The sequence below is a fragment of the Lactuca serriola genome, chromosome 1 (assembly GCF_051521515.1).
Source record: "Lactuca serriola cultivar US96UC23 chromosome 1, Lser_US96UC23_V15, whole genome shotgun sequence".
Classification (NCBI taxonomy): Eukaryota; Viridiplantae; Streptophyta; class Magnoliopsida; order Asterales; family Asteraceae; genus Lactuca; species Lactuca serriola.
Genome location: NC_136408.1, coordinates 73,388,811 through 73,446,565, shown reverse-complemented (window position 1 = coordinate 73,446,565; position 57,755 = coordinate 73,388,811). Strand labels below are relative to the sequence as shown.

At 36.4% G+C, this 57,755-nt stretch overlaps 1 protein-coding gene and 1 pseudogene across 1 annotated transcript; both read right to left on the bottom strand.

The window, feature by feature from the left end:
* Nucleotides 1-4,953: 4,953 nt before the first annotated feature.
* On the bottom strand, nucleotides 4,954-5,795 carry LOC145092270 (pterocarpan synthase 1-like). Its single transcript, XM_079030204.1, has one exon. The coding sequence runs from the start codon at nucleotides 5,638-5,640 to the stop codon at nucleotides 5,068-5,070; it is 573 nt and encodes a 190-aa protein (XP_078886330.1). The 5' UTR covers nucleotides 5,641-5,795; the 3' UTR covers nucleotides 4,954-5,067.
* Nucleotides 5,796-26,252: 20,457 nt separating this feature from the next.
* On the bottom strand, nucleotides 26,253-38,846 carry LOC145057163 (putative alpha-mannosidase At5g13980; annotated as a pseudogene).
* Nucleotides 38,847-57,755: the final 18,909 nt, after the last annotated feature.

Here is a 57,755-nt window from a genome sequence, read left to right as displayed (position 1 = left end):
TTATTTTAAATAATATATAATTTTCAGTTATCTGTTTTATTAAATTTCGAAAGATTCACCGAGTTAAAATATAATAAAGTTCAGTTCTTTCATATTGGATCCTTATGTTTAGAGCACCTATATACATCATCTCTAAATTAGAAATAGTATTAGTTGTGGGCAAAAGATGTAACACTCAAGTCCGATGTTACATTTTATTTCTCATGTGTATAATGATTTTCAACTTCAAATATAAAAATTATAATCTCTTCAAATGAATGAACCATCTTAACAAAATCAGTGTACTCTATTTTACGTCTAACTTGAAATGTAAACTTACAAAATCCGTAGATTTTGTATATATATTTTTATATTTTAGTAGTGAATTGAATTGCTATTGTAAAAAACTGGGGGACTTAAAATCAAGGAAATAGATGATGGAGGCCCAAAAAAATATGTCTTCAAATATACCATGTGTATCGAGAAATATTGATCAAATAAAATGTAACATAACTTTATATTAAAGTTATGAGAGATTTGTTGTTAGATTTAAGGATCTTAATAATATCAATTTATTTGGATATTTCTAGGATTGTGATTACATTTTGTTTCTCATGTGTATAATGATTTTCAACTTCAAATATATAAAATTATAATCTCTTCAAATGAATGAAACATCTTAACAAAATCATTGTATTGTATTTTACGTCTAATTTGAAATCTAAACTTACAAAATCCGTAGATCTTGTATTTTTTTTTTCTATTTTCGTACTAAATTGAATCGCTATTGTAAAAATACGGAGGACTTAAAACCAAGGAAATAGGTGTTGGAGGCCCAAAAAAAATGTCTTCAAATATACCATGGTGTATCTTTAAATATTGATTGAATAAAATGTAACATAAGTATATATTAAAGTTGTGAGAGATTTGTTGTTAGATTATAAGGTGTTAAGAATATCAATTTAATTTGATATTTCTAGGATTGTGATTGCAATCAATTTTCAAAATCTGTAATTGTGACCCTATATCATGAAAATCTAAGGATAATCCAAAGAATTATAATTTAGAAGTCAGGTAGGTCACTTCTAAATCTAAAACACAAACAAATACCTTATTGTTTTGTGTTCTTGTAGAGATAGGTAGAATCAAAAGAATGATTACATACATTTTGGCACCTAAAAGGGTTAGTTATAAGACATAACTACCTTATGACATCACTAGTAGTTTTGGAGGGAATTTGCATGGCTGGACATTTTTATCATGACATCACCACCGCCAGGGGTTCTGTCCATTGGACCCCGCTAAGGGAGCCGCAAACCTGCTAGGGACTCAAACCCTTGGAACCCTGCACCCGGACTCCCGTATTTCCGAGTTCACATTTATCAATCCGAATATGCACCTCGCACCTCCTATCTCGGTTAGTAAATTGAGCTTAGCCTAATATTAATTATAACAACTAAAAAATATGTTGAGAACACTAAAATCACCAACATTTGTTAAAGAGAGATGTATGATATAATAACAATTTCAAGAAATGGATAAATTTCACGTAAGATATAATAACAAGTTTAAGAAATGTAAGATATAATAACAAGTTTAAGAAATGCATAAATTTCAAGGGCAGTTCATAAGATTTAATGTAAATGAACTTCACGGTTTTTATGGATTTCATGAATAATTCATAAAATCTCTTTTCTCAGTAAAACTATTTTGGTAATTTGCGAGACTATTTTCACCATACATAAATTGAAAATGCTATTATTTTGTAGTATATGGCTCCTATTTTTGGCCATTTTGGTTATTAACTCATAAAATATTTGATATTATTTTTAATTGAAATCAAACATTATGTGCTTAATTAGTATGATATTCATACGTAACAAAAAAATATAAATATCAAAACATCACATCTTTAAATATTATTAAAAGAGAACCTTTAATTCACCAATGAAACAATCAGGGCTCTTGATTATATTTGAATCATATGTTTTCCACCATTAGATCAAATTGATCACATCATCTTTCCCAAATAGAATTCAAACACGATTACATTTAATTATATAATCTTTAAATTCATTAATTATGTTATCAATTGAAACATATTATTCTATTTATACAGAAGATATCAATTTTTATAATTAATATTGTTTCTAATTTAACTCCTTTATTTATAGCTTTTGGCTTCAAAATTTAAATCCGTTTTTTTTAAATAACTTTTTAAATAAGCAAATCATTAATTTGGTTATTAACCTATAAAATCTAATCCAATCCAATTAAATCTGCAAAATATTTGAGAGTTAAAATTAAAGTCGCTATCATTCATAATTTATCTCACAGAATATCTCACATAAAATGAATCGATTTGAGATAATGATTTGAATTTTAAAACTCATAAAATAAGCAAGTCAATTAATTTGTAAATTTAAATCAATATAACTGATTTCTTTTTTTTTCTAGATTAATAACCGGAAATCTCCACGATGATATCTTAGGATCCTATTTTTTTAGAAGATAATGATTTGATTATTCAAAAACACCATATATATATACGATTACATTGAAGTTGTTATTCTTACGATTTTGGATTGAGTCATACAATTTACAAAGTTCTTCTTTAGCAATTTTCTTCTTCAATTCTTTTTTCTAGGTTCTTTCTTTACTTTGTTCTCCTTCTTATTCTCCAATTTCTTGCATTTACTCTCTCTTCTTATTACATGTTATTACTATATTAATGTTGAGAGGTCATGAAAAAAAATAATCAATCTATTTTAAGCATATTAGTTTCATTTATATCAAAATATTATTAAAAGAGAACTCTTAATTCACCAATGAAGCAATCAGGACCTTTGATTGTATTTCAATCATATGTTTTCTATCCTTAGATCAAATTGTTGACATCATCTTTCCCAAATAAAAATCAAACACAAGTACATTTAATTATAGAATCTTTAAATTTAGCAATTATGTTATCAATTGAAGCATATTATTCTATTTATATACGGGATATTAGATTTTATAATTAATATTGTTTATTGTTTCTAATTTAACTCCCTTATTTATAGTTTTTAGCTTCAAAATTTAAACTCCTTTAGTTATTATTATTATTTTTTTTTTTTGAAAAAACTCATTAAATAAGCATATCAATAATTTGGTTATTAACCCACAAAATCTAATCTAATCCCATTAAATCAACAAAATATTTGTGAATAAAAATTAAAGTCAATATTATTCATAATTTATTTCCCAGTATATCTCATGTAAAATGAATCAATTTGAGATAATGGTTTGAATTTTAAAACTCATTAAATAAGCAAGTTAATTAATTTGAAATTTTTGAATCAATATAACCGATATCTTTTTTTCCAGATGAATAGCCGAAAATCTCGAAGTTGATATCTTAGGATCCTAATTTTTTGAAAGATAATGATTTCCTTATTCAAAAATACTATATATATATATATATATATATATATATATATATATAGAGAGAGAGAGAGAGAGAGAGAATTACATTGAATTTTTTATTCTTATGATTTTGGATTGAGTCGTACGATTTATAATGTTCTTCTTCTCCATTTCTTTTTTTTTCCAGGTTTTTCTTTACTCTGTCTCCTTTTTCTTCTCTAATTTCATGCATTTACTTTGTTCTTATTATCTGTTATTACTATATTCATGTTGAGATGTCATAAAAAAAATAATCAATCTACTAGAGGAAAGATACATGCTAACATTTTGAATTTGTATTGCCCTCCAGAAACCAACCATAGTCTCATAGACCATTCCCACATATCTTAATAGGTCTTAGCATTCCCCCAAATTCAGCTACAAGAAATCATGGATGTACTTCTTAAATCAATCCTCTAAACTGAAATTCATTTGTTAGTTAGATGCAGTGACCAAAATGTAAGATTTGTGAAAGTTCATTATTATTTATTAGTGTTAACTTTTGGCAAATTATGAAAATAATATTATATTTTTGTTCATAACAAGGCTTTTTTTGGTAATAATTTCTTTGATCGAAAGATAAGTATATCTGATTAGGTGTAGCCTGAAAAATCATATTTTATTCTTATAAGGAGAAGATATTTTAGAAATTGACCAAATTACAATGTTTGAGTTTGATGTTTATGGCTATGGCAATGCACTTTAATTGTAATGTTTATCAAATTTCTTTCCAGAATTTAACGTTGCTGGTACATATAACAACTTATTGTTGCTTTTGGTTTTACATGACCATTATGAAAAGTGTCATATGAGCCTCTGTGGGGGTTTGTATACCGAACAAAGTCAATTCATAAAGCTACTACACAACATGTTTTAATCAATGAGTCGTATCATGTTGTGATAAAACATATATCACGTGGATCATTTATGTTAAAAATTACTGTATTAAAACATCAAATTGCTCTAATATAAATATTAAATATTTTTATTTAATAAGTTTGGTTCAAAAACTCAAAATGAATCTAACTAACATTTTTTATTAAAATTTCATCTAAAACAATATCATCTATTAATGTGATGTATATCTAATTTATATTCCCCACGTTTAATGCGGGTGATAATCTACTTAATCAATAGAAATCATAAGCTTGATCATTTGATATCGTATTTAGATACGGCATGCCAATTTGTATAAAAAAGGAAAGTTCATCTCTCTTACGGATTCAAAAATATTTAATAAAAGGTCATATATTAAAAGACAAAGAAACCTAAAGATTCCCCATTTACTTTTCTTGGATGTAGAAAAAGCGTATGTCCCATCACCAGAATCCAATAAACTGGAAAGATAACCATTATCCGATGACACCACAGATGATGAAAAATCCTTTATATATTAATTACTAGTAAACTTGTATATACTTATCTTGATAAAAGAGTTATATTAATAGCATATGCTAACTTTTGTAACTATTTGGTTATATGATTTGTAATATTTAAGCGATTTCCTTCTAAAATTATACGAGAATAACATAAATAATATAAGTTGTGATTGATAACAAGACATGGAATAATAAATACTCCTTTAAATTATATGCCTATGAAAATGATGGACGTTGATATTCAAGAAAAGGAGAATCACATAACCTAATAATGAAGAACAAACACATTATACTCGACAACAGCATTTCCAGTTGTAAAATCAATACTATGAGTCTTGGCCTGAGCATAACCTCTAGCGAATCGGAAAAGCCCACTTCCACCAACCACCGGCATCTCTCTCACCGGTGTCAAAGCCGCATTCCGACCCAATATACTCAAAGTGCTTCCATTATACTTTCCTTCTGTAAAACAATAATTCAAGACCATTAGAAATCCAAGTTCCTTCAAGTCTGCTGATGCATACATCCCCTGAGCTCTTCCCACGATCTTAGACCGGGGTTCTGGTGTCAACGTTAATGGGTCATCCATCATCATCATGAGGCCGAACAAGCTTCGTGTGGTGTTTGCGATAGGAGCAGCCGCCACTTTGATGGCGGTGGGGTGGCGGCTGGTGACTATGTCATGGAAGTAGAAGTGAAGATGAGTTAACTTCTCTTTCTTGAAACCTAATGAGTTTTTTGACAACTTTCTTGAAAATTGTTGGGATTGAATTGGTGTGAGGATATGAAGGAGGAAAATTGCGATTAAAAAGTGTGTACTAAGAGGTTTCTTGGCCATGTTGATTGATGGTGGAGGATTGTATGGATATATGGAATTCAGTTATCTGTATATATGTTTTAGAAAAGAAAGAAACAAAAACAAGGAACAAACTTTTAGAAAAGCCAAAGTGTGAAAGAATCCTGTCCATTATTGTGTATGGGCGAACGCAATAAATTTAGCTTAAAGACTAGTAAGGTGTGCTTTTTGTTGAATGGTATCACGTAAGCTCTGTAATCAATATATTTCAAGTTCAACTTTTTATTATTATTATTAATTTTTTTATATAAAACGTTATCATGATTCACGAGTTAATTTATCCTTCTATAAAAACATGACATGTGGACATGGGTTGATTTTTTTGCCTAGATTTACATCTTTTATATATATATATATATATATATATATATATATATATATATATATATATATATATATATATATATGCTGAAAATGTAATTAATATTCATTATATCTTCAACATGTAATATGTATTAATTACTTTCTTAAAATAAATAAAATGATTGGTCCAGAATCAATCATACATACACACAATAGATAGTGAAAACAAAATAACCTAACCATATATATATATATATATATATATATATATATATATATATATATATATATATATATATATATATATATATATATATATATATATATATATCCCATCCTTTATCCTTTGTGAATGTATCAATTTTGAGCGTTGAACCAACTTAATCTAATCTAATCGTTGGGTTGTGAGTTTTAACTTAAAGGAATTAAAATATATGACAATATAACATATATAAAATTACTATCACTACAATTTTTCTTGTGTTGTAGTTTCCAATTTATAGGTTTTCTTGTTATAGTCAAAGAAGTTTAGCTTTGATGTATTATTTCTTAGGGATAATGACTTAGGAGGGTAATAACATTTCATGTTTGTCCATTTTAGGTCCCTAACGTATTTTTTGTGCGTATTACACCATTAAGGTTATTATAACCGTTTACAAATAGTCATTTTAACAGGAAGAAGCCGGTAAAAGGATTATTTATAAACGGTTATAGCAACCTTAATGGTGTAATATACACAAAACATACGTTGGGAACCTAATATGGACAAACGGGAAACGTTATTACTCTCCTAGGTCATTATCCCATGAAACTATAAACCCTTATAGTAAATTTTTACTTTTTAAATAAGAAACTTGTAGGTCTTGGGGTTGGTAGTTTGGATGTTTTAACATCGGTCTTCTTTATAAATGGAAGTGGCGGTTTCTTAATGACAATGGAGCTCTTCGGGTTAAAATTGTCAAATTTTGTCATGGGGGAAGGTGGTGGTTTTTTGGACGATTCGAGAATAGGAATTGGAGGGGTGTTTGGCAAAAGATTGTAAAATCCATTAATCACCTCCATGAAAATGGTTGTATTCCTTCTAATTACATGTATAGTGTGGTGGGGCATGAGACTCAAACGAGGTTCTAGAAGGATGTTTGGTGCTTGAATATTCCTCTTAGGGAGCGGTTCGGGAGGCTCTTTGCTTTGGCCTTTAATCAAGATGCTCAAGTAAGTGAATAATGGGATCCAGGGGGATTAATTTTCATTGGCGTCGGGGGATTAGAGGAGGGGTTGAATCGAACCAATTTGATTATCTTGTAGATAGATGTTTGGTGCTTGAATATTCCTCTTAGGGAGTGGTTCGGGAGGCCACCACTCTATACACGTAATTAGAAGGAATACAACCATTCTCATGGAGGTGATTAATGGATCCTATAATCTTTTGCCAAACACCCCCTCCAATTCCTATTCTCGAATCTTCCGAAAAACCACCACCTTCCCCATGACAAAATTTGACAATTTTAATCCGCAGAGCTCCCTTGTCATTAAGAAACCGCCACTTCCATTTATCAAGAAGACCGATGTTAAAAACATCCAAACTACCAACCACAAGACCTACAAATTTCTTATTTAAAAAGTAAAAATTTACTATATGGGTTTATAGTTTCATGGGATAATGACTTAGGAGGGTAATAACGTTTCCCGTTTGTCCATATTAGGTCCCCCAACGTATTTTTTGTGTATACTACACCATTAAGGTTGTTATAATCGTTTATAAATAATTCTTTTACTGGCTTCTTCCTGTTAAAAAGACTATTTGTAAACGGTTATAATAACCTTAATGGTGTAATACGCACAAAAAATACGTTAGAGACCTAAAATGGACAAACAGAAAACGTTATTACCCTCTTAAGTCATTATCCCTATTTCTTAAGCACTTAATTAAAATTTTCATTGCAAATTAAGGATGTTCATAAACAATCATAGTGCAACATTACACTTTAAAGTCTAGTGAAACGGTGTAGTGACTACTGACAAAAGTCAACAAAAGAGTTTTGTGCACAAAAAGACAAGTGGTCCTTGACTCACCGGCCTGACGTCTTTTGATGCATATCTAACCTTCATTAGATTGGATTTTATGGGGTGTTTCGGGCAGAGTATTATAATTATTAGTACAAAGAGATAGTAGTTGGATAAAAACATTTCCCAAAGTGTTTTAAGTTTTATAGTTATTTACCAAACGATGGTACTTTAAATAAAAATATTTTTTAACTGAATAAGAAAAATTACCATTAAAAAAGGTAACTTCAAATAAAAATAACTTTAGTAACACAACTCAATTAGATATAATTTTTACCAAGTCATCCAATAACACAAATCATGAATATATATATCAAAGTAGAAAATCATTTGAAAATATGACAACACATCATTTTGGAGAAACTACATAAATAACTTTCATAATATATTGCTTATGATTAAAGAAATAGACACATGACACTTGATCATTAGTTTCAGCATGTGTTGCTCTAATTATTTATTTTTCATTGAACCTATATATATATATATATATATATATATATATATATATATATATATATATATATATATGGTTAGGTTATTTTGTTTTTACTAACTATTGTGTGCTAGAATGCACAGATCTGGACCATCGGATAGAATATAATCAAAGGTCATAATTTGAGGGTTTTTGATAGTAGAATAGGATAGCATGTACCATATAATCACACAAATTTCAGTATAGTTAATTCCTTTAACCTATATTAAAAAAGAAAAATTTCGGATTTTTAGGGATAGTTAATTCCTTTATTTTTTAAAAATATGAATATTTTAAATTAATTCAAATTTAAAAATCCGATTTTATTCTGTCAGAATGATAGAATGTCAACCATAAACTAGTAAATATATTTGTTGATTTTATTCTGTCAGAATGACAGAATGCCAACCATAAACTAGTAAATGCATTCTGAAAGAATACACAAAATCAATTCTTGAGCTAATAATATAACAAATAATTACATTGTATGATTGTGATTCATTGAATAATAACAACATTCTGAAGGAAATGATTTTTAAGCAACACTTTATACATTGTAGCATAACACATTCTGGTATAATACACTCTCGTTCTATATGTTTTCTTCCTTCTCCACATCAATGTTAGCCTCTTCAAAACCTAAATCCATAAAGAAATCATAATCAAATTTCAAAAATTAAACAATTCAATGCATTCTAATAGAATAAAAACTATAAATTCTGACAGAATGTATTAAAGACTATAAAGTTTAACAGAATATAGTAGAAAAATAAAAACTATAAATTCTGACAGAATGTAGTAGAGACTATAAAGTCAACCATAAAGTATCGCAAATTCATTACCAGTTAAACAAATATACTTGTTGTGAGATTGACATTTTGTGTATGTTTGACCTCTAAGCCACTTCAAAATATGCTAGCATTCTATGAGATTGACATTTTGTGCGATTGGCATTCTGTCAGAATTGTATTGCATGAGAATGATTTTATACAAGGAGTTGCAAAAAGGAGATAAACATGAGCATGATTTTATACAACATACATTAGAATAAGTAGAATAATTTGAAGTGAACATTTTATCAAACCAACATATTAGATTTCATTCTAACAAAATTGGAATTCGTGATTCCATTCTGGCAGAATTACCCTCATCATATTAGATACTAAGACGATTTTGCTACTGCTACTAATTGAAGATTATTCCTTTGGTGCTTGATATTCATGAGGAAGATAAGAAATAAATTTTTCAGCAATGTCTTTTTCAAATATCAAATTCTACAATATAGAATACAAACATGATAAAGTAATTGTTTATAGGTTATCTGAAACTATTCTAAAATTCTATGTGCCTAAAGTCGGATGACTTCACCATCTGATTTTTTGATGTACTGGTAAAATTCAGTTTGAGCAAGTGAATCATTGACTGAAGACTTCACCATCTTTATATGATGGATCTCAAAAAATCAAAAATATAGTATCAAATGGGTAAATAAAATTAGGAAAAATCAAACACTTACATATAGTGTTAGAACAACTTTCATGAAAAAGCCCCTGAATGCAGCTCCAATGGGAGATCTAATCTCCGGTAGGAAGGGAGATCTAATCTCCGGCAGGCTTCCTTTGGTTCACTATCTCCGTCTCCGTCAGCCACCAATTGTGGAAAGGAATGGAACGGAGGCAACAGTGTTGCCGTCAAGTGGCAGCGACGGCTGCTCCTTCTATCCGACAACAATCATACAGGGAGGGAAAGACTTCGATCCTCAGTTGATCGGAGAAGAAAGAAACACACAAACATTAAGAAAATGGCCGATGACTCTTAATCGATCGCAATGAAGGGCTGCAATCGGCGATGGGAAGTCGCTGAATTTCTTCTCTGTAGTGGTGATGTTCCAGGCAGGAAACCAAGGTGAAGGATTAAGTCAAATATATTTACTTTATTTCCATAATTGTAGGATTTCAATTAAATGATTTCCTTAATTAAAAGTACAAAATGTCCAACATACCATTTATTGATTTATTAAATTATTTATAATTTCTTGAATTCTCATTAGTGCATTTAGACACACAATATTTGTTGAAAACATTTGAACCTAACTCTCTTTCTCTTTCTCTCTCTTTATATATATATATATATATATATATATATATATATATATATATATATATATATATATATATAGAGAGAGAGAGAGAGAGAGAGAAAGAAAGAGAGAGAATCATTTGAAAATAATATATAATTAACGACAAAATACCCACAACACAAATAGATATAATTACTAAATCTTTCAATAAGACAAATCATGGATATAAATAAAAATCAGAAAATCAATTGAAATAATATAATCAATTATAATACAACTAAAACCATGAGTACAATTATTTTGATTCTTAATAAATAAATAAATAAGTATGACACACCTGTATAAAACTTCTATAACTTATATGGACTTTTATGTTTTCAACAGACAAAGACAAAATAGTGCAAAAAAGCAAAAGTCTACACAACTAAAAACATGATCACTTTGAACGAGATTCTTCTTTTTCTTCTTGTCCACCGACAAAGTCTACACAACTAAAAACATGATCACTTTATTTTATGCATATAAAATTCGAAAAAGCACAAAAATATTTTATGTTTATTGTTTTGTTTTTCTGCATTCATTAAAAGAAATATATATATTTATAGTTATTTTTTGTGTTTATTTTCTACATAAAAAATTAAAAAAACATCTGCAAAAGAATATTATTAAAAGAAGTTACATGATATGATGACATTATTGCATTTGATTATGGATCTCAATAGAGGCAAACAAGACAAAAGTTGTATTTCCCGCGACCACCCCTGAAATTTCCTCATTCCCTTGCACTCGAAATTTTAGCCTCCCCACCATGCCCCCGCCCCTGAGTTCCTAGATTACCCTCGTCCTGCCCCCGTTTCCACACGCCCGATTGGTTTTGGGTTATCTTTTTGTTGAGCTAAACGAAACTGTATTTTAGGCTTAAAGAATATATTATTTTTAGGTTAAAAATAATTATTTATAACATAATTTTACATGTTAAAAAGAAAAAGGTTATAACATCTTAAATACGTTGTGATATCAACTTAAATATATATATATATATATATATATATATATATATATATATATATATATATATATATATATATTTGTTGAATTTTAAAAGCTCAAATCTAGGGGTGGCAATCATCGATCCAACCCGTAACCCGAAACTGACCCAACACGGAAATAAACGGGTTTGGGTTGAGATTTTTGACCCGCCAACCCGTTTATTTCATGGGTTGGGTTGGGTTACCTGTTTAGGTTTGCGGGTCAACCCGCAAACCCGATTATATATATATATATATATATATATATATATATATATATATATATATATATATATATTGCTTAAAAAATATATTTAATTGTTTATCAGTTTTGAATATTTGATTATCGTTTAATCATTTTCCGAATTTCAAAACTGCAAAACATATTCGAGTCGACTTACCGTGCCCTAGCCCCTAGGAAGCCGCTAATCAAAAAGAAATTCAGTCTTCAGTATCCAAACTCACGACTCTGTGTCTCTTGTGTCTCCGTCGATTAAGGCATCGAGTCATCGACTGTCGCAGTGTCGTACGCACACCACTCTTCTTCTCGTCATCTGGTTGTCGCACACCACTCGTCGTCGTCACTCCTGTTTATGACTTTATGTTGAATATTTAAGACTATATGATTTTATTTTATTTGTATTTTTGAATTTCATTTTAAAATGTGTTGCTTATTAAACGGGTTCTACGGGTTGGGTTCGACCCACGAACCCATATACTTATACAGGTTATCTGGGTTGGGTTGGGTTGATTTTTTCAACCCGCCAATCCACCAACCCATATATTATATGGGCTGGGTTGGGTCAATGTATTCTAACCCGCCAACCTGTCAACCCGAACCCAACCTAATTGTTTATTATATATATATATATATATATATATATATATATATATATATATATATATATATATATATATATATATAAACGGGGTCCCAGAGGGGCTTAGGATGGGATTGCCTACCACCTTCCCCACCCTTGAGATTAAAACAGGGTTAAGCTTGCCCCCGCCCCCACCCATGACTTTTTAGCAAATATCTCCGTCACGGGATAGGGGACCCATGGGCTCAAGGACCCACAAGACTTTTTAAAATCCGTACATTCGATAGCTCTATATAAATGGAAAATGAAAATTTGAAGCGATCAGATCGACAATGGTAAGTTTAGCAATAGTTCTCATAACTAGGACTCACAAAACAACATGATCTGAGACGTCGGCTGTTAAAAAAATGGCGTATCGAAACACTGCACGGGTGGTAATAACAGTTCAGAATTACTTGCTTTGGAATATTTAAACAAACCTTGATCGACAAGTCTGGATCCACAAAACAAGGACCTATTTGTTGACATGCGTTAGCTTCGCGGTAACAGAGAACCTTATATCAGATCCACACAGTCAAAAAGAAAAGAAGAGTACAATTGTATATCTGATACCCAAGTTAATGTTTAAGCACTTAATCGAAGAAATATCAAGAAACTCAAAAAGACGATTGAAGAACTCAAAGTTGAAGGAGAGAATACAAAAAACTCATGTTCAATCAAATCAGAAGCAATCTCAAAGTCAAATCTGGCACGAATGAAGAAGTGTGTGATATGATATTTGTTGCTCTTAGATATAAGTGGGTCCATTGCTTCAGCGAAAGTTGATTTGACGTGACGGGTTGTTAAGGATCCGTTGAGTCTGGCTCTTAATTATCTAATCTTGAGGACATGAAATTCTGATATATGTTATTTTCTCTTGCAAGGCTAACTAAGAAATAAAATGTAAATAAAATTTGAAATAGTTTATTGGTTCACACGATCAAGCTTCTTTCTGACTTTGGGAATCTATGAAATATGAAAGGTATTATAATGATCGTCTAGGTAGTGATTCCATTGGAGCTTCCCTTGGAATTAAGTCTGGTCATGTGAAAAAAAAGAGGGAAGTGTTTTTAGTTTCCTTTTGTTTATTTTATTTTTTATTCTAATTTCTTTTTAGGTCATCTACATCTTTCTATTTGTTTACGATGTTTAATCTTTTTATTGTAGGGCAAGTAATGTTCAAGCTTGGGAAGATCTAACAGATGCCATTTTATGCATCATTTAAGTCAATTTTTAATAGAATTTCCATCATAATTTATGTTATTTCATGTGCATTAGCTTAAATAATGTTCCTCTCATTTCATTCATTAGAATTCCTGTACTGCTAGCGTTTTTATGTCATTTTCTGATAATTCGACTGGAGCAGAACTTTGGGAGAAACTTTGGATGTGTTTAATGGAACATTGGAGTTAATTGGAGCTTGGAAATTATGAAGGATTTTGAACAATGCTTGGAAGTTGTTTTGGTCGAAAAAAATTCAATCGAATTGATCTAATGAAGATAGATTGCTATATTCTAAAGCTTAAAGGATGTTGCTGGCAGCTTGAACCCTTGTCAGTATTTTGACCATATCTCATGACTTGTAACCTCGATTAACCAGATTCAAAATGTTCCGGAAACTAGACAAAATTTTGGATGACTTTTGTGTTTGTGAAAAAGTAGAAAAACACATAAATTCGATTGACTTTTGCCAAAATTTCAATCGAATTTTCAATTTGCAATTTTAGAAAGTCCCGAAAATAAAAACTAAAAATCGATCAAAAACTAAAAAATTTGATCATGCTTCTCAAAAATTCGATTGAATTTTTGGGTTTCTTGCTACCGAAGAGTCTGGCTCATATATATATATATATATATATATATATATATATATATATATATGACGCCTCTTTGATCAGATTGAAGGTTGGCCAATTCCTGAAGCTCTACATGATGAAAAAGACGTTTTATGAGGCAATTTCTCTCCGATTCATCGATTTTTGAAGATATGAAAGCTGGGGATCATCTCCTACATTTAGTTAGCAAGATTAATCAGTTAGTTTATCTTTTTGATTTGTTTTAATTCGTTTTTAGCATGTTTGGCTAAACCCTAGTTTCCAGTTCTGCAATTTACTAAGACTTTTCATGTGATCAGTTATCAGATTTGGTTTTCATTATGTGCTTCTATCTAGTTGTGTCAGCTTTAAGCTTGAAGAATGTTTGATTTTTATTTATTGTTAGTTTGATCATCAAGCTAGGGTTTACTCAGACTAGTTAATCATTTAATAGAATATGTAATTGTTTTTGTCAACTGGTAATAAGTAACAAGTGTCAGATTGGTTCTGCGTTCGGATTTAAATCTGATATAAACTAGAATTTCATACATTTACACTTATGAGCTTGCGAGAATTATTGAGTATTGTTGGGATTTTGAACAGATCTTAATGCAACTTTTCTGATCTTAGCTAAGAGCTTGTTTAATTAGACAATAAAAAGTTAAGATTAACTGAAGAGCTTGGTTTGGTTAATTTAATTAGGTAAAAGATATTATATTAGAGCGTGTTAGTTTTTCTTAGTTCCATATTATAGATAGAACGCGTTTTGAATAACCGTTTTTGAGCTGATTACATGATTAGGAAAGTCTCAACAGAACTGAATTCGTTTTTATTAATGACTTCATTTAGTTAACTTCATTATAATTTTTAGTTTTAGTTTTAAAATCAAAAAACCCTTTTAATATTTGTTGTTTTGACTAGTATGTGACTTATGCAAAGAGGAATTGACCATTAGGTTGTGCCCCTGAGGATTCGACCCTGCTTCCCTGTGCTACCCTTTAGTGCAACCAAGCAGTGAAAATATTATTTGCTTAAATCGTGCGTGACAACGGTTTAATAGTTCATATCAGAAGAGGAACATTCAAAAGACTGCAATATATGTTAGATATGTTCGTTAGTGTGACATCGGTTTTGTAGCATATGCACTGGCGATTACTTCCTTTGTATATATGTTATTATACATGCTCATTGTAGCCATGGATATGCTTGGGATTTACGAATTGAAGATGCTTATGAAGAATACGTTTAAGATGGAGGATTTGGGAGCTCCAAAAAGGATATTGGAGATGAAGATTCGAAGGGATAGAAGAGTAGGATAGTTATACATTTCTTAACAAAACTACACTGAGAAAGTCTTGTAGTTATTTTATTGTGATCAGTCCAAAGCAATTGAAACTCGTTTGGCAACTACTGATGATGCAAATAATTTCATGAGGATGGTTTCATATTCAAGTGTTGCTGGAAATCTCATGTATATAATAGTCTGTACCAATTCTGATTTAGCTCATGCAGTTAGTGTAGTAAGCAGGTCTATGAGCAATTTAGAGAAAACTCATTAGGAAGCATAAAATTGGATCTTGTGATACTTGAAGGGCATGTTTGATATTTTCTAGGTGTATGGTGCTAATGCACGACATAATAACTTGGTTAGATGTGCTCCGACCATAGTGGTGATCTGTTGAAAAGAAGTTCTCTTAGATGTTATATCTTCACTAAAGGTTTAAAGGAGTGTATACGGTTTCATGGTTTAGTTGAAAGTCTTGGTTAAAGGTGGAGAAGCATGTCTTATAATCTGGCTAAGGACGAGAGTAGGCGGGTACCCACCCTAATTATCTACAACCGAAACCAGCGGATCCTAAAATATTGGAACCGAAACCGAAAACGGCGAGTAGCGGTTCCAATACTGGGTACTTGGTTTGGTAAATTTGTTGGATTTTTAAAACTTTTAAAACTATATCTATGAGTTTGAATTCAAAGAATTGGCGTCCATAGCTAAACGACTATTTTTATGAGTTTGAATTTAAATTGAACATAATAGTACATTATGTATACTATCTACAAATTCATTTTAAACATGGATAGTTCAAATTCAAAGTGAAAATTACACAAGGAACCGGAACCACTTAAGGTGATTCTAGTTCCGAAAGTGGGTACCCAATTCTGCTCCTCATCCCTAACTGAGACAATCAGAGTGTTTTATATCTTTCAAAGAATCGTGTTTACCAATTAAATACGAAACATATTGATGTCATGTTGAATTTCATTCGTGACATTCTAGAACAAGACAAATTCTCTATATTAAAGATAGATAACAAGGGGAATCCAACATACATGCACACAAGATCGTTGCCCATGGAAAAGTTTAAGCATTGTTTTGACTTAGTTGATGTTGGCAAGAGTTAAGTCCCTACGGGGAAAATTAGGAAGAGAGAGAAAGAGAGGAAGTTCTTGGTTTTAGTGGCTTAGAGTATATTCAAACCTAGGTAGAAATTATTAAATGTTACTTAATCATTGAATACATGAAAGACGCATTTGAGGAAGATGTACACTCTTATAGCAAGATGTGCCCCTTAGAGCATGATTCCCCCTTGGTAGCTAAGTGCACCCCTATAGATGCAAGGTGCGGTACTCCTATATGCATGGAAGGTGGCATGTTGGAAAGAGTGTTCAAGGTCATTAACTATAGGTAATATTTCCCATAATAACATGGTACTTTTTGGGTTATCCTAATGACCTATTTAAGCTTATTAAGTCCTTCAAGTTCATCACCTTATCAACCTCCTTTGCCTCTTGAAACCCTAATCCATTTTCCCTAAAGTTTAATCTTGTGTGTGTGTTTTGGGTGTGTGTGGTGCTTAGAGAAGAAGAAGAAGAGTTGTGAAGAAGCATTGGATCAGAAAAAGCTTGTAGATCTAGAGTTTTCTCATAATTTCTATCTTATTGGAGGTAACAAGCTTCTACCTTGATGACTCCATGTGTTAGTTATTAGTTTAGGGCTTATTTCATCATAAAATGGACATTAAGGTATTTCATGAGAGTATGAGCTACTTTAGAAGGTTATTATTTCGTTTCATGAACATAAAGGATTATTATTTCGTTTCCATTACAAATGCTCGTGTGTTCAGATACATAGAAAACCTAACTTGCCCATGCAAATTCGTCAAGGTGGAAGTCTATGGAAGTGACTACATAGTGTTACTTGATTGGTTTACATCGTTCAGACCTAAAAATAGATGGGCATCGCCTACTATGGTTTTAGATATGATCCTCAGTCTATATATATATATATATATATATATATATATATATATATATATATATATATATATATATATATATATATAAGGATCCATGTGGTAATCTATAGAGCTTGTGAATATGAATACTCTTTCTTGTCATGTGAACGTATGTCATTAACCGAACCACGTTTAATAGTATGTCTTTGTATTTGTGAGAGAGATTTTGTGTCCTTTCTTTGTTATTCCACACATATGCTATCAAAGCTTTTCAGATTGTTTACAAGTGATATATGATTCTTAAGACACATGTAATGCCTGAGTCGCCAGGTATGAACCTTAACCACTATTTTAATTTATCAAGGACTAGCCGAGAGTACGTTAGGCGTACACAAGGTACGGATGATGTACTCCCTTTGCATGCACGTTTTGGGATGACCCCTATGTATGTTGGGTGTATCCATGCATATGCAGGGCGTACTCAAGCTAAAGGCAGACCCTAATTTTTAGGGTTTGCACCCTATTTAAGCTTATTAAGTCCTTCAAGTTCATCACCTTATCAACCTCATTTTCCTCTTGAGTCCTATCTCGAAACCCTAATCCATTTTTCCTAATGTTTGAGCTTGTGTGTGTTTTGGGTGTGTGTAGTGCTTAGAGAAGAAGAAGAAGAAGAATAGTTGTGAAGAAGCATTGGATTAGAAAAATCTTGTAAATCTAGAGGTTTTTCATCATTTCTAGCTTATTAGATGTAAAAAGCTTCTATCTTGATGACTCCATGTGTTAGTTTTTAGTTTAGGGTTTATTTCATCATAAAATGGTCACTAAGGTATTTTTTTAGAGTATGAGCTACTTCAGAAGGTTATAATGTTAGATACTTGTGTTTCTAATGTCCCTTGAGCATAAAATTGGAGTCTTCATAGATTAAGTTCAATCATGCAAAGATTGAAGGTGGTTTCATGAAGTTAATGTGGTGTAATCCAAGATTTGCCTGATTAAGACATGCAAAATTATAACGTATGCAACTTTATGGCTTAATGCACTTTAATAAGCCTGGATCTAAAATTGGACGTTACGTCTAAACTTAAGACCTTAGAATGAGGTTTTTTCCAACTGCAACGTACATTGGGTGTACCTTAGGGTACGAAGCGCATACGCATTTGAGGTCCCAACTAGGCGAAGGTCGTGAGTACACCGAGTGTACTGATTAGTACACTGAGTGTACTTTACAGAGTGAACTTTGGGATTTATGTCTGGCAATGTGTGGGACATAGAGACTTTAGGACCTTGTTGGGCCATAAGATTTTTTGTGATGAGCCTTTGGGCTTGGGTCCATTTTGGACATAGATTATCTTTTGGGCTTTATGGCTAGTAGCATTTGGACCTTGATAGTTTTAGAGATCTTCAAGGACGGAGCCTTATTAAAGTGGGGAGAATTGTAATGCCTGAGTTGCCAGGTATGAACCTTAATCATTATTTCAATTAATAAAGGATTAGCCGAGACTACGCTGGGCGTACACGAGGTACACACGGTGTACTCCCTTTGCATGCACGTTTCGGTATGACCTCTATGTATGCTAGGCGTACCCATGCATACACAGGACATACTCAAGCCAGAGGCAAACCCTAACTTTTAGGTTTTGCACCCTATTTAAGCTCATTAAGTCCTTTAAGTTCATCACCTTATCAACCTCCTTTTCCTCTTGAGTCATATCACAAAACCCTAATCCCTTTTCCCTAAAATTTGAGCTTGTATGTGTGTGTGTGTTTTGGGTGTGTGTGGTGCTTAGAGAAGAACAAGAGTTCTGAAGAAGCATTGGACCAGAAAGAGCTTGTAAATCAAAATGTTTATCATCATTTCTATCTTATTGGAGGTAAAAAGCTTCTTCCTTGATCACTCAATGTGTTAGTTTTTAGTTTATGGCTTATTTCATCATAGAATGGTCCTTAAGGTATTTCTTGAGAGTACGAGCTACTTCAGAAGGTTATAATGTTAGATCCTAGTGATTGTAACGTCCCTTGAGCATAAAAATGGAGTCTTGATGGATTAAGTTCAATCATGCATGGATTGAATGTGGTTTCATGAAGATAATGTGGTTTAATCCAATATTTTCGGCATTAAGACATGTAAAATCATAAAGTTGGCAACTTTATGGCTTGATGTACTTTAATAAGCCTAGATCTAAAATTGGACGTTGGGTCTAAACTTATTAAGACCTTAGAATGAGGTCTTGGCCAACTGAAATGTACATCGGGCGTCCCTTGGGGTACACTATGTGTATGCGTCTGAGGTCCCGACTAAGCGAAGGTTGTGAGTACACAGGGTGTACTAGTTGGTACGTTGAGTGTAATCTATAGAGTGGACTTTGGGCTTTATTTTGGGCAATGTGTGGGACTTAGGGACTTTGGGCCCTTATTGGGCTGTAAGATTTTCTATGATGGGCCTTTGGGCTTGGGCCAATTTTGGACATAGATTATCTTTTGGGCTTTGTGGCTAGTAGCATTTGGGCCTTGATACCCAATAAGGAAAGAAACAAGTAAGTTTTTCCCCTTATGGTCAGGATTTTGGGTTTGGGCTCGCGGGTTGAATTATTGACCTGATTTCTAATTAGGGTTTCTTTACTTGTGATTTATTGAGGATTTTTCTGGTTCAGCAGCCCGATCATTTGTTTTACTGTCAACAGTCTGAGGTGAGTTTTCTCACAATACTGTAGGACAATAGGATATGTAACGTGATTGTAGTCGTTGTGACTCCTGATGTATGTATAATATGTTTGTGTTCCTGTTTGCTATATGTGTATAGGGTGAAATAGACCCTGTACAACGTTGTGTCGACATTTGAGTTGAAATAGACTCGAGGGTGGGGGGTTGAAATAGACCAGGTATGGCTTGGGCCGACGTATGAGTTGAAATAGACTCAGGGGTGAAATAGACCTGACACAACCTCGAGTTGGAAGATATGTATTATATGCAATATTTTGCGGAACTCTCTAAGCTTCATGTTTACGGTTTTCAGTTTATGTTTCAGGTACTTCCAGATCAAAGGGGAAGGACTCGGGATGATCATATCTATAACACTCATAAAAATCACAAGAATTTTAAACATTTAAAACAACCCAAATTCATAAATTGTATACAATCATTATTTTTAAAACATTTTTTTCAAACATCAGAATCACCCAAAATGATAGGTCATGCAACAAGAGGATGTGTACGGTTATGCCTTCGCCTTCCTGCGGTGATCTGAAGTACTTGAAACCTAACCCAAAATTGTAAGCCAACGCTTAGTGAGTTCCCCTAAAGTACCAACAAAATAACCAAATAAGATATACAATAACAACATGTATTAGGTCCACAGGTAAAAGACTGGATTACCCATGAACCCACAACATAAGTTTGGCTTGCCCTCAGGGCCCACAACTTATGTCTGTCTTACTCCATGTGTAGATCAGTCAATGGAATGAAATACCATCAAGCCCTTAGTACGAGTCTAGTATACTGCCTGGTCCTCAACTCTTATCCGGAATGCTCTTGAGTCCTCAGTATGAGTCTGGCATGCCCTAACTGGCCCTTAGCTCATATCTAGAATACTCTAGGGTTTGTTGGCTACAACACGGAGCAGTACAACCTCAACCCAACCCCATATGTCGACATATAATAGATAATAAACATATACAGATACTCATGCAGACAAAATCACAGGTAGTCCTATAGATCTACCAGACTAGCATAACAATAACTTGCATAAACACGCATATTTATTCATTACTCAGAATCTTAGTAAATATCAGTATATCAAACCAAGGGGGTCGGCTTTGGTGCATTCGACCCGCTAGTATAATGAGGAAAACTCACCTCGTAAGCTGAACAAAAGGTGATGAGGTCTTGACTCCGAATCTCAGTTGTACTCACCTCCTATTCCAACAAAATGACTAATCTCAATCAAAATCCAAAAATAACCAAAATACCCTTGAGGTCAAACATGGTCAAACTTGGTCAAAGTCAAATTCAAACTGGAAGTAAGTCAAGTGAGTGAACCCATCTGAGTCAACCCAACCTAGTCAACTCATCCGAATTGACTCAGAGTGAGTATGTGTGGTATACTCTGAAGGTACGCTAGGTATACTCGCATCCTCACATGTTGACCACCATCGAGTGGTTAACTTCATAGGTAGGGCGTACTCTAAGTATGTGGGGCATATTCCTAGAGTCAAAAAATCCAATAAGAGCTTAATGGCTAAATCTCTTATGTCCATTTTGCAGATCCATGACTAAAATGCTCTTAGGAGTCAAAAAGCCTCTGACTTTATGACTTAGCATGCCAAATAAGTGCTTAACTCAAGGTCTTAATCCATTAAGAGCTTAGAAATGATGCATGGAGCAAAAATAACCATTTGGAACCCATTTTCGTGACTCAAGACCCTTCCAAAGGTCTGAAAAGATAGATTAATGAGTTAAGAACATACTTTATTCATTAAACACAACATTTGGGATAAAAAGAACCTAAAACTAACCTTAAAACAAGATTTACAAGATACTACACCAAGTTTAGAACTTGATCCCTCAAAATGGTGCCAAAAGGAGGTGTGATCCTGGATCTAGAGAGCTTCACTCCTTCAAGGTGATCTACTCTTCCTTTGTTCTTCTTCAAAAGCACACATACACACACAAGATTAGAAATGATTCACAAGATGGATTAGGGTTGCAAAAACGTATCAAGAGGGTGGAAGTTGATGAGGTGAGGGAAAATGAGGCTATATTAGGGTTTCAATACGAGCCAAGCCCTAAAAATTAGGGTTTGCATGCCTGGCACGTACGCCCTACATACTAAGGCGTGCCTTAGTATGCTAAGTGTACACACATATGCATTGCGTACTCCCCATCCTTCTAAAATTACAAAAATGCCATTAGGGCTTCCAATGCACACTTTCTTTTTCTTAGGGACCAAAATACAATATAATTTAATTATAGGGTTAAAATTAGAAGTGCCTTATCATCGGAATGTTACAACTCCCCCTACTTGAACTAGACTTTGTCCTCGAAGTCTGTTGCAACGTATAACTTAAGATAATGCTCCCACATCTTAGTCTCTGGCGCCCAGGTCTACTTGGAGCCTCTCCGATGCTGCCACTGTAACTTTACCAAAGGTATCTCCTTGTTGTGCAGAACCTTCATATTCCTTTCTAGAATATCCACTAGTCTCTCAACGTAGTTCAGACACTCATCGACCTAAATATTAAACAAGGAAACAACTACCTCATTGTCCAATATGCACTTTCGCAAATGTGAAACACGGAAAGTGCTGTGAATCTGACTGACCTCGTTAGGTAGATCCAACTTGTAAGCTACCTTGCCAATCCGGGAAATCACCCGAAAAGTCCCAATATATAGCGGGCCCAACTTCCCTCTCTTATTGAAGCATATCGCACCTTTCCAAGGTGAGACCTTCAGTAATACGATATCACCGACCTGAAATTCCAACTCAGCTCGGCGCTGGTTGGCATAGCTCTTCTGTCGACTATGTGTTGTCTACAATCTCTGTCTGATTTGTGGAATAAGCTCCATGGTCTAAAGGACTACTTTGGACCTTCCCATGACCCTATAAACAACCTCACCCCAACAAACCGGGGTGCGACACTTCCGAACATACAATAGCTCAAAAGGCGGAGCACCAATGCTAGAGTGATAATTATTGTTGTAGAAGAAATCTGCAAGAGGTAGGTCAGAGTCCCAAATCCCACCAAAATTAATAACACAAGCCCACAACATATCCTCACACGTCTATATCGTCCGCTCACTCTGGCTTTCTGTTAGTAAATGATAAGCAATGCTGAAATGTAACCTCGTGCCTAGTTCCTCGTGGAATGTCTGCCAGAATCGGGAAGTGAACCAAACATCTCAGTTAGAAACAATGGATACCTGGAACCCATGGCGAGCAATGATCTCCCGGACATAAACATTGACCAACTTTTCAGCCGAAGAAATCTCCCAAAGAGGCAAAAAGTGGGCACTCTTGGTCAATCGATCCACAATGACCCATATAACATCAAAACCCTTTGCCGTTTATGGCAACTTGGTGATAAAATCCATGGTAATATACTGCCATTTCCATATGGGAACCTCCAGAGGCTGCAGCTTGCCATACGGACTTTGATGCTCAGCCTTGATCATCCTGCAAGTCGAGCATCTCTCGATGTACCAATCTATCTCTCTCTTCACACACAACCACCAGTAACTCAATCTCAAATACCGATAAATCTTGGTGGCTCCCAAGTGTATAGAAAAGCGAGACTTATGAGCCTCTTCTAACACAAATTACCTGATCCCACCAGAAACTGGGACCCAAAAATGACCACACCGGGTCAACAACCCTTGACTATCCGTGGCAAATATGTAAATCTCACCCTCTGATCTGCTCCTGCTTCCAGTTCTCCTTCTGAACTCCCTCTACCAAAGATCCAACCGACTTGTGGCTCAAAGAATCTGCTACTACATTTAATTTGCCTGGATAGTAAAGGATCTCGCAGTCATAATCCTTGACTACGTCCAGCCACCTACGCTTCCTTATGTTCAGGTTTGGCTGATCCATAATGCCTCAAAATCTTGTGATCAATGTAGACAGTACAACGGACACCATAAAGATAATTTCTCCAAATCTTGAGGGAAAAACCATTGCCCCCAACTCCAGGTCATGTATGGGATATCGTGTCTCATGCGGCTTCAGCTGTCGCAAAGGATAAGCAATCATTTGTCCTCTCTGCATGCAGACCACCCCTAAACTAGTGATGGATGCATCACAGAATACCACAAATCGTTAACTCCCTCCAGGAGGGTCAATATAGGGGCCTCGCATAACCTCTTCCGAAGAGTCTCAAATACTGACTGCTTCTTAGTGCCCTATCGGAAATCCACCCCTTTACTCGTTAGACGAGTAAGGGGTACCATGATATTGGAGAAGTCCTGAATGAATCTCCGATAGTACCCTACCAAACCCAAGAAACTCCTGATCTTTGAGGGAGATTTCAGAACCTCCCACCGCATTACAACCTTGATCTTGGCCGGGTCGACCAAAATCCCATCCTGGTTAACGAGGTGCCCAAGGAACTGGACCTCTCGTAAACAAAACTCACACTTCTAGAAGATGACATAAAGACGTTCCCGCCTCAACACTCCCAGAAGCTCTCTAAGGTGCTCCTCATGTTACTCTCTGGTCGTGGAATACACCAAGATATCATCAATAAACACGATGACAGAATCGACCTACATACCCGATTCATCAGATCCATAAATACAATAGGCAAATTGGTGAGCCCAAATGGTATCACTAAGAACTCGTAATGCCCATAACGAGTCTAGAATGCGGTCTTCTCCACGTGCTCCTCTCTCACTCTTATCTGATGATACCCAGACCTCATATCAATCTTGGAAAACCAATATGCACCCTGCTACTGATCAAAGTGTTCATCAATATGCGTAAGGGGATAATGGTTCTTCACCGTTAACTTCTTCAACTCCTGGTAATCAATGCACATCCGGTGTGAACCATCCTTCTTCGTAATGAACATTATCATCGATCCCTATGGAGAACTGATCAGTCTAATGAACTACTTGCTTAGCAGCTCCTGAAGCAGAGATGACAACTCCTGCATCTTAGGTGGTGCCAAACGGTGCGATGCCTTGGCAATTGGGGTCGCACCTGGCAAAAGATCAATCCTAAGCTCAACCTGACTCTTAGGAGGTATACTGGGTGACTCCTCCAGAAAAACATCAGAAAACTCCCTGATAACCAGAACCTTTGAAACTGAAATCCGATCCCCAACTCGAGTATCAACCACATAAGCCAAATAACCTGCACACTTATGCTGAATATATCAACGAGCTCTGGCTACCGAAAAAACCCTGAAGCCCTCTCCAAAGATAACCAGTTCTCTCCCACTTAGGGTTCGAACTACCACTCATTAGCCCTCATAATCAATCATGGCACCTAACCTACTCAGCCAGTCCATACCCACTATCACACATATATCACCCATGGGGATAGGGATCAGATCAATGAGATAAGGCACCCCAAAGATCTCCAATATATAACATTGGTACATTACGAATGCAGAAAACCCTGTGTTTGTTAGTGATAGAAACCCGCAACAGACAATCTAACTCCCCGATTGGCGTATCAAACTCCCTGCTAAATGATCGAGATACAAAGGACCGACATGCACCCGAGTCAAATAACATAAGAGCAGGTAAAGAGTTCACAAAGAAAGCACCTATTAGGAGCATATATATGAGCATAACATAAAACATAATCAACAGAATAATAAATAGAAACATACCGGTTACGACGTTTGGTGCAAACCTAACCTCCTCTGCCATGAGCTGGAAAGCACGACTCAAGCCCTCAAAGGCTACGCCCTGCCCCGACTCCCATCCGTGATCCTCATAGTAGCTGATGTTGGAGCCTACGCTAGACTAGCAGCAAGCAAGGGACAATTGGCCTTCACATAGCCAACCTGGTCACAGTGGTAACAAATCCTGGAGCTGAGTGTTGGGGCCTGTTGAGAGCAATCCCTCACCATGTGGACATGCTATCCATAATTATGGCACCCAAAATATTATCGACATGTACCCTCATGAACCTTGTCGCACTTTGCATAAGTACGGCCCTTCCGACCCCCAAATCTGACATCAACGGGCTTGAACCACTTCGGCGCAGGCTTCAACTACGTTGTGGCAGTCTCTACTCCCTTGTGTGGAGATCCATCTCAATCTCACACCGTCTGGCGGCCTCCTGCAACTCCAATAGTGAACCATAACGCTGGGTGGATACAAACTTCCTGATGTCTGTCTTGAGCATGCTTAAGTAATGGGTCATCTGAGCTTGCTCAGAAGCAACAAACTCAGGACAAAACATGGCCCTCCTCGTGAACATCTTGTTGATCTCCATCACCAAATCCATCCCTAGTCTCAAATCTGAGTACTCATGAGCTAACCTCTAACGTTCCACCAGCGAAACATATCTACAACGTAACATCTCTGAGAGCTTCTACCAAGTCACTGCAGTCCTCTGCTTAGGAGAATATGAACTGGTAACAAGTCCCCACTAATCCTTCACTCAAGTCTTAAGAAGGTCCATAGCGCACCTAACCTTCTATTCAGCTAGGCCAGAGAAAGTGAAGAGGCACCCCTTAATGTCAAACAAACACCTCAAGGCTATGATCGGATCTAGAACTACGTTGAATGTCGGGAGCTTCTTATTGTCAAAGTCCTAGTACTAGAAGACTCTCCCAACACCAACCTCATCAACGAGAATGACTGCAGTGGCAGCAACAACAACAGCCTCAGAAAGGGCAACGTATCGCATATCAAAGTACTCCACCATGGTGGTCTTAATAGACCCAAACATCATTGGTAACTGTGCCCAAAAGTGAGTAACAACTTCCTCCTGAAGGGTCTCCCTAATCATGTCCTCGGACACAGCTGGCCCATTATGGCCACCTGTTCCTGATCCTGATCTAGATCGAACCTCGAAACGTCATGTTATCACCATACTAAAAATAAATTAGTGAGATATCAGATATCACACATAACATACCAAGGGAACCAATTCCCAACAAAGACCTAGGGGTCATGACATCCCTGCTAAGTGTATGGGTCCTGTGTTTTCAATAGTATGGGCCCATACTACCTTCCACACACACCCATATTTGTCTAAGAGGATCATCAAAACAACCCTAGCAATATACACTAACATACGAACATATGAGCAATCCTCGCATCCTAGAGGAAGGATAAACATTACAAAGTTGGCCAACTGACCCCGCACAACACATCCATGAAACTTCCACCAACCTTGCAACACTCGTGTTAACTAATCATACATAACACTAGACCCTATAGACAATCAAATACATGATTCTACCCTAAGCCCTTCATCAAACAAGAACAGGAAATATGTCCAATCCAAACACTCTCAGTATATAGAATCTTAGTTATGTACAACTATGATGCATACACTAAGCTACTATAGTAACAATGTTAATTTCATATAAGGAAAAACCTTAGGCTATCAGGCATCATATAATCAAGCAAGTCTATCATGTAATTCCTGAAGATCCCTAGCCTATAGCATGCTATCCTAACATATCACAAGATCAAATAACAGTGTGGTAATTTGGGTCTACTTACGGCTCCATCGTATCGTATACATCGCATGTCTTTGATTACTTTTGAAAACAATTTGATTTTTTTAAATCTTTCTTTAGATTAAGACTGGATTCAAACGAGTGTTCCTCCAATTCACTCAGAGCAAGGCTCTGATACCAACTTGTAACACTCATAAAAATCACAAGAAATTTAAACGTTTATAACAACTGAAATTCATAAATTGTTTACAATCATTGTTTTCAAAACATTTTTTTTCAAACATGAGAGTCTCCCAAAATCATAGGTCATGAAACAAGAGGATGTGTATGGTTACGCCTTCACCTTCCTGCGGTCATCCAAAGTACCTGAAACATAACCCAAAACTGTAAGCCAAATCTTAATGAGTTCCCCCATAGTACCAACACATAACCAAATAACATATAATATAACAACATGTAATGGGTCCACAGCTAAAAGAATGGATTACCCCTGAGCCCATAATATAAGTATGGCTAGTCCTCGGGGCATATAACTTATGTATGGTTTGCTCCCTAACCAGATCAATCATCAGACAGAAATACCATCAAGTCCTCAATACGAGTTTGGCATACCGCTCAATCCTTAGCTTGTATGTGGAATGCTTATGAGTCCTCAATATGAGTCTCGCATGCCACAACCAACCCTCAACTCATATCTAGAATACTCTAGTGTTTGTTGGCTACAGTACGAAGCAGTACAGCCTCAACCAAACCCCATAGGTTGAAATACAACAAATAATAAACATATATAGATAGTCATGCAGACAAAATCGTAGGTAGTCCTACAAATATACTAGACATGCATATAAATATTTAACTAGCATAAACATGCATATCTATTCCATACTCAACATCTCAGTGAATATCAGGATATCAAACCAATGGGCTGGCCTTGGTGCCTTCGACCGGTAAGTACAATGAGGAAAACTCACAACACAAACTAAACAAAAGATGATGAGGTCTCGACTCCGAATCTCAGCTCTACTCGCCTCCTATTCCAACCAAATGACCAATCTCAATCAAAATCCCAAAATACCCTTAAGTTCAAACTTGGTTAAATTCAATGTCAAAATGGTCAAACTAACTAATCAACTGAGTCAACCCAGCCGAGTCAACTCAGCTGAATCGACTCAAAGTGAGTATTGATGGGTTTTATGCATAAGAAACAATCCTATGTGCTCATACAAACCCTAATGCTTGGATCTAGGTTTCTCTATTGTACATGCAATGAATCCAAGACTAATAAACTTAGATCTAACATGTTATAAAATGAATTAGGGTTTAGAGAATTACCTTTGATTGTTATATAGCAATAAAAATCAATTCCTTGCTTGGATTGGCTTCAAAAGCTTAGTTCCTCAAGTGTTGCACCTCTAATGGAGTCACAAACACCATATACAACTTGGATGAAGAGGAGAAGAAAGGAGGCTGCCCAAAAACGACTAGAAACCCTAGAGAATCAGTTCCACATGTTTTTGGGGCCTAAGGAGTCCTTTATATAATTGTTTTGGGCTGCTAGGGTTTCAGTCAAAACCCTAATGGACAGCTTAAACCCTAAGCAGCCCATGGAACCTTCTGGATAAGGCCATGGACGAAAATATGATGGGCTCCCATCATAATTTCGTTCACCCCTTGTGCCTTTAGCATTCCTTAGCCCAATAAGTCAATTATCCAATAATTGCAGTCCAGTCCCCTAAATTTAATTAATCTCTTTTAGCCATAGAATTAATTCTTAATTAATTCTTGACTAATATTAATTAAACAATATGATTTCTCCTTTAATATATTATTCTCATAATATATTAATAAATCATATTTAAACTTTTCTCTCCTTAACTCATCCTACATATTGCTATGGTGAAGGCAACCTAAAAGGACCATGCTCATAATTGGGTCAAGTACATACCAAAATAGTTATGGACTTAGACATTAATCCAACAGTCTGCCATTTGGATAAGTCTAATAACTATTTTCCGTATGACTTCAGAACCTGATCAGCAATCGTAGCTTTCAAAAGCCGCTGTAAACTCTGATCTTATCAGATAGCATGTCCTTTAGATAAGGGATCATATATTCCTCCATTCTCAAGATATCGTATAGACATAAGACATGAATTTTAATCATTCTCTCTATACTGTTTCCCGACTTCTGATTTATGACGACTAATAACAGACTACAATTGAACACATCAACTTAGTCCCGTCTTGGCCAAGCGCTTAGGTATCATCACTAAATCATCGAGAGGCCCACAAATATCGCTTTTATCCCAGTTTGGATAAAAGGAATGGATAAACTTCGACTCAAATGCTAGCTTGCATTTACTGATCGAATCACACACAACAATAAATTTTATAACACCGAGTTACTAGTGCGTTTACTTATTATCAATGTGTAACCGACCAACAAATAACAACTCACACATCTCGGTTTCAAGAATATACAATATTATCGTCTCACTAATCAATCGTGATAAATCCATGAAGTGATCCAAGTAAGCGTGGGTTTAATCCAATACTCTAATCTTATCAAAGCACTCATGAACTCTGCAGCAAACTTGTGCCATGTTTAAACACTTCAGACAATCTACAGACGGAATCATGACAATCTTTATTCATACCTACTCCCAACGTATGATCGACTGTGGATGTTTGAATAACCTAGTTATTCTGGAAGTCAAAACATGCAAATTGAAGCATAACAATAATACTTAATCCTATATGGCCTCAAACTTGTGAGAGTAAGTAAAACACTTCTATTTAACCACCATATTGATTACTCATTATTATCGTTTACTGTTTCAGAAAATCAATTTATTACTCAAATTACAACAATAGCTATCCCATGCATAAAGCATACACACTATGTTTCCTATGGTCCTTACTTTGTGAAATAGATCAATTGAAAAACCTTTTCAATGATGCTCATTTCACAATTCCCAATCCTTATCATTAGTGTAAGAACACAAGGTTCTTTGCTACTATTAGAATATGCTAGATTCTAACATCTTATGCCACAATCCTTTCGTAAAGTCATAGCACAAAAGTCACCAAGACTTAGCTAATGAAATTATGAAATATTTTATCGGAAATTGTTACAAGACAATTCCATAGACGTGAAGTCTCAAATTCAAAGTACATTCATTTGAACATCCTTCCTGCATAAAAGTTTCTAATTTAGGCATAGTCTTTCAATATCCAACTCCCAATATGGAAACACTTCCACATTTGCCATATGACAACTCATTCTTAATAGAATCTTATCTATTCATAATAATGTCGATATGGTCCATCCAATACCATACTTCCAACTACTCACAAGCGACCAATCCTCAGCGAACTTTGGATCATCCTTTGATAGTTGTTTAATTATTTTAGTCAAAACCAATTCTAGTCATTTTTCCCTCTTAATGCGCTAGACATTTGGAAAATTTTAGAATGGTAAAATATTATAGCATTTGCAATCGATCCTATACCCGAAGCGTATGGGACACGATGCATAATGTCTTACATAAAGATATGATACTTTACCAATCTTTTGCCATAATATTTTATGTGTCATGTTCTCACAATTCGAACTATGAAGAGGGATGTCGTAATCATAATCGAAATTTGAGAACACACAATGTATCCTTTGACTGAAAATATTAAAATATCTCAATCTAAGCTTTAGATTTTGAAACGAAGTATAATATTCTATCCCTTAATTATAGCAAAACAACTTTTCAACCTATGCAACTTTGCAAATGGAATCTTTGTTTTTCTATAATTAATATTGCTAACTTGCGATACTCGCCATAATAATCATACAAGCATAACACTTATGCTCCCACTATCATGATTATCGTATAAGCATAACACTTATGCTCCCACTAGCTTTGACATGTATTTAGAAAACAAATGAACTTCTAGAAAACAATGCCTATTGAATTTCTGAAATTCATATTTCTAATACCAGATGCTTCGATAAGCCTTTATCTTAGCTTCTTAAACTTATACACCTTTGCCTTAGATAGCTCATATGTGTGCTTAAACAATTTAGAGCTTATGTTACTAAGTTCCAAATGTTCAAACTAATTGCCAAATCTCACAATTCGAACTATGGAAAGGGATGCCGTAACCATAATCGAATTTGAGAATACAATTTTTTACAATCGATATCTTCTTAAAATCTCTCTTAGTGAAAGCATTTCCTCACAGTCATTTTCATGAGGGAGGGAATCTTATGACACTTAGATTTTATGGTGTTTGAGTTCTTATACATGTGAATTTGCCAAAACCAAAGTTTGTGACAAATCCAAACTCATATGGACTGAACTTTCTTAATCTTGATTTCTTGCCTTATGGTAACGCGAGTGCCCACCATGTCTTCCAAGTAGTTTAGTAACTTGTCCTTACATATCAATGTACTTTCCATCGACTAAGGATCTAGTATGCACTTAAATGAGAACTCATAGAACTCACATACACAATTAACTCAATTGGAATGGCATAGAAACAAAATAATGTCAGCACGATAGGTTGTAAACCTCAAGTCGTGTGCTAGTGATGATTTATAAGGTTTATTCTTGAAACCTTTCAAGACCATTAAGACTCCCACTGACTCCTTGACATATAAGGTTCTCTTATCAAGAAACATTTCTTAATAAACAAATATTCAAGAGTTAGTGTAGCATTTATCGAGACAAAAACACTTCACAAATTTGGTCTTAGTTGGTCTTTGTCTTATCCAAGACATCACAATTTACCAATTTCTAATGTGCAAGAATAAGAAAACTTTTCCAAATTCCACATTTGTTAAGTGTTATAAACCTACTGAAGACTTTTTCACTCAATTTCACAATCTTGACTCTAAGACTTGATATTGGAACGAAGTATGATTGACTTCTTGATTTAACCATTTCTACAATTCTCGATTCCTCTTCTTAGACATGCAATTGCACTAAGACTCACTTAGAGGATCTATTGAGACATGGTTCTTAATCATTAAAACTTATCATAAAACACAATAAAAGGTACTCTCCCTTCTTCTTAGAATAGAGAAACTTTTATCTTTCTGCCTACTTGATTATTCTTATTCGTTCTGCTATTCATTGAAACATTTTTCAATCAACTCAGAATTACACTTAATCTTATAAGTACAATCATATTTACTAAACTTTAGTAAATCATGACGAATATCTTTGTCACTCTTGTGGTGGACTTGATCAACGCACAACCTAGTGTACTTGATCTCCTAGACCTTCAATTGACACTTTGTCAAAGAATTAGTCTAAGTTTCCCAAATGTGAAAGTTTTTCATTCATCATACAATACACATTGCATGATTCCAAGTTTCTGTCCAATTGAAACTTGGGCGATGAGAACCTCTCCCTATTTGGTAAAATTTTGACATTTCCACAAATAACATAATTAAGAATCAAATCCATTGTTGCTAATAATAGAAACATTCAAACATCAATTCTTTCATACATGCCATTGCAAGGATAAATAAATAAGATAAAGTCAAAAATTCATTTTATTGCGGAAAAAAAATTGTCCTTACAATGCAATTCAATCGAAAAACTATGTTATTACATATTTCTTAACAATCTATTCTAACTCCAAGTAGTAGCTCAAGAATCCATTCTTCAAGTAATGCGATCGAAATCCATTTCTTCATGATTAGATTCAGCTCACTTCTTCCCTCAAGCTTCCTCTCTTTTCTTTGATTCTACAAAACATCAAATTGTAATCTTATCACATCATGTATTAAGAATCCAGAATAGGAACTCAAAAGAGTTAGATAATGGATTTTACCTGAAGTAGAGCCATACGTCTTGACTCTCCCATCTCTTAGATCTCTCAGGTAGTTAGGGCAGCTTCGTCTCCAATGCCCCTTCTCTTGGCAATAAAAGCAAATGGACTCCTTTGGCACAGCACATCGGACAATCACAGACTTAGTTCTTTTTGCACTTCTAATGTTTCCAATGTCCATTGAAGTTTGGGAGTTTAATTCACCAGACAAATTTGCTTGACCAGCACGCCAAATCATTGCTGATTCAGCAGCTATAAGCAAATAGGTGAGATTAATGAGGGTCACGTCGTGATCCATCATATAGTACTCTCTAACGAACTCACTATATGATTCAGGAAGTGACTGAAGAACCCAGTCAGCAGCCAACTCACTTGAAATCTCGATAGCCAACATGCTTAACCTATCAATGTGTGACTTCATCTCTAAGACGTGTGCACACACAGGTTTCCCATATTCGTGTTTACTTGCCAAAAGGGCTTGAGTGAGCTTGAACTTTTTAAGCCTTTGAATTTGTGGTTCAGGGAGAACAATTGGAGGAGGTGGAGGAAGTGAAGCATGACTCTCATTTCCTTGATCGTATCTCGGAACGTCATCTTCATTTGGAAAGGTTGTTCCAAAGGATTTGGGAAGACCATTATAAGATTCAGACATCTACAAAACGGGAGAAAATTCAAGTTATGTTGATGAGAATTCTTGATGTAACACCCAAATGAAACATCAAGTTAGGATCCAACACAATACTCTACAACCTAGAAGAGGGATGCCGTAATCTAGTTGCAAAATATTTGAAGGTAGGTAAATGACGATTTACCAATTTTCACCATGAAAAACGAAAAAGAAGTTTAATTTTTTAATGAATTGAAACTCCTAGATCTTTTGAGATTCATTGAACTTTTCAATGGCATGTTTAATCTCGATTATGCCCTGCTATTTGTGACTGGGATGCCGAGGATCACAAACAAGGTGTGAATAACCATACGAATCACGTGGCACTACTAGAAAAATAGCCTTTTACGACGCTCATTGCGCGTCGTAAAAGGCTCAGACGACGCGTAAATGTGCGACAAGGAAGGCCATGTCATAAAGAGAGACGACACGCTTTTGTGCGTCGTCTATAGACGACGCGCATTTACGTCGCTCATTTACGACGCGCAATTACGATGCGCGTTTACGACACGCAATGCGTATCAAGGAAGGCCCTGTCATAAAGGAAGACGACACGCATTCGCGTGTCGTTACCTTACGACGCGCGTGTTAATGACACGCAATGCGTATCAAGAAAGTACCTGTCAAGAAACGCCATGTCATAAATGAAGATGACACACATTTTTGCGTATCATAATTTTAAATGTTTAAAAAAAACATTATTTATAGATTTACTTGTTTTCAAATTAAATTTGTATTTAATGTTTCATAATAGAAAATAAAATATCATATACAAAAAATAGAATCCATTGCATAAATTTAATGTCATACAAAAAAATAGAATCCATTGCATAAATTTAATGTCATACAAAAAATAGAATCCATAGAAAAAACTAATTAGTCCAACAACTATAGGCAAATTTCTAACTTCTAATGCAGTTCCACTTGGTTGATATTCAATTCCATCAACTACCCCTAGCCATAGCAAGCATAGAATCACAGTTGCCAATGTTACAACTCCAAAAGCTGCTCAATAAAACCTCTGGAATTAGTCCCTTTATCTCAGCCAAGGGTATAAAAGGAAAATTACTGAAGGATATAGAAATTAGAACCTGAAATATAAGAGAGTAAACTGAGTTTTCTCAGCCAAACTGTGGAAGCAATCCCTTCTCAGATCTTTAAATGCATCCTAATAGAATATCAAAAGTATGCCCAATTGACGACATATCAACCACACAAAATTTATCAATTCTAAGGAATTTGAATGGAAATCAGATGAGAAGAAAAAACCTGGAAAAGATTGTTGAGAGAGTGTAAGAAGCAAAATTGTAAATTCTGTTTTTCATGAGGCTGTGCAATTGAGCTTTTATCTTCATATCAAGTACAAAAATAAAGTTAAAAAGATGTTATTTAGTGTGTTCAAGAAACTTGCATGTTGTAGTGTATTACCTTCCTCTTTGCAAATAGTTTATGTAATTCAACACTTGTCATAACTGAAAGATCTTTGTCCTCTCCAACCTAGAGCCAGAAGAAAAAAAATATATAAATGTACAAATATAATTTTATCGTGTTTCAAAACACAATTAAATGAATTTATGTAATAATAATATAAAGAAGAAGAAGAAGAAAGATCAACCACCTCATATAAGTGTGCTAAGAAAATAAAGTTTTTTATCATATTCCATCTTCCAGCTCCAAAATTAAGAAAATAAAGTTTTTTATCAAGCTTTGTAGGCTATTTTCAAAGATTTGAATGAAGGAGGGCATTTACGTCTTTTTGCATGGTTTACCTAGAGTGTTAACAATGCTACGTTATCAGGGAGACTGTAGGAGGAATCCATTCCTGAAAATGTGGACACCTGGAAATTTGTCCCTGTTTTTTCGTCCTGTAAAATATAATAAAATTAAGTGATAAGTAACATTTTTTTATGGATTTTTAAAGAAACATTTAACACAAAAAATGTTCAATCTCCTGCTCAGTGAACGCCAAAAGAACTGGAGAGTATATTTCTTGACCATAGGATCGGCGCCACTTGGCACCCTCTCCAATTGGATCGATCCTAAGATAGTATTTACCTTGAACCTACAAAAAGTTTAAGATTTAATGAGGGGAAGACTCATTACTTTGACTTTTTTTATCAAAGTCAAAATTAAATTCCCAAATTGAAGGACTTATAGAAAATGCTTACAGTTAATCCTCTACAATCGTTACCAACGCAAACTGTTTCATTAAGCGCCTCTGCAACACCTTTTCCATCATCATAAAGCAATCTCCTAAAAAAGAGATTATTCGTGTTTATATATATTATGGTTGATTTAATTTTTTTTGATTGTTGATTATGATGAAAGTGCGAATGGAAAGAAAAGACATACCTATGAAGCATTAACTCCAATTGCCCATCAACAATGCTGGATCCACCTACGGATCTATCTACTAAAAGCAAGAGCTCACTAGTTTCGTCTATTAGGTAAATTCCAAGATTGACCTTTAGAAATAACACAAGTCTGTGAAACGTTTCTTTAAAAATTTTCCATTAATGGAGCATTGAATATGAATAGCAAAGGGCATGTTGATTCAAAATGACAGTTATCTTCATAATGGATATTGAAAAAAGAAAACACACAGGATAATAATTTCCAGCAATAGGTTGATTCACTTCAAGATCCCAATCCTCTCTATAGTCTCGAATCTGCCACAAAAAAAAATATAATTTTGATCACATTTTTTTTAAATACCTACTTAGATGTTTAATGGGAGTAATACCCTTTGAAGAAAATCTCTCCCATTAGAATCTATGTAAAATGTTTTATTGCTCTTCATGGTGGTTGTGATCTGAGTTACAATTTCTTTCCCAACTCCATCATCAATAGGTATGGGGCCCATATGAAAAATTTGAGATTATCAGTAATGAACAACAATTAGACAGGTAAAGAAAAATGAACTTACTGTAAATTCAACTTCCTCATGCTCCTTATTCTTGAACACTCTAGTGATCTGGACAGAAGGGTAAAATGGTCACTTCAGACGGCTCAATCAGTCCAACAAAGAAAAAAATGAGTTCATATAGCAATACTTTATCCATTACTTGGTAAACCCATGGATTTATTTTCTGATGTACTTCATCATATATTGGCCCATTCAAAACCTTTATGGGAGTCTGTAATTTCAATGAAGAATATTAAAATTTAAATCTGGCTATAAAGTATAAACTATAAGACACATAGATATATCAGAAGAAGTTATATAATATATACCTGCTCCTGTGTATCAATATTATATTTACCATTTGGACGGGAAATATATGCTCCAGATGCCTAAATTAAACAAGTTAGGAGCTCAATTGTTAATATAAAAAACTTGTACCAATAACAGTATTTACAAAATAAAATAATAATAATAATAATAAATGATATAAGGAAAATAAAGTTACCTGCTCTCCTGTAGTTCCATCAAATCCAGCATAAAAGCTGTATGATTGCTTCACAGAGGCAGTGATCTTTTATAAACCAAAATAACACAGGTTAGTTCACATTAAAAGAATAAATAACAATACTAATAATAATACATAACTTAACTTACTATATTTTATATAACGTCAAAAAATAGGTTCATTTTTGCTAATTTGGGTGATAAACTATTTTACTTTCCAATTAGGTCATTAGCAAAAATAAGATACTTGGTTGCTATATTATGCAAAAAAAAATGAAAGGTAAATATACTTAGAGAGCTTCGACTGTTAACATATTGAGAAACCTTTCCTTCACTTCCAGAATAGATTAACTTCAAATTTCCTGTTCCTACTTCTATCCCATCTTTTCCTGTTTCAGTATGCTTGTAAAATGCTTCATTTACAAAATTCCAAGCTGCAAAAAATAAATTATATCACTAGATAAATTCTGTTCAAAATTCGAAAATCAATGTATATTATGTAAAATATTGTTAACTTTATTTTTACCTGGCTTTTTGTGCTTGAAATGACGTATGTGGTAAATCCCAGAGGTGGAACAGATGCTGTAAATGCAAGTGAATACTTGGGAATTGAGCTTGGTGATTTGCCTGTATATGCAGTGGTGTAGTAGTTTCTAAGGGCAATAGCGTCATTTACTATGGGGAGAAGTTGATACACTACTTCTTTTCTATTGGAGTCATGGACAATAATATTCTCGCTCACAACCTGTTAGATATTCACAAATAATACGCATAATATATTATTATTGTTATTATTATCCCAAAAAAAGTGATTTAGATGCAACCAAAAGTTCAAAACCTAAAATGATATTCACTGGAAGTCTTATAACATCAGATCTCTTCCACCCTCGGGAATTGTAGACAACAACCACCTACAATATAAAAATCAATATTCCATATTTCCATTTCACATTTATGTAGATATACAGAATATAATAGTTTTTGTTGACTTTCATGGAGAAGATAAAAATATAAAGCATCTCATTACCAATTTTTTGCCAGATGATAGATTCGTTTCAGTTGGAGGGCAATAGCTTATGACAATGATCTTGTAGTTGGCTTTATCTTTGGAGACACCCCACTCTCTGTAAAGTAAATGTCTTCCATCATTAAGTTGGATTCGAGGTGAAGTAATAGGAGGTCCACCAGGTGATCCACAAACCCTAAGAGGTGGTGGTTTGATTCGTGTATAAATCCATCCTAGAAAACCACCCACCACATCAATTGCTACCTTTGCAATCATTGCTACATAGAAGAAGAAGAAGAAACACTATAAGAACATGTAAGTATGGGATAGAGCTATTCCAAGAAATTTAATTTGGTTATGTTGAATATATTTGATTTTCTGATAGAATTCTAAGTTTTACAGAGGGATGTGGGTTCTGTAACTACAAACATGTTTTTGAAATTTTGATTCCTCTTTCCTATAGTTTTTAGAAACTTGTATCAACAACTAATTACAAATCGGGTTTACAGAAAGGATTAAAATACCTAGAAAAAAGTACAGAGCATGAGAAGGAAACAACCAAGAACGCTTGCTCTCTAACGCCATCATCTTCTTGTGTTGTCACATAATGCTATTAGGGTTTCATCTGCAATTTATTCTTGAACAACTTCTACTTCCTTAAATTTCTTCAAATCAAAGTTGTTAGGTGTGGGCTATGAGGCAAGAAGAGGCGGTGAGGGTTGGAGACGGTAGAGATGGGTGAGGGGGGAGATGAACGAGGGGATATGTGAGAGAACTGATGGAAAAAAGGTAGAAGAGAAGCTCATGAGTAGTTGTAGTAAGTGGAGTAATTTAGAGGGGAAGCAGATTCGGGACACAGTCGCTGGTGCTGATGAGTCTCAATGGTTGGCGATTAGAGGTGAGCCTGCGGTTGCCAACGAGGTGAGGTGAGAGAGAGCAAGGTAAGGAGACGCTAATCAAGTCGTCGATTACAAAGTGCTCGTGCGGAAGGGGTGGAGCGTAGAATTTGCATATGAAGGCACTGAAGAAGGCCGATGGCTGAGGAAGACGATGAAAAGATGCAATGTTGGTGGAGGGTCGACAATGGAAGAGGGTCGACAACCGTGAAAGAGCACAAAGTGGTAGTCCGAGTGTGAGGGGAGTAGTTAGCGGTCGATGTGGGGAGCCAGGGAGGGGAAAGAAGGATCGCCGATTAGGGTAAAGAGGGAAGCAAAAGCGGGTTTTTCTAATTTTGGGGTTTTTCTTTTTCCCGCTTGTAACTAAAGAGCGCGTTTCATTAAAAATTATAAAGCGGCATGTTTAGATGACGCGCACATTTAATAATAAGTGCCCTCCGTGTTTTTTTTTCTAACACTAGTTTTAGGGCACGCAAAAATATGCGTCTTAAATTCTTAAAATTTCTAGAGAGCGGACATTATTTTTAGGTCACATGCTTTTGCGTATTATAAATCACTGCGTGTCATAAATTGTGCGTTGTTAAGGGTCTGTTTTCTAGTAGTCTGGTGCACCCAATGCTACTATCACCTAATCAATGTGTCGGTTAGCCACACACGCTCCATTGATCTATGATAAGCATCGAGCCACCCTTCGCCACCAATGTCATTCCCAAATTAGTGTGCCGGTTAACCACACACGCTCCACTAACGTTTGACAAGGGTACGAAGTGTAATTCCATGGGTTAGCATACAATTTCACATTTTGCCTAAAGTAACTATGATTTGGGAATTTGTATAAGCATTTAGTTACTTTGTACTTCATTATACTTATAATGGAAGGTTTCTGTCCTATCCTATCCGTTCGGCTAACAACCCTCCACTAGTCAAGAGTGTGGTGGGTAAGAGTGGATACCCATTCAATCGCCATTTTATAGGCAATTTCCTTAAACACCCCTTATAGACCAGCTTCGTGAATGAGGCCTACTAATGGTAAGATTGACTGTTTACTCATACATATATATAATATTAGGCTTTTAATGTTATATATAGTATAAGGTGTATTTTACACTTTTAAAATACTAGGTGGTTTAATTTAGTAAATTATACATTTTAATTTAAATGTAAACCAAAACTTTATGGGTTTATTAAATCACTTTTAATTATACACTTTAATTAATTAATAAAACCATGAGGGTGTGATTTGAACTTTTCAAATTACTAGGGTTTTAAGAATTTAACATTTCAAAATTAAACTTTTAAATCCCAAAACTTGAGGGCAAGTTTTGAAACATTTCAAAACATTAGGGTTCAAAATTTAAATGTTTCAAAATTAAACTTTTTAATTTAAATTCCAAAACTTGAGGACAAGTTTTGAAACTTTTCAAAACATAAGGGATCAAATAACAAATAATTCAAATTAAACAATTAATTTCATAATTATCTATATTTGACCTAATCTTATTTTAGTCATTAGATAATTACCAAATAACTTTAAATATTCCATATTTATCACATAAACAACCAATATTTAAAAGATTTGAAATTATCTATTGTTTTGGCAAGGATAATCATTTAATTAAGATAAAATTCGGATTTTAACTTCATAAAACAATTTAAGCATTAAATCCAAGTCAAAACAGTAGCTAAATCCCAAAATACCCTCTGTCTGGCGCACAAACTCGCCGAGTCAGACCTGGACTTGCCGAGTAGGGCCAACTTGCCGAGTTGTATCGGGCAGAGGCAAAAAACTCGATTTTTAGCAAACAAAACAGTTAAGCATCACATACAATTGAAACCACTCAAGGCTCTGATACCACTGATGGGTTTTATGCATAAGAAACAATCCTATGTGCTCATACAAACCCTAATGCTTGGATCTAGGTTTCTCTATTGTACATGCAATGAATCCAAGACTAATAAACTTAGATATAACATATTATAAACTGAATTAGGGTTTAGAGAATTACCTTTGATTGTTATATAGAAATAACAATCAATTCCTTGCTTGGGTTGGCTTCAAAAGCTTAGTGCCTCAAGTGTTGCACCTCTAATGGAGTCACAAACACCATATACAACTTGGATGAAGAGGAGAAGAAAGGAGGCTGCCCAAAAACGACTAGAAACCCTAGAGAATCAGTTCCACACGTTTTTGGGGCCTAAGGGGTCCTTTGTATACTTGTGTGGGCTGCTAGGGTTTCAGTCAAAACCCTAATGGACAGCTTAAACCCTAAGCAGCCCATGGAACCTTCTAGATAAGGCCATGGACGAAAATATGATGGGCTCCCATCATAATTTCATTCACCCCTTGTTCCTTTAGCATTCCTTATCCCAATAACTCAATTATCCAATAATTGCAGTCTAATCCCCTAAACTTAATTAATCTCTTTTAGCCATAGAATTAATTCTTAATTAATTCTTGACTAATATTAATTAAACAATATGATTTCTCCTTTAATATATTATTCTCATAATATATTAATAAATCATTTTTAAACCTTTCTCTCCTTAAATCATCTTACATATTGCTATGGTGAAGGCAACCCAAAAGGACCATGCTCATAATCGGGTCAAGTACATACCAAAATAGTTATGGACTTAGACATTAATCCAACAAGTATGTGGGGCATACTTTGAAGGTATGTTGGGCATACTCGCATCCTTGCATGTTGACCACCATCCGAGTGGTTGACTTCGTACGTAGGGCGTACTCCCAGAAGTCTAAACATCTAATAAAAGCTTAATGGCTAAAGCTCTTACATCTATATTGTAGAGCCATGAGTAAAATACTCTTAGGAGTCATAAAGTCTTTGACTTTATGACATAGTATGCAAAATAAGTGCCTAACTCAAGGTATTAATCAATTAAGACCTTTTGAATGATGCATGCAGCCACAATAACCATTTGGAACACATTTTTATGACTCAAGACCCTTCTAAAGGTTTGAAAGGATAGCTTAATGGGTCAAGAACATGCTTTGTTCATGAAACACTACATTTAGGACAAAAGAACCTAAAACTAAGCCTAAAACAAGATCTACAAGAAACTACACCAAGTTTAGAACTTGATACCTCAAAATGGTGCCAAAAGGTGGTGTGATCCTAGAGCTAGAGAGTTTCACTCCTTAAAGGTGATGTCTTATTCCTTCCTTCTATTTCAAAAGCACAAATACATACACTAGCTTAGAAATGCTTCACAATAGGGATTAGGGTTGCAAACATGTATCAAGAGGAAGTAAGATGATGAGGTGAGGGAAAATGAGGCTATAATGGCGTTGAAATAAGAGCCAAACCCTAAAAATTAGGGTTTTCATGATTGGCACGTATGCCTTGCATACCTATGTACGCCGTGTGTACTAAGGCGCAACTTAGTAAGCTAAGTGTACACACGTACGCATAGCATACTTCCCATCCTTCCAAAATTACGAAAATGTCATTAGGGTTTCTAATGCACACTTTCTTTTTTATATGGAATAAAATGCAATATAATCCAATTATTGGTTTAAAATTAGAACTACATTTTCATCGGAATGCTACAGCATCACACACAATATGTTGTTTTGCATTTTGTTTACATTATGTATTTGGATGATTAGTGAAATACTATGATTTTATTTTATGGATTTAGGAAAACAATTTGGTTGAGGATCTTATTATTATAAAAAAAATGAAATTCTTGGTCCTAAATTTTGGGACATTTCAAGTTGGTATTAGAGCCTTCGTTTTAGGCATTCAGACATACTCTTGGGTGTATCTGAACTCATACTGAGGATTTGGTAGATTTTTTTTTTCAAAACGAAAAATGTTTTATAAAAAGATTTTGCTAATAAAAGGGGTGTGGTGCATGCAATCGGCTGAGCTCATGTAGGTTTTCCCAAAATACCCATACATGTTTTATGATATGCTTTTATTTGTGAATCTGTGAATCGCATGCTAGATTAGGGCTAAGCATCTGCTCAGGATTGCATGATAGAATGGTAAGAGAGATGCATGTGTAGGCCTAATGTTTGATCTTGTAGATTTGCATGCTAGTATCGATCAGTCGGTGATGGGATGGCCTGTTTAGGTTATGCTTGTTCCGATTAGTCGATGCTCAAATGCTGCTTATTTTGTGCTTTTACGAGTTCCTATTAACTTCAACTAACTAGTAACCATATATGCTAAGTTACATATTATTGAGACTAGATAATTTTAGAATGTTAGGTTTTAACTTAAATGCATAACTCTTGTTCGAGTCCAACCATTGTTGTGTAACACCGTTCATTCAAAGAATTATTTGGTGTCGGTAGTATGTAATTGTATTGATGAGCTAGTTAGGGGTGTTAGGGGAGTTCCTTCGGCAGATGATGGTGGAGAGTAGTGTGGAGGTTGCCGTAGGAAGAACTAGGAGGTGATTCAATGCTGATAGCCTTGCATATTGATAATTGATGGGCTGATAAGGAAGTGACCTAGAGGACTTGGGGAAATCCTTAAGGAATGTACGGATAGATGCGGAAAGTAGTATGTGCTCGTACCTGGAAGCAGAGGATCCATACTCGAGTCAAGGAAAGTCGTAATGATACCATGAAGCTTTTAGAGTATGGGATTCCTCGATGTGTATATATTTATGTGTTCTTGATGGTTTAAATGGTCTATTTATAATATGGTGATCACATAAGGAGGATCTGGTAGTGGTTCTGGTGCTGGTGAGGATTCGGGCTCTAGGGCCAGACCTATGGATAATCAGATGCAGGAGTTCATTTCATCAGAGGTTACTCGCAGTATTCTTGAGCAGACTCCTGTTATCTTTGCTACGATTAAGGAGGGTATTGTAGAGATTCTGGATCAGCTCTTGGGCGCTTTTCTTTCTGAGATTATGGCGATGGTGGGATACCGCTCTTTGACTTTTCGCGAGTTTCGACCATGTGGGGCTCCAGAGTTATTCGTGAAGAAGGACCTGATTCCAAGCACGTGTTGATTGTCAGACGTCGGGAACACCTTCCGGTCTAGTATTTTGTCCTGAGGCAGCAAAGGTCAGACTTGCATCCTATCTTTTGAAAAATAGAGCTCAAGCCTTCCGATCCAGGAAGGCGTTGGTTGGTAGACATTGGTTGGTAGACGTCGGACATGTGGACCTCTGGAGTTGTTCGGGAAGAAGGACCCGATTCCATGTAGGCATTAATTAGCAGACGTCGGGAATTCCTTCTGATCCAGTCTTTTTCCTGAAGAGGTGAAGGTCATACTTGTGTCCTATCTTCTGTAAGACAAAGCTTAAGCCTATTGGGATAATCATATTATGTAAGAATTAGAATGAGTGAAAAACAATATGTGAGAATAAAAATGAATAATAATTAGTGAGAATGCATGATAATGATGATATTTACATGACGTTGAACGTATTCACATTACCAAACAACCTATTCTCTTTGTCAATCTCATAAAGTAGTACTGTCCACACACATTCGCACAATACATTTCATCCACATTCTAACATAACCCTATATATATATATATATATATATATATATATATATAGTTGGTATATACATAATTATAATTGGTATATACTTGAATTGATAGCAGCGCAGTCCTTTTGGGTTGCCTTCATACTAGTAACTAGACAGGATGATTAATTGAGAAAGAGGAAGAATTTAGTAATTCGATTAATAAATTGAAATGAATGATTTATTAATATATTGTTTAAATAATATATAAATTAAAAATCATATTATTTAATTAATAACTAATTAGAAATTAATTTTAATTAATTTTGGGATTAACTAAATTAATTAAAAGTGCAGAGGCTGTTTGGTAATTTGTTGATAGTTAAGGAAAAAAGCTCTAGAACCCTCATAAAGAGGTTGGTATGAAAATCTTATAGAGAAGCCCTATAATTTTTGTCCAAAGGCTTTAGAATGGAAGGTTTAGTGTTTGCTTGGTCCATAAGCAAAGCAATTAGGGTTTTATACTCTTAACCCTAGTTTTGCTCTAAGTCACCTCATTATATAAAGACCCATACCCTTGATGAACTTCGGCCACTAGAAACCCTAGAGAGTGGTAGTCGAAATTTGAAGTATCCTCCTCCGTCTCATATCTTATCCTTTTGCTAAGTGTGTTTGTGATTCATTAGAGGTATTACACTTATGATACTTGCTCTCAAGCTTCATGAGCTACAAGGTTTTAGATTGTAATTACTGCATAACAGTTAGAGGTATGTTTCATAACCCTTTATTTTGTGATTTTAGACTTTTATCTCTAGATCTAGGGTTTGTAAGTTGTTGATATGGTATGTTCAATTAGAGAAGACATAGATCTTATTTGGGTTGCATGCACATATATGATTGTATGTTATGCTCAAAACCCATCATATATACATATATATATATATATATATATATATATATATATATATATAATAAATTTAAAGTAATTACAACTAAAAAAAAATGGGTAAAGAAAGAGATTTCAGAGGAATCTTGAACAATTAGAAGACTGTATTCAAGATGGTGTGATTTTCTCTTTACATTTGATGGATATTTATACTAGATACCATCCTATTCATACATCATTAAAATAGTACTCACTGGGTAAAGAAAATTATTCAGATGATGAAATTGTTCATCCACATGTTTTTTCTAAGTCAATAATTTGATGGATTATATAACACTCCCCCTTGGATGACAATTTTTTTAATTTGATTTCAACCTGAAAGTACTGCCTCATTTATACACTTGTAACATTATATGCAATGAAAATGTCACATTGTGATGCCATGAGCATGTTTTTTGAAGATTGTAGGAGTAAGTGCTTTCGTGAAGAGATATGATGTGTTGTTGTTGGACTGGACATATTCTATCACAACCTTTTGAATGTTTATAAGATCTTGAATGTACTAAAAGAACTTTGGAGGTATATGTTTTGCCTGTCGCTCTTGATATATCATTCTTTCATTTGAGTGACGCATGCGGAGTTATCTTCATGAATTAAAGTTGTACCTTTATCTTTATCAAGTCAACATGAAGAAAAAATGAGTTGTCTCCTCGATCTTAACGATGTCCATTCTCTACTAGCTTCATTTAGTGTAATTAATTCAACATTATTTGAGGATGTGGCTAATGTGTCCACTTTGGAGAATGCCAGGAAATTGTAGTACCTCAATTCATGAATACGTATCCAGATTGAGTCCTAACTTTATGATCGTCGGATAAATAGCCTGCATCTATAGAACCATTCAAACTTTGGTTTGAATTGTTAGGATAAAATAACCCTAAACCAAGAGTTCCTTGAAGGTTTTGGAAAAATGTGTCTAATCCTATTCTAATGTCTTCTTATAGGAGATGAATTCAACCTTGCTAGCAAGTTTATAGTGAAAGAAATGCCAGGTCTAGTATAATTGGTAAGATACATAAGATCCCCAATTGCATTTAGATATTGTACATCTAGACCAAGAGCTTCTTCATTTTATTTACAGGGACGAAATTTATCTTTGTCAATATTTAATGATCTAACAGTCATTGGATTGCTTAAAGGATTGACATTGTCTGTATTAAAAAGTTTAAAGACTCTTTCTGTATAACTTGATTGATGCACAAGTATTCAGTTAGGCATATGCTCAATCTGCAAACCAAGACAATTTTTGGTTTTTCCAAGATCTTTCGTTTCAAATTCTTTCTTTAAAATTTCAATCACTTCAAGGATATCTTTATTTGTTCTAAAGTTGTTTAGATCATCAACTTGACTGCTATGATCACATACCCAAATGTTGATTTCTTAATAAATATGCATGGGTAAATTGTGTTATTTTTATAACCTTTACTTGTCAAATAACCGCTTAAATGATTGTACCATGTGCATCCAAATTGCTTTAACCCCTATAAAGATCTTTGTGATTTTATAGAATATATTTCTTTGGCTTTTGCACTTCATGCTTCAGGCATTTTAAATCATTCAATGATTTTCATATAGATATCATTATCAAGTGATCTATACAAGGAAGTTGTAACAACATCCATAAGACGCATCTCTAAATTTTTAGAGAATGCGAAACTGATTAAATATCTAAAAGTGGTTGCATCCATTATCAGTGAATAAGTTTCCTCATAATAAATTTCAGGTCTTCAAGATAAACCTTGAGCCACAAGCCTAGCCTTGTATCTTACAACTTCGTCTTTCTTATTTCAGTTTCATATGAAGATCCATCTATATACTAATGGTTTCACAACTCTAGGTTTGAGGATAATGGCCCTAAAAAACTTTCTCTTGTTAAGAGAATTTAATTCCACTTGTATAGCCTCATTCCACTTAGGCTTATCGTTCTTTGACATTCAATGACGAATTGTGGTTCGAGATCATCATTTATATTATCGCATGCAACTTAATAAGATAAAACTTCACTTATATTATCAGTTTCACATTGGTCATATATTCTACCTCATTTCATGTGGGAATTTTAATACCTTATGATCTAGTGCATTTTCTACTCTTCTTCTTTTTATTGGGTTCTTATCCTTAGAACCAAATAGAATTCCCAGCTTTAGGCAATTTTTAGACTCTTGAGGGAATTTATCATTAGATGTCCATATGGAATTGCAATTCGAGTTGGAACATTGACAGTTGGTATATATGATTTAGTCACCCTTTTTCCGCAAATAGACGGGTAGAGCGAGTGGACGATTCAGACGCTTGAGGACATGCTGCGTGCATGTGTTATGGATTTCGGGGGAAGTTGAGACACTTATTCGACCTTGGCTGAGTTTTCTTACAACAACATCTATCATTTGAGTATTGGTATGCCTCCTTTTGAGCTTCTTTATGGGAGAGAGTTGTGGACTCCCATTTGTTGGGGAGAGATGGGGAAGCAAGTGATGGGTGGAACTGAGATAGTACTAAAGACAACTGAGTAGATTCAACAGCTCAGACAGAGGTTAATGACAGCTCAGAGTCGTCAGAAGAGTTATGCAGATAGGCGATGATCCGAGCTAGAGTTCCAGGTCGGATATTTTGTACTCCTGAAGGTATCCCCTTGGAAAGGGGTGATCTAATTCAGGAAATAAGGCAAGTTGGCTCCCCAATACATCTTTTCCTTTCAGGGTGACCACCAGAGTGGGTAGGGTAGCATACCATTTGGAGCTACCTGTGGAGTTGAGTCAGACTGATAACAACTTCCATGTATCTCAGCTGAGGAAGTGTGTAGCCGATGAGACGGTAGTGGTACCACTAGAGGACATTCAGGTGGATGCGAGCCTGAATTACATCGATAGACCGATTTCGATCATGAGTCGAAAGATGAAGGTTCTGTGGAACAAAGAGGTACCCCTGGTTCAGGTCCATAGGCAACATCGGAGAGGTTTCGAGTTGACGTGGGAGCCGGAGTCCAAGATGCGGGAGCAATATCAGAAGTTTATTTTCGGATCATGACTTCGAGGGTGAAGTCTGATTCTAGTGGGGGAGAATTGTAACATTTGGACTTCCAGGTATATTATTTATTATTTAATTATTTAATTATCCATTGAGCTACTCGACGATTCTGTGCTCCAACTTGTCAAGTAGAGTCGAGATGTGTCACGTGGGGGTAATGACCTACTCGACGAGTCTGAGAGCCGAATCGCAGAGTAGACAATGGTATGAGAAACCCTAAATCCCTGGGTTTGAGGCCTATTTAACGACACTTATAGCCTCATTTGCGGCTAGACTTCCCTAAGAGAAACCCTAATCACCCTTTTAGCTTATATATATATATATATATATATATATATATATATATATATATATATATATATATATATATATATATATAGAGAGAGAGAGAGAGAGCTAACTTTGAGCTTTTTGGTGTACCCTTGGAAGAAAGGAGAAGGTTTTCAAGCAAGGAGCAAGAGGAGGCTATTAGATCTGTTGATTATTTATCCGAGAGCTCCTGTTAAAGGTATCAAGTTTGAACCTTTCTCATTTGTTTGGGTAGATATCAAAATTTTTGGAAATTATGGCTTCTTTTCTATATATTATTGATACTTTGAGGATTTTGAGTTCATGTGGAGGTTTAGACTTCAGATCTGGACCTTGTGAGGTCCCAAGCATCCAAAGGTCCCTGCTTTATTCAGCCTTAGAGGAACTCTTGAGTGAAAAACCCATATTAGAGCATGTTCTTGGCATTTCATGCCCAAAGTGCCATGCATGGACGTAAAGTTTGTGACTTTATGTGATAAATGATCCCTGAGAATATAGATCTAGAGTTTGGGAAAGTCTTCTTCCTTGAAATCTTCTGATTAGGGAAAGAGTCTGAATGGACTTGCCGAGTCGAGGAGCCACTCGACAAGTCGGTTAGGGTTTGTCCCGATGAACTATCAATGTTATTACACGGCGAGTTAGGAGTTAACTCGAAGAGCTAGACCATCACAAGGACCTCTTAGTAGCGACTGGATTCGACGAGTGACATGAGTGCACTCGGCGAGTCAGGTCAAATTGGGACTGTTTACTCGAGTTGACTTTAGTTGACTTCAGGGTTTGGCCAACATAAGTAATGGAGACCGTGGAGGGGTAAAATGGTCTTTTACCCATTCCAAGATTTAGAGAGATCATAAGAGAAAATTTTGGAGTATTTGAGTAAGAGTGGGGTATTGATTAGATATACTTATGTAATGTGTTAGGCGGAGGCTAGTTTGGGATTTCCGAGTACGTGACTGTTACTTGCTAGTTTACGAGGTGAGTCTTCTCACTATACTTTACCTAGAGTGGTATTTATGTGTGACCAGAGGGTCGTATGTGCATACTTGAGTTATGCATTTTTCTATGTGATATATATGCTATTGTATGTGTTACTAAGACTGGACCGGAAGGTCCAACGAGCTGTGAGACCGGAGGGTCCTCACTGAGACCGTACTAGAGGGTCCAACGAGCCATTAGACTGGAGGGTCCTACTAAGACACATAGACCAGAGGGTGTTACAAATTTATAGCCTCGAGTGGCTAATGTTTTGTATGTGGTATTTTGAGGAACTTACTAAGCTTCATGATTACCGTGTTATGTGTTATGTGTTTCAGGTACTTCCGAGGATCGCAGGAAGGCACCGGCTTGATTGTACACACACATCTGAGCTGGAGTTATATTTATTTGGATCCTGGATTCGTGATAAACAATTTTTGAAATATGTACTTATTTTTGATACTTGAAGTTTTCGGAGAAAATGTGATATGTGTTTTATTGTGTTTGAAAAATGAAAATTTGGTTTGAAAATTTACGTCGTTACAAGTTAGTATCGGAGCCTTGGTTTGAGGGATTCGGATGCCCCTCCTGGTGTGTTTGAACTAAAACTGAGGATTTGAGAAGAGTTTTCAAAAGAAAAGAATTTTTCCAATACGAGAACGAGTTTTAAGAGAAAACAAGTTGAGGCGGTGTGTACAATCAGCCAGAGCCCGAATGGTGATTTACCAAAATACCCTTACTTTTGTGTTATGAGATTTACATGAGATATTTTATGAGATATTATGCATGCTAGAGAGTTGGCTAGGTATTTGATATATTAAGACTAGAGTGACCTGATTTGTGATGCCTTAGCCTAAGAATTTCTGCTATCTATGATTTGTCTTCAATATGAGCTGAGTATGAGTTTTTAGCAGAGATGAGCTTATGAGGGGTCTACTGAGAGAGTAGTATGTGTTTGGTGAGATATAGAGTACTTGCAATTGGGATCCTAGGAGGAGGACTTAGGGTGAATATAGGTGCGATGTGGAAGGTAGTATTGGGACCCGTACTACTAAAAGCACCGGATTAGTGAGCAGTCCAAGTAAGAGTCCTTGGGATGCTAAGGAGCAAGTAGAGGTGAGTGATCGAGTGTGAGTATACTCAAGTGATTCTCTGATTATTTTGTGTTGTGTTTCAGAGACATCATGGTGGGTACGTGCTACAACCCCGGGAGTAGTGGAGTTAGCGATGATGAGATTTGCATGATGATTCACGACGAGGTGGCCACAGCCATCCGAGAGGCAATCCTGGAGATGTTTGGGTCTATTAAGACCACCTTGATCGAGACGTTTGATGAGCGTTATGTTGCTATTACCGAGGCAGATGCTGCTGCAGCCACCACTACTGTCACTACTGCCAGGCCGCAGGGGGTGACTCGTTGTTGTACCGGGAGTTCAGCAACACGAAGCCACCAGAGTTTTATGGGACTCAAGATCCGATTTCCGCGATGAGATGGATCTCTAATATCGAGGGGTGTTTCTACACTTGTTCATGTCCGGAGCACTTGAGGGTACAGTTCGTGCTGAACCTGCTTTGCTTGAGGGTGAAGGACTGGTGGAAGTTTGTGACAGCCAGTTACACTCCTGCAGAGCTCACTGCAGTGACATGGGAGAGGTTTACTATAATGTTTCGAGATGAGTATGTTCCCCCAGTGGAGTGGGAAAGGATGGCCCAGGAGCTTTTGCCCCTCAAGTAGAGGATAAAGTCAGTGACAGTGGTTACGAGGATCTTCCATGAGAGGGCGATATTCTGCCCTGAGCACGTGTCTACCGAGCAGGCACGTATGAGTCAGTGTTTTAGCATTCTGAGGAGGGATATTCGCGAGTTCCTAGCGAACTCGACTTATCGGTCATTTGTTGAGCTTCAGGTAAATGCCCGAAAGAGGGAGATCGAGCTGGAGACTCAGGCCAGGGAGGAGGTAGAGTCTCAGGGGATGGATTGTAACCGGCACAGCCTTAACCGACAGCCAAGTGGGCAAAGCCCACTGATTCGAGATCTGGAGGTCGGAAGGGTCGTACTTGTGGGAAGTGCAGCAAGAGTCATGAGGGGGTGCGTCGAGCGGGTGTTTGCTACAAGTGTGACAAAGAGGGTCATATCGTGAGGGATTGCCCCAAGGGGTTTGCAGTCTGTTTTCACTGCAACCAGACCGGCCATCGAAAGGCCGAGTGCCCGCAGCTGCTACAGGGATCAGCATAGGGATCTGCCCCTGCTATCGTACGAGCTACAGAAAGTCGTCCATTGAAGGTTGAGTTACCGAGGGTTCGCAGGAGAGACTTTCAACTGACAGCGGAGAAGGTCCACGCAACACCTGATATCATGGCTGGTATGTGTTCTTTTACTTATTCTATTTCGAGTTATATTGTGCTTATATTGTCATATGCTTAGGTACTTTTCTTGTGAGTTTTGTACCTGCTTTGGTGTTATTTGACTCGGGTGCAAATCGATCCTTCGTATCATTAGCATTTAGTCATCACATCAGCATTCGACGACAGGAGTTGAATCGACCTCTGAGAGTTTCCATAGCCAATGAGCATGCAGTGTTCACTATTGATGTGATCCAGAGATGTGTGCTCGAGATTTTTTACGTCGAGTTTCCAATTGACCTGGTACTGATCTCGATGGGTGATGTCTGCGTCATCGTGCGTATGGATTGGTTGAGCCGCTTTGGAGAAGCGATCGACTATGAGCGTCGGTTGGTGGCTATACGAGACCTTAGTGGGGAGTGCTTACAATGTATAGCGAGGGTACCAGATCTTGGGCAGCTATCTACTCTGCCTCCAGGTCAAGGCATAGTTTACAGCAAGGTTGTATGGGATTCTTGGCGTATGTGATGGATTCACAGACAGTGTTAGAGAGGCCGAATTCTATCTTTGAGGTTCCGATAGTATGCAAGTTCCCTAATGTTTTCCCCGAGGAGTTATCTGGTGTGCCTCTTGAGAAGCAAGTGGAGTTTCGAATTGATTTGATTCCTGGACCGACACCTATTGCTAAGGCACCTTATCGCCTTGCACCACCTAAGATGCAAGAGTTATCCTCACAGCTCCAGGAGTTGTTAGGGAAGGGCTTTATTAGGCCGACTAGTTTTCCGTGGGGAGTGCCGATCCTTTTCGTCAAGAAAAAGGATGGTTCACACCGGATGTCCATTGATTACCGGGAAATGAACAAGCTGACGGTCAAGAACCGTTATCCACTTCCGAGGATCGACGATCTGTTCGATCAGTTGCAGGGTGACTCTTGGTTTTCCAATATCGATTTGAGGTCTGCATACCATCAGATGAGAGTCCGTGTGGGGGATATCCAAAAGACGGCCTTTAGGACTCGTTATGGGCATAACGAGTTCGTGGTGATGCCTTTTGGACTCACCAACGCATCGGCAGCGTTTATGGACCTCATGAACTGGGTGTGTAGGCCTATGTTGGATCGATCGGTGATTGTGTTCAGCAACGATATCTTGGTGTAATCGAGATCCAGAGAGCAGCATGAGGAGCATTTGAGAGATATTCTTGGAGTATCGAGATCGGAGAGGCTTTATGCCAAATTCTCCAAGTGTGATTTCTTGTTACGAGAGGTCTAGTTCCTGGGACACCTCGTTAATCAGAATGGGATGTTGGTCGATCTAGCCAAGATTGAGGCAGTTATGAGATATGAGGTGCCGAGATCCCCCACAGGGACCAGGAGTTTTCTGGGATTGGTCGGCTACTATCTGAGATCTATCACAGATTTCTCCAAGAGTTCCGTCCCCCTCACCAGGGTGACCCGGAAGGGCGTGACTTTTACTTGGGGTCCCGAGTAGTAGACCTAATTTGAGACTCTTCGCTATAGATTGTACGAAGCCCCAGTGTTATCCCTTCCCGAGGGAGTGGAGGACTTTTTGGTTTTCTATGATGCATCCATATCCGGTTTGGGTGCAGTGCTGATGCAGAGAGGGCATGTGATAGCCTACGCATCGAGGCAGTTGAAGCCTCATGAGACGAGATATCCCACCCATGATCTAGAGCTGGGGGCGGTGGTGTTCGCCCTCAAGATCTGGCGCCATTATTTATATGGGGTTCGGTGTACCATATACACGAACCAGAAGAGCCTGAACTATCTCATGGACTAGCCCAACCTAAATATGCGAAAGAGGAGATGGTTGGATGTGGTGAAAGACTATGATTGTGATATCCTTTATCATCTGGGCAAGGCTAACGTGGTAGCCGACGCTCTGAGTCGTAGAGTAGAGAGCGCCCCGATCCGAGATGTGTGTATGAGGACGACGGTGATGAATCTAGTCTTAGATACCATTCGGGAGGCCCAGACGGAGGACTTGAGACCGAAGAAACACAAGAGGGAGTGGGTGGTTGGGCAAGTTCCCAAGTTTGTGACAAATAGCCGAGGGCTTATGACTTTTCGAGGGCGAATTTGAGTGCCCTGAGCTCACCGTATCCTGATGAAGGAGGCACATAAATCGAAATTCTTGATCCATCCAGGAGTCACTAAGATGTACTTGGACCTGAACAGAGATTATTAGTGGCCTTGTATGAAGAGGGACGTGGCTTGGGTAGTTGACAGGTGCTTGACCTGTCGTCAGGTTAAGGCCAAGCACAAACGTCCTCATGGTCCATTGCAACCTCTAGATATTCCCCAGTGGAAGCGGGAACAGATTTCCATGGACTTTATCACCAATTTGCTGAGAACTGTGTGTGAAGTTGACGCGATTTAGGTGATTGTGGACCAACTCACAAAGAGCGCTCACTTCCTCGCCATCAATGAGAGTTCTTCTACAGAGAGATTGACCGAGATTTATGTGAGGGAAGTGGAAGCTCGGCATGGAGTGTCGACCCCGATAGTGTCAGATCGAGATGGGTGTTTTACTTCCAGATTCTGGAAAAAATTTCATGAGAAGTTGGGTACCCGGTTACACTTCAGTACCGCGTACCATCCGTAAACAAACCAGCAGAGCGAGTGGACGATTCATACGCTTGAGGACATGCTGCATGCATGCGTTATGGATTTCGGGGGAAGTTGGGACACTTATTTTCCCTTGGCCGAGATTTCTTACAACAACAGCTATCATTCGAGTATTGGTATGCCTCCCTCTAAGCTTCTTTATGGGAGAAATTTTCGGACTCCCACCTTCTTTAAGATCGAGATATGTGTTTCACTTCCAGATTCTGGAAAAAAATTTCATGAGAAGTTGGGTACCCGGTTACACTTCAGTACCGCATACCATCCGCAAACAGACCGACAGAGCGAGTGGACGAATCAGACGCTTGAGGACATGCTGCATCCATGTGTTATGGATTTCGGGGGAAGGTGGGACACTTATTTTCCCTTGGCTGAGTTTTTTTTTACAACAACAGCTATCATTCGAGTATTGGTATGCCTCCCTCTAAGCTTCTTTATGGGAGAAAGTGTCGGACTCCCATTTGTTGGGGGAGAGGTGGGGCAGCGAGGAATGGGTGGCACTGAGATAGTGCTAAAGACAACTGAGTAGATTCAGCAAGCCAGATAGAGGTTACTGATGGCCCAGAGTCGCTAGAAGAGTTATGCATATAGGCGACAATTCGAGCTGGAGTTCCAGGTCGTAGATTTTGTACACCTGAAGGTATCCCCTTGGAAATGGGTGATCCGATTCAGGAAACGGGGCAAGTTGGGGCCCCGAAACATCGGTCCTTTTAGGGTGACTGCCATAGTGGGTAGGGTAGCGTACCGTTTGGAGCTACCTGCAGAGTTGAGTCGGATTGATAACACCTTCCATGTGTCTTAGCTAAGGAAGTCTATAGCCGATGAGACGACAGTGGTACCACTAGAGGACATTCAGGTGGATGCGAGCCTGAATTACATTGAGAGACTGATTGTGATCATGGATCAGAAGGTGAAGGTTCTAAGGAACAAAGAGGTAACCCTAGCTCAGGTCTAGTGGCAACATCGGAGAAGTTCCGAGTTGACGTGCGAGCCGGAGTCCGAGATGCGAGAGCAGTATCCAGAGTTATTTTCGGATCATGACTTTGAGGGCGAAGTCTGATTCTAGTGGGTAAGAGTTGTAACATACAGACTTCCAGGTATATTATTTATTATTTAATTAATTATTTATCTATTGATCTACTCGATGAGTCGGTGCTCTAACTTGTCGAGTAGATTCGCGATGTGTCACGTGGGGTTAATGTCCTACTCGACGAGTCCGAGAGCCGACTCGCCAAGTAGACGTTGGTCTGAGAAACCCTAAATCCCCAGGTTTGGGGCCTATTTAAAGGCACTTATAGCCTCATTTGCGGCTACACTTCCCTAAGAGAAACCCTAATCTCCCTTTTAGCTTAGAGAGAGAGAGAGAGAGAGAGAGAGAGAGAGAGAGAGAGATAGAGAGCTAACGTTGACCTTTTTGGTGTACCTTTGGAAGAGAAGAAAAGGTTTTCAAGTAAGTAGCAAGAGGAGGCTGTTAGATCTATTGGTTATTCATCCAAGAGCTCCTGTTAAAGGTATAAAGTTAAAACCTTTCTCATTTGTTTGGGTAGATCTCAATTTTTTAGAGATTAGGGATTCTTTTCTATATATTATTAGGACTTTGAGGATTTTGAGTTCATGTCGAGGTTTGGACTTCAGATCTGGACCTTGTGAGGTCCCTAGCATCCAAAGGTCCCTGCTTTATTCAGCCTTAGTGGAACTCTTGAGTGAAAAACCCATATTAGAGCATGTTCTTGCCATTCCATGCCCAAAGTGTCATGCATGGACGTAAAGTATGTGACTTTACGTGATAAATGAGCCCTGAGAATGTAGATCTAGAGTTTGGGAAAGTCTTCTTCCTTGAAATCGTCTGATTAGGGAAAGAGTATGAATGGACTCGCCGAGTCAAGGAGCCTACTCAATAAGTCGGTTAGGGTTTGTCCCGATGAACTGTCAATGCTGTTACTCGGCGAGTTAGGGGTTAACTCGACGAGCTGGACCATCATTAGGACCTCTGAGTAGCAACTGGACTTGAGGAGTCACATGAGTGCACTCGGCGAGTCAGGTCAAACTGGGACTGTTGACTCGAGTTGACTTATGTTAACTTTAGGGTTTCGCCAACATAAGTAATGGAGACCGTGGACGGGTAAAATGGTATTTTACCTATTCCAAGAGTTAGAGAGAGAGAGAGAGTAAGAGAAACTTTTGGAGTATTTGAGTAAGAGTGGGGGTATTGATTAGAGATACTTATCTAATGTGTTAGGCGGAGGCTAGTTCGGGATTTTCGAGTATGTGATTGTTACTTGCTAGTTTACGAGGTGAGTCTTCTCACTATACTTTACCTAGAGTGGTATTTATGTGTCACCAGAGGATCGTATGTGCATACTTGAGTTATGCATTTTTCTATGTGATATATATGATATTGTATGTGTTACTAAGACTGGACCAGAAGGTCCAACGAGCTGTGAAACCGGAGGGTCCTCAATGAGACCGGACCAGAGGGTATAATGATCCATGGGACTGGAGGGTCCCACTGAGACACATAGACCGGAGGGTCTTACAGATTTATAGCCTCGAGTGGCTAATGTGTTGTATGTGGTATTTTGGGGAAC

Coding starts and splice junctions, on each gene's coding strand:
- LOC145092270 (XM_079030204.1), bottom strand. CDS start 5,640: ATGGCCAAGAAACCTCTTAGTACACACTTTTTAATCGCAATTTTCCTC.